The sequence below is a fragment of the Uloborus diversus genome, chromosome 4, assembly GCF_026930045.1.
Source record: "Uloborus diversus isolate 005 chromosome 4, Udiv.v.3.1, whole genome shotgun sequence".
NCBI classification, from domain to species: Eukaryota; Metazoa; Arthropoda; class Arachnida; order Araneae; family Uloboridae; genus Uloborus; species Uloborus diversus.
The window spans coordinates 130,013,333-130,085,421 of record NC_072734.1 but is presented as its reverse complement, the minus strand read 5'-3'; the positions used below and the strand labels follow the sequence as shown (position 1 = coordinate 130,085,421).

The 72,089-nt window shown below is 32.7% G+C and overlaps 1 long non-coding RNA gene across 1 annotated transcript; it reads right to left on the bottom strand.

The window, feature by feature from the left end:
- Window positions 1-50,313: 50,313 nt before the first annotated feature.
- Window positions 50,314-60,906, bottom strand: LOC129221133 (uncharacterized). Its single transcript, XR_008580478.1, has 3 exons — window positions 60,825-60,906; window positions 55,623-55,723; window positions 50,314-50,461 (listed from the first exon to the last, which is right to left on the bottom strand). It is a non-coding gene; the product is annotated as an uncharacterized LOC129221133 (long non-coding RNA).
- Between the last annotated feature and the right edge of the window lie 11,183 nt (window positions 60,907-72,089).

The window sequence follows — 72,089 nt, the reverse complement described above, 5'->3', positions numbered from 1 at the left end:
TAAATTCATTAAATGAAGACATTTAGAATGCGACATCCACTTGTTACTCGCGACCAACGTTGGGTAAGCCTAACGTGGAGGTATAGAAGATTCTCCCTAAACAAAATCACGTGACAGAATCGAACCAATGAAAATGTTTTTGAGTCCTTCTTTTAAAGAATGTTTTTATATTTCGCTCATCAGCGGAGTGTTTTCGAATTTCACGCGAATAAAGAAAAGTTTTAGTCTTGGTTTTTTCGTAAAGCGTCTTTTTTCGATAAAGCTAGCACTCAGAAAGAATGAATGCACCCGCAATAGATATCACTCTTTTTAAGAGTTATTTTTTCGCTCTTTTGAATTAAGAGTGTAAGGTTGTGCATGTCTTCTGCAACTCGGTGCAACGAACACACGACGAACAATGAACACACGAACGTCAACAAGGCAAACTTATATGGGTTGTAGAACACACCCGAATTGAAAAGTGGAAACAGTGCCTTGACAAAAGAAAAAACGCAATAATTTGCGCATTAAAAACCGTCACTGACTGCAACTAACTTCATGTCCTCTGCTTTAGAGTGCGATCAAATTATCAATTTTAATCAAAATCCATTTTTTAAATTTCCTTTCTGATTGTCTGCTACTAATTATTTATTTATTTTATATGCCTCCATGCACTCGAGTCAGGATGTTTTAATGCAGAACCTATTTTGTGTTACATCCTTGCTATTTGTCTACCACAGCGTTTCTTAATTTCTTTGATAAGTGAAACCCTTTTTAATGTCCACTTTTTTGTGGAACCCCTGGTTTTAATTCAATAGTATAGTATGAATGCAACATTCTAATACTTGGTCTGTTTGCAAATTCAGCGAAAATCATTTAAAATAATATTTATTGATTTCAAAAAGCAAAAATTGACACAAAATTTCTTAAAATAACTTTAAAAAACGCAATCAAAGTTTTAAAGAGAGAATTTCAATGAGATGTTAGGAACTTATTCCTGTTACCGCAGGTTTCCCTTATATTCGACTCTATGGATGAAGGTTGAGCTCCTGTGTCAGGTTTTGCATCATATCCATTTTGGGTAATTATTTTTGTCAACACATTCATCGAGAACGCTGTTGCTCACATATATGTACTCATACACTGGCGTGCAAAAATTAAGGACGAAGTCGATAAATTAGCATATCAGCTGAACGAAGAGGCTGAGCGGACAGAAAAACCAATCAGGAGATTAAGTAAGGTGATGTACGGTAGCACATGCGCAGATATGCAGGCAGACGTAATGGGGGAGTGTCTGAGTAGTATAAAGCATGTTGTCGGTGTAAGATCAGTATTTCTGGCAAAAGAGATTGCACGCCGTATAGCAGTTAAAATCACACCGAGTTGCTGCCTCAGCGAGAAATGGCGAATAATCAATCTGTTAGACGACATCTGGATGCTTTTGCTGATGTCGAATCATTGGGAAGTTGGCTGCAGAGTTCGGAATTGCTCACAGCATCGTTTCACGACTTTGGAGACAGTTTCAAACTACAGGAATATCTATCCGGGGGCTCAGTAGAGATCGTCCACGAGGAACCACACCCGCAGATGACTGGTATATTGCCTTACAGGCCAGAAGAAACAGGCGGGAGAAATCGCTAGACACACGACACAGGCGACTGGACGACCGATATCGCGTTTTACCGTGGCCAGAAGACTGCACGGTGGTGGTCTGTTTGCACGACGCCCTATACGGTGTGTACCTCTAACGCCTGCACATCGGAGAAGGCGGTCTCTGTGGTGCCGGGAACACCGGAATTGAAGATACAATGAATGGGGACGAGCACTCTTTACAGATGAGAGCAGATTCAGTCTGAGTAGTGATTCTCATCGCATACTCATCTGGAGAGAGCGGGGAAGCCGCAATCATTCCTCGAACATCATTGAAAGGGACAGGTATGGAGGTCGCGGTGTTCTCTTTTGGGGAGGCATCATGCTTTGTAGTCGTACAGACCTTCACATCTTCGACGCAGATTCAGTCAACGGGACCCGTTATTGTAACGAGATTCTTCTTCCATATGTGCGTCTTTTTAGAGGCGCTATGGGTCCGCAGTTCCTTTTTATGGACGACAATGCACCATGTCATCGCACAGTAGCTGCCGAACAGCTCTTAGAGAGTGAGGATATTGAACGTATGGATTGGCAGGCACGATCTCCGAATCTCAATCCCATCGAGCATGTATGGGATTTTCTAGGCAGACGCTTGGCAGCTCGTACCTTACCACCAGTAACGATTCGGTAGCTTCGATTGGCGCTGCAAGACGAATGGGCAGCAATGCCTTAACAACTCATTGACACCCTTATTCTCAGCATGGGCAGACGCTGTGAAACCTGCCTAGCAGTCGGGGGAGATCATATAACCTACTAAAGACCGGATGTTTCTTGCTGGACACCCATCACAGGGATGTTTCGGCCTTCAGTCGCATTGCGCTCCATGTTACTTTTTCAATAAAGCTTCTTTTTATCCCTCTGATTTCTCTTTTAGTTGGTGTTGCTTACATTACACATGTCCTTACGTATTGGGGATCTTACGGTATTAAATGTGTTGATTTGGAAAGCTTTTGTACAAAGTTATATTGAAAAAACCGTCTCGTTCTTAATTTTTGCACACCAGTGTAGGTTAAAACTGAAAATACCAGTGCGGCCTTTCGGCACTGTTCAGAACATCCATCTTTTGAACTACATCAGAATTCCCACTGAGGGCATTAATTTCAACTTTTGAGTTTCAAGGAGGAATCAGATATAATTGCGGCAAAAGTTATGTGTTCTTTAGCTAAGATAGTCGAAAGTTACTTTAACAATAAATAGATTTTTAATTCACAATTCATTTTGACATTTTCTCCTGCAGTTCATCATTAGAAAAATACAGATAAAGCTTCATTCGAACCTTCTTTTTATCAAATTTTTCAGTGACTAATTTAAATCAATAAATTAAAAAAAAATGAATAAAAATGTTTTCGGAACCCTTGAGTGATCTCCGTGGAGCACTGGGGTTCAGCACAATTTACGAAACGCTGGTATACCACTACTTTATTAATTTATTTTTTATGCCTATACGCACTCGCGTCAGAATATTTTAATTCTGAATCCATTTTGTGTCATTTCCTTTATGATTGTCACCACTACTTATTAATTTATTTTATATGCCCCCATTCACTCGATCTGGGTATTAGTTTTACCTTTTGGGGCTTTCTAACGTGGAGGTATTGTCCAAAACTTATGTTTAGGTTAACTGAAGTTTGATTAATCGAGGTTTTGTTACTTTTCTCTTATTTTTATTGAATGAACCGTCTTACATAATGATTACCTCAATCCGCTTATTTAATAAGCCAATTAATTTGCATGTTAAAAAAGACACCTTCAGTGGCTGATTGGCAACATGTGACGGCATAACGAACTTTGTAGTTCAATACTGTCACTTGACTACCAGCAAGGTCATGCGACACCCAACAGCCAATCAGAGATGACCTTTAGCCAGACATTACATACATATCTAGATGGGTACCATCGGCTTTCAATGATGTAAATAGTCCGTATGTTGCATAAATTAGCTAACACTTTAAATCCACTAAAATGTACAAGTATAAACTGTGTAATTCTTAAATTACAGATCTCTACTAACACAATTTTTCTCAAACACTGTTTTTCTTATTTCAAATATTTGACATGTTTTTCATAGGTAGAATAATGAAAATAATGTATTAAAGCATTATATTTTTAGGACTAATAAAACAGAGATAAATTTCTACATCGAAGTAGTGTTAGTTGCTTTTTAGGGAGTTCTTTATCAAGAAATAATTTCTTCCGAAAATAAATCCTGCTGTAATTCAATTAAAGCATGCACAAGGTGCCCTAGTCATAAAAAAATTGATCTATTAATCGCAAACCCTTTTAATGGGAATAGATGCGGCAATTTGAGAAATGGGTCAATCGATGCATTTTTCGTGTTTCTACCTTATCGTAGTTAACGCTCGGAGATTAGGTGGAATAAATCAAGAGTATAAGTTATGATTTTCTTCTCATGAGGAATATGTTTACATCACTTTATCATAGTGGTGCATGAAGCTGTGTCGGAAATATGATCACGCGAGAGATATTTTTCATTTGTGGAATATATATATATATATATATATATATATATATCTGCATGTTCTGGACATCTTTTGTTGGAACCATACTTTTATGCTATGTTTGATTTATAACATCTGTACCTGAAAATGGTTACCCGTTTCTTTATTAATTATGCGTTCTTAATATTAATATTAAATTGCAAAATAAAAGAAAAATATATTGTGTACCTTTTTTTTCGGGACTGTAGACAATAGCGCATCTCGGTCGAGTTTGAAAGAATGCGTACTCTTATCCCAGAAGCAAAGACGTTGCTTTGTAAAATGAAAATATGAAGTAGTTTTGTTTTGCAGCGAAGGTTTAACCCTGATTAAAGTTTCAGTTCGAGGAAGATGACACCCTGGATTACGCGAAAAATCGTGAAAGTAGGTGTGAGATCGGCGTCTAAATACTGTTTTTTGTATCATGTTGAACCATACATATAAACCGTTACAACTAGTTATTCGCTTACTGAAGTGACTTAACTATAATTTATTCAAGAATATTAAATATTTCAGTAAAATTACAAAAACGCATTAATTCTGAATACAGTGCCGATAACTTTGATACACAAATTGCATTAAAATAGTTAAAACACAAGTAAATACCACCAAAACATTGTGAATATATGATTTGAGCCTCAATACAAATAATTATAAATATTTCACAGTAAGATTTATTTTTATTTTACTATCCCATACTAGTCCTTAACATTTTAAGGACCACGGGACATATGTGCCTGCTTAGTTCGAAGGTTTTTTTTTAAGCTTCATCGAATGCAATTTATTTTCAAATAAAATATTTTCCGTGTTTTTAAGGTATCAGGAAGTTATGTAAAGCAAAAATAAATAACATAAAATAAAAAAATCTGTGATTTAATAAAAATAATATTTTAAATATACTGTTTACTGTCTGCGCACGCTTGGTATGGAATTGGCAAACGTCCAGTCAAGATGAGTCAATCTGAATAAGTGGGAAATTAAAAATTTGAAGTGCATGTTCGTCCATTTCAATGTACCTCTGCTTAATTTAAAGACTAGCACACATCTGAAAAAGATGGAATCCATGAAAACTAGTAGATGTGTCCATTTCAATCTGCAAGCCGGATGTTTGTCTTTCCATCTCATCAGTGGTCAGCTTGTAAAGCATTGCAAACCTTGAATCTACATCTGTACTCTTACTGTCTTTTGTCTACTTTTACTCAAGGTTAAATTTAAATAAAATATCAATATAAGTAGCGGACAGTTGGGTGCTATGGAACACAGGTAATATCAGACAACCACATTTCTTAATTATGTAGGCAGATGTCAACAGCACCTTAGTAACGAGAAGGCTCACCAAAACCACCTTTCTTCCCCCGCTCAGTCACCGGGCTGTTTACTTTTGTGATCAGTTGCGATTTTAGTTGGAATGTGTTTCATTTGAAATAACGGTATTTATATCAGTTTTTAGCAACAGGTAGACAAGTAAGTTTGTTTTTGTTTTCAGTTTACAAACAGAAATAGAGCGTCTTAGTCTTTTCAAACCATCAATCGGTATCTTACATCCATCTTTTGTGAGGCAACGAGCATCTGTAATTTATATCGCTATTGTTACTAAAGATTTTTTCCTCTGGTTTTGGTTAGCATTGGTAGATATGAAGCAAATGACCAGAAGGTGACGTGGAGAAGCTGTAGAAAGCGTCAGAAATGATTACAAATTAAAAAAAAAATGTTCATTTGAGAAGCCGGTTACATCAGAGAAACTGAAATCTCGAAGGGGGTGGTACATGTTATAAATGTGATTTGTGTAGCAATGTTATAAACAAATAGTTATACGTTTCAAATAGTAACTTATGATATCATCGCCTCAGAACAGCAATAACACATCTAAACAACAGCAGGATATCCCAGAGCTAGATAATGTAGACGCACGCCGTGCGCGGATACATCCGTTGACGTGTGGATACATCGCCGTCGAGTTGCACGTTCGTCCGATAATCGTAAAAGTTCATACTCTTTACTTCTAAAATCGTTTTAAATTGATAGTGATATTATTTATTTAGATTGTAAAAATAATTACAAGATAGTATATACACCCGTGCGTTCGGTGGATGCATTCGCTGCTGTGAAGATACATTAGCTGCGGGCACGCGCATCTAGTGATAATCGTTCAAATTCTTACTTCTAATTTGTTTTAAACTGATATTATTTAATTAAATTGTAAAAGTTATAAATGGATAGTATATACGTAAGCGCGTAAGGTGAATACATTCGTTGGGCACGTGCATGTAGCGATAATAGTTCAAGTTCTTACTCTTCACTTCTAATTTTTTTTAACCGATATTATTTAATTAATTTATAAAAATTATTAACATATAGTATGTACGCGAGCGCGTGAGGTGAATGTATTCGCTGCTGTTCATTCATCAATTCCGTTCATAACAACGAAGTAGTGATCCGGACGTGATGTTCTTGATAAAAAATCTGACTCCATAATTATCAAAAATAAGACTTTAATTTACAAGATGTTGATCTTGAGAAGTATCGAAGAGCAGTGATTCCTTGCAGTATATTTGTGCCATAAGTATATAACTTCATAATTTCCTTCAATTGCATCATATATTGCGTTCCGTAACTCCTCGGGGAGAAATAGGAAAAACACGGTCACCTGACTCATTCGCCGCCACGTGGATAAGATCCGCGCAACCGGAAGTTACGTAAGCGGCAGATGAGCCTGGCTCGCCACTAATGCTTTTAAAAGTTTTTTAGAAAAAGGTTAAAGTTACATATTAAATGCAGTAGAGTGTTATTTTTCTGAAACCGATACAATGCTAGGGTGTAAATCTCTTAGTTGTCTGATACGCATATAAACAACCTTTACTCAGTTAGGGACCCTGTAATAGCTTGGAGACTCCTGATTGGCCAGCTGACGCAAATGCGTCAGCCATATTTTTCCCCCCATCCAACGCATGTCTCTCTCTCTCTCTCTCATCAAATTTCGCTCTTCACAAATTCTGAATTCACATTTGAATGTTTTTTATCCGTTTCCGTTTCGAATAATGTCTAGAAGATCTTGTTTTGAAACAAAAGAATAATTAGAGCATGCAAAAAATGATGGAGGACGTTTTTACGTGACAGCCAACCAACAGTCTCCAAGCTTTTATTTGGTCTTTAGAAAAGTTAAGGTTTTTTTTTATAGGCGTCCAGTACTGTCCGACTTTTTCCTGATCTGAATTTTTCCAAGTTGAATAATAAATAAATCAAATTTTGGTAAAAAGTTTTAGTTTTGCCTCTCTTACAGATCATTATGGAATGGACAAACCGCACACCTAGTACAACACTGCCACACCTTTAAAAATTACTTTTCGAGAAAAATAAATTTAAATCCTATGCGCCTTAGCTTAAATTCTTATAGTAACACACTGACGCATCTCCAAAAAAAAAAAAAAAAAAAAGGTAACATTTTTTTTCTGTTGTTGCTGTCTTACATTTTAATAGAACTAATAAAAATGCACCAGGACATTAATCTAATTCAAAATCGACAAATTTTGACTTGTGGCCGTGTTATATTAGATGTGCGAAATATGCATATAAGTTTCAAAAATCTACTGAACAATTTTTTTATAAGTACATGGTATTTACATCACCATTTTATGGTTTTACGTATAAGAGACGTCTCACTTTTCCAAAAAAAATTCTGGTCCCTAAAGAATTAAAGGACATAGATTTTAATTATTTTTTTATTATGAAATGTTAGGACTTTTCAATTTCCAAAGAATCTATTAACCTTAATGCTTTAGCATTTCCTAATCCCCCCTGCCCAATATAAATAAATAAATAAATTAAAGCAAATAATGCAGGGGCGGAAAGTAATAGTTTATTCCTGACTAGAAAAGCGGCTGGATGACAAGCAATACATTCAAGCAAGCTTGAAGACAAATTACTAGCTATTACAACAAAACATCATTAAAAGTAAATGAAAAAGTGCACTAAAATGATGAATCAGAGCAAATCCTATAATTTATCACACTTCTGAGGATAGTGGTACGTTTTTGTTTCAACTAATCACGTATTTACTGTGTTTTTGTTGTTTTTTTTTGTGATGCATTCTTTCTCTAATATTATCTTATATACTAATAATAAAGCTCAAAGTCTCTCTGTCAGGATGTCTAGATCTCTATGACGCGCATAGTACCTAGACCGTTCGGCCGATTTTCACGAAATTTGGCACAAAGTTAGTTTACAGCATAAAGCAAGTTAGTTTGTAGCATGGGGGTGAGCTCCTCGAAGCGATTTTTCGAAAATTCGATTTTGTTCTATTTCAATTTTAAGAACATTTTCTAAAGCAAAATTATCATAAGATGGACGAGTAAATTACGGAATTATCATGACGTGGAATGGGAGAGCGAATGAACATAGGCCAATTGGCGAGAAATTCATCATCCACTATTTGTAAATATACAGGCAAACCAAATGACCTTTTGATTTTTTACTACGGGCAAAGCCTTGCGGGTACCACTAATATTTACATATAAGTACATATACATAGAAAAAAAAATCATGATGCATCTTAACTGTTATGCGGTGAACAAAATCATTAAATAATGCTTTTTTCGTACATTTAATGTGAAATTGCGCACTTTTCCAAACGCTTTTTGTGACTTTAAAGGGAACAGCTTTAGAATTGATTATAAAAAGGAAAAAAAAAAAAAGTGGGGGGGGGGATGTATTCCTATCTTATTTTGTTCAGGATTACGTTTCCCTCTTTTTACTCTAAGCGTATTTCAGAAACTCTGTTATAAATGTTACTATAACTTTTTAAAGTAAGAACTTGAGGAACTTTTAGAAAATCAGTTTTTTTATAGTTCTTTTTTCTTCTATTTAAGTATTTTTTACTCGCGAGAAAACACATCATAACATCACAAATTTTTATTAGCGATAGGATATCAGGGAAGAAATAATAAAGTTCATTTTTATTTAATAGATACTGCTTAAGAAAAAAGCGCTCTTTCTCCAAATCCGGTAAAACGAATTTTCAGAAAAAAGTTTTAGAAATACATCGAAGGATAATGCTTCAAAACGAATGCTCTTATTGAAGATAAGATTTTTTTTCAAATGGGGGACCTTTGTTCTGCTCATTGAAAAGAAAGAAATAGAGAATCACTTCCTCTAAAAAAATTGGTAACTCAATCATGATGTGAATAGGTTTGCTTTTTCAAATGATCATTAGGATCGGCAGATTGCTCTGCAAATCAATTTAAATAATTGCAATGTTTTTTTTTTTTTTTTTTTACTTAGCTTCTGCGGGTAAATTTCGTCGATTTGTTAGAATCTCAGAATGCCTCTACTGCCTAATTGTTGATCAAGCATTTTTGATTGTATTGCTTTGCTTTTTTTTTTCTTTTTACTTCCTTTTACAAAAAAGGAAGTATTGTATTCGCAAAAAAATTTTCACTGAAAAATCGGCCTTAATTTCTATTTTTCTCACCCCCGAATGAATGTCGGTTTTTTTTTCCGACTCGACCACACGTGGATATATGCTCAGGAACGTAAAGACACCCGAAATATCCATTTTGACGATCCCCGAGTTAATTACAACGATTTTTCTCGTGACGTCTGTATGTGCGTATGTGTGTATGTATCTCGCATAACTCAAAAACGGTATGTCCTAGAAAGTTTGAATTTGGTACGTGGACTCCTAGTGGGGTCTAGTTGTGCATCTTCCCTTTTGGTTGCATGCGGATGTTCCTAAGGGGGTCTTTTGGGGGGAAATCATTGTTAATTTCGATGTAAACTCAAGTGGTGTTATAATTTGGCTGACACTTGGCGATATATCGCCAGTCTTTTGGTCGCCAAGTTTTGTTGCCAACTTGGCGTCAAATTTGGCGACTATTTTTAAAAAAAATCTGGTTTCGATTCGGCCACTGCTAATGACATTTGGAAAGTTAACTATTGAATCACATTAAATTTGCCAATAACGGGAAAGGGACATTAAATTGAAGTAAAAGGAAGTCATGTGATGCACACATCAGCTCGTTTCATTTGAAACACTGCTCCTTTTTGGTACAACGTTATAGCGATGTACCAGTCTATTGATATGATGATCTATAATCTATTGCCTAGTTAATGATCAAGCATTTTTGATTGTATTAATTTGCTTTTTTTTTTCATTTAAAGCACTGCTCCTTTTGGGTACAACGTGGTATTTAACTGTCTTACCGAATGCATGATAGTTCTAATTACCAATTTTTTGCACGTGGGCTGAATTTTTTTTATTGAAAATGAAGTTTTATTTTACACCTTTGAGATTCATTTAATTGAAATTAATGAATGTGCCGTAACTTGAGCAAGAAGAAAACATTTTGCACAACAATCGAAAAATTTTATGCCGAATGCATCAACTAAACACCAAAAAAAAAAAAAAAATTAACAACGTCAAAAAGCACAGATTGCAGAAAGCCGACACGTGTATCGGCGTTACAATGAACGTCTTTTTCAACGCAAAACAAATGAACCTATGGATGAAAAGACATCCGACAAAAGCCTGATAAGCAAACAGCTTAAAAGATAGAAATAGCAAATGTTGTTAAGATTCTGGATTAGCTAGAAAATTTGTTAAACTCGTCAATTTGTTATGATCTGAGAATGCATCTTTTGCCTAATTGTTGACCAAGCACTTTTGATTGTATTGAACTCCTTTTATTTTTCCTTTGAAAGTTTTTTTTTTTTTTTTTTTGTTTTTTGGTAAGACGTGCTATTTAACTGTCTTACCGACTGCATGATAGTGCTAATTACCGATTTTTTGCACGTGGGCTGAATTTTTTTAATTAAACATTAAGTTTTTTTTTGCACCTGTTAGATTTATTTAATTGAGATTAATGAATGTCCTGTAACTTAAGCAAGAAGAGAAAATTTTGCACGATGATCGAAATATTTTATGCTGAATGCATCAACTAAACTCCAAAGAAATAAGAATTAAGAACGTCAAAAAGCACAAATTGCAGACACGTGTATCGGCGTTACAAGGGCTTTTTTAATGCAAAAAAAATGAGCCTATGGATGAAAAGACATTCGACAAAAGCCCAATAAGCAAACAGCTTAAAAAAAAAAAAAAAAAGCGGATGTTGATATGATTCTAGATTGGCTAGAAAATTTGTTAAACTCCTCAATTTGTTACAATCGGAGAATGCATCTTTTGCTTGATTGTTGATCAAGCGCTTTTGATTGCATTGATTTGCTTTTTTTTTATATATTTATTATTTTTTTTAAGCGTTGCTCTTGTTTGGTATTACGTTCTATTTAACTTTTTTACCGTATGCTTGATAAAGAAAAATAACAAATTTTAGCCTGTCGGGGGAATTTTTCGGTAAAGTACAGTTTTATTTTTACACCTGTGAAATTTAATTGAAATTTTTGAATGCGCCGTAACGAAAGCAAGCAGAGAAATAATTGAACGAGAATCGAAATATACTGCGTCGAGTGCAAAAATTAAAGAAAATGCTTTAATATGATTCTAGATTAATTAGGAAATAAAATGCTTTGAGATAGGTCTTTTGAGAATACAAAAATAGAAACTGCATATAAATATTGAAACTAGTCTCAGAAATAAAAATATAAAATGACATCAGTAGCATAAATTGGAAAAGCTTTACAATCTCTCTTTTTTTTTCCACACCAGGGTCCCCCGTACCTACCGCTATTTGTAGTTTAATAAGTTAGATGTGACCCTGACATTTTGATCCAGACCAGAAACCGAGCAATCCCTGGTTTAGCACCCATAGAGGTATTGTTTCACTTGTAGGACTTTTGACTACGAGTATGTTTAACGTCCCCCATATACAATGCCTCTGTTGGTGGGGATCTACACATACCTTAAATACATATCGTTGAATGTCTTTTATGAAATAAGTTTTCCTTATGAATCACGATTGCCAATGAAATTTTATTTTCCGTTTCTTCATTTATTTCTGAAAAATTAATTATTTTAAATATTTTTTTAAGAGAAATAAACGACATTAAAACAGTCAAGGTATACATACTCAGAAAACACATTGATATATTTAAAAAAAAAAAAAAAAAAAAGAAAAACTGTGTTTTGAATGGATTTGCGTTGAAGATCACTGCACAATTTTATATTTTTAGATGGTTGAGAATTCAGGTTAAAATAAAGTAAGGCAGTGCCATTAATTTAAAATAATAATAAAAATCAAGTACAAAAAAATAAGTAAAAAACGAAACTCAATCTTTAATTAACGTTTGTCATTCTTTCCAAAGCAACTCGTAACAAAATTATCTAACTTATAATAGGTATTACATAAGAAAAAAAAAACTTTTTATAATTTAATTCGTAGGTAAGAACGTCGTAAAAAAGGAGAACTTAATTAAAGAACTGAAACTCAATTTCACTCCAAAGTTGATGTTTCTAATTAAACAATAACTAGTTTTACTATGTGCTAGAATTTTTTAATTTGTCTAACTATGAGAAAATGCTTTTTTTTTTTGAAATGCTAAAAGAATTGAGAAAATAATTTAAGTGTCCTCTGGCAATTTACAGAAAAATTACCCAAGAAATGATACTAATTTAATTTATAAAAATATCTTTTGGAAAATTCTAAATTCACGTTTTATATAAAAAAGTTCATTAACACACTTTACTGATTTAAAGCCATTTCTTCAAAGAAAATCGATGTTAACAATCTCGTTAAATTAAAGTTTGTTAACGAGAAAAAGTGTTTGAATTCAAGTTTCTTCTAATGTTTGCTTACATTTGTATAATACAAATCAAACATTTTTTTTTGTCACTCGGGAATAAGTTCAACAGATCTTCAACGCTTCAGTTGGAGTGTAAATGCAATGTATTTATTCAATGATACCATTGGGAGGTGAAATAAAAACTCATAATTACGAGATAGTTTTTTTATTTGCACTTGGACAAACATTTAGTTTCCATGATATGTTTTTTTTTTGTAACTAGGATGTTTCGGGTCTTTTTTTTTTTTTTTTAATGTTTACGTCCTTACTGCGTAATTGGTAAAATAATGTTAAAACATTACGAATATTAATTATTTCAGAGTGAATATTAATTATTAACAATGTGAATAACTTCAGCATGAACCCATCAGCATGTGATTTTATTGAACAAAATTCTTGGAAGAGGTTACCGGAAATCGGTTCTAATTATCTGAACTTGGCGCTGAACTTGGTGAAATTTGACGATTTCGGCACCAAAAGTAACAAGTCGAAAACTCCAACTTGGCGATATCTCTTACATATTTCTCCAAGGTCATAGACATACTGTGCAAAGCTGAGAAATGAACATACAAAAAAAAAAAAAAGCACCAAGACTAAGTCACTTTTGGACGAAAATTAATGGAATAAAATCCAGATGTAGAAAGATAACAACAAATTATAACTAATCATATAAAAACGGACAAATAAGAACAAATTACGAAACGTGTAACAGCATTTTTCAAGTTAAATATGTTATGCATGCTCACTAGTTAGTTTAACTTTAGTACTATGGTTGCAACAAATGCTGTAGGTAGAGAAATAGTTTTGGGGGAAACACCTTTTTATAGAATAAATGATACGGTTAGCGGATTTTTGATAAGCTAAAAACTGTCAGTTTGTTTTACTTAGCCAGCTTTAAGTCAAAAGCAGACATTATATTGTTATCTTTTTAAACGGTGACGTTAATCCAATTTTTAGTATATTTGCGTTATTTTTGAAATACCTAATAAATGAAATATTTCGAAGAACGGTGTTTTCCCATGTTCTCCCTGCTCTATTAGAAATATCATCCATTCATTTGTAGTTTTTTCCTCAAAAGCATATATATTTTACATTAATACATATTAATGAGCTATTAATGTTTGAGAAATTCTCCAATACTTTTCACAATGTTTCCGAGCTGTCCAAAAATTTTTGCATTTCGTTTTCCTCCCGTATTTTAACATACTGTTATATTCCTCATTGGTTGTGTTTGAGCGGGAATATCGATTTGACGTGAAGTATCCGTTAGGTATAATTGGAGGGAGCCTTGTTAGTGTAATCTAATCATCTATTTCACTTTTGAGACAAGTTTATACAATAATTTGGATGTGCATATTATAATCAGTGCAAATCAATGTAAAAAGAATATGAACGGTTAAGGTAACAAAAATGGAAGGGTACGGATTTTTGAGGAGTTTTAGGAGTTTTCTTTAAAAAAAGTTAAAATGTATAAAAATGAAAAATTAACTTGAAAAAGTGAACTTGAATGCATTTAAAACCATTTTTGCGTCTAGTATAGTAATACGCTGTATCACCCCAAACCGGGGTTAAGTCAGAACAGGAAGCGTATACCGACTAACGAGATCCAGGTATTGTTATTTCACCCATGTAAGTGGTTAGCAGTCTGATACTGTTATAAACGAGCTGGAGGGAGCGCATCTTAATTACTTGGGGCCTCCTTGGTTCTGTGGTAGAAGCTTCATCTTTTAAGTCGGAGGCCTTGGGTTCGATTCCCGCCGGTGCTTTAGGTATTATGCCTTCCCTTGTGTTATAAATCTTTTCTGCGCGTGGGTGTAGAGGCAAGGCGTTTTTTTCGCAGTCTTCAATGTATGTGAAACTGCTGTCCTCAATGTGTGTGAAGCAATGAACTGAATAGGCTGCTATCTGGTTTATTTATATTTCATTATTCCAGACTAGTGATTCATAAATATAACGAAACCTTGCTGCTTGTAGTTCCAGTATGGAAACTCTGTTTCCAAAGAGTTCAGTCTTAAAATAAGTATGCATTAAATCTGAGTAATAATTGATATGAAAATGCAGACACTATATTAACAGCTCGGTGAGTTCGTGATATTGTTAGATTGCATTCTAAAAGTTTGAGCTCTAAGCAAAAACGTTAAAGCTCTAAACAAAATCTTATTTTGTGCCGTTCTACGTACAAAAGTAGTAAACGTTTGTCGGATAACAATTTATAATAAACTTCCGATTGTCTGCGAGTGAATCATTCACGAGTCAATAAACAATCAGGAACATACATTTACGCAGCAAAAAGTAAATACCAATTACTTACTGTTTTCTCTTTATAGTAAATAAAAGTAAGGTTTCAAAGAAATTTTGGAAGGAAGACTGTGGCGGACCTGCACCCAGGAGATCCCATAGCACCTACAGCCTTGAAAATTTGTACAAACTTATTTCGAGCCCCGGGGGTGTGCACCTGGGGTTTCGTTTTTTAAAATTCGAATTAGTTTTTTTTGTAATTAAATTTTTAAGCACGAATTTCACATAAATTGTTAATTATTGCCTATCAAAGAGGTGAAAAATTACTTGCTCATATTAATATTATATATCGTTAGAAAGGGTAGAATTCTCCGCCTTCTACGCAATTTGTTTCAATGCTCTAACTTAAATATGGCAAGAGTTATTTGCTTTGTTAGCTCGAACTTTTTTAGGCTTAGCTAAAATTTAGGCACTTCTTTCTTCATTAAATCTATTAGTAAAAAGCGAAGGACTTATCTTACAGTTTTCTTTTTGACACCGCTGAAAATAGCGGCTTTTTTTACTCCAGATCTAATTTGACCTATGGTCAAAAAACTGAGCTTCTATCTACAAAGGAAAAAAAAACGTTACAAGCCATGAAATATTAAATTCGAATAATCCTCATCTCCATTAAAATTAATGATGTTTTATTTGTTTTGCCATAGTTACGTCTTTTCGATTTGCATGTTTCTTCTTTCCTTCATTCACAAACTTTAAGAGTTTCGATTTTAACGGAAAATCTTAGGCTCAACTCAGTTCAAGCCCCGAGCTAAAGAGCATAATTACTGAGACCATGAATATACAAAACTGCAATTTTGCAATGCTCAGGAGCCCCTTAGCCCTTACTGCTCTGCAAGTTCGTACAAGTTATTTTGAAACCCGGGGAAGGGATGCTTTTTGATCCTAAGGGAGCTCATAATGCGTCTTTAATCTGTTTCTTTTTAACTGACGGTTTAAATCTTTGCGAATCAAATAAGATTGCGAATTAGTCTTCGGTGGTTGGTGAGCGTTAACGAGCTGGAGTAGAGCCTCCTAGTTTGTCAAAAAATTATTAATTTACACTTAATTGCTTTTTTTAAATTTATTTATTTCATTTTTTGTGCTGTCTTCATCGTACATACACCTGCTCTTTTGATATTAAGTTCTGTTGATATAAAATACAAAACATTTTTACTGTTAGTAGAAAGTTTTATGCATTAATAAAGCTAAGTGTTTGAGGAGAGACAATATTTACCTGATGTGTCCTTCATTTTACACTTTTTCCGGTTTATCCGAATTTTTTATTATCCACGGTACTTGTGTCGCCAAATTTCGCGAATAATCGGAAGTTTTTAGTAGTGTAGAATAGAATCGGCGATTTCAGTAAAATAGCACTTTTTGCATTTGATTTTTTTCCCTGTATTTGTCTTGACTAGATGTGATTCTCGGGATTTCTGTGCGTTTTAGGGCAAAAGTCTTTCATTTCAGCAGATTGCTTTGTGATACTGTTCCATTGTATTTGTGAGTTTGATGTTAATATCATTAAATTGCTTACGGGAATAAGTCAGGTGATGTTTATAGTGAAACTACGTTATATACAGGCTGTTTTGGTTTAACTTGCAATACCTCTATTTTCGCTTCCGTTAGTCCTTGATGCATACTTTCAATTTCAAAAATGTTCAAAATCAGATGCACAGTTAAGTTATTGTAAGTTTGAAGTAAAAAAAGGGTTGAAAAATTTAACTTTTATACTGACCCCTAACTTATGTTTAGGGAAATAATCTCCATTGAAAATTAATTCCAAAGCAAAAAATTGGACATTAGTGTGACCATTATTTGCCGAGACATGTAACAGCGTGTTATGACTTAAACTACTTTACACTCTCCGTCAATAACACTTTTTTTTAGGGGAGGTGTATAGTGTTTTTCCAAAATGTACGAGCTTTTGTAATGTGTTTTTGCGCTTCATACAATAAAATTTATTTGTTTTTGAATCACAACGAAAAATATAAATTCTTTTTTTTTCTTGCTACGACAACCGGTCATTGTTTGTACAGGCGATAATTTCTTATTTCATCCGTTGGATGGTCCCTTAAAACTTTGAACTCTAATATCTGATTTAACTTTGGTCACACAAATGGCAAGTTTTTGTGTTAGTAATATTCTTTATTGCAGATTATTTCCCTAAATATAAGTATAAAACGTTAAATTTTGTACTTTTTGTCAGATTTATTTTTTCGCTTCAGACTCTCAATGTCTCAACTCTACACCTGGTTTTGAACATTTTTGTAATCCGAAGTATGCACCTAGAACTAACGGTTTCAAAAAATAGAGATCTTGCAGGTTAAGCGGGAACACCCTGTATATAAAAGAATACATTCTACTGCAATACTAACGAGTATCAATTAAAAACATTTAAAATATCAAACTTAAAAACAAAACACTCCACATGCTATTAACATAGAAAAAAGACTTAAGCAGTTGTTCACAAAGAAATAGATATAATTTTCATAATTCACAAATTTATCTTTATTTCTACTCATAAATAACCGTAAGATTTTATGCAGCATTTATAAAACTCGAACCTTTTGAACTATCTCGTCAAGTAAAATAATTAGCAATCCAACGTTATGAAGCACAAAAATTGCAAAATTATTGCAGACACGTGTTTTGGTGTTATAAGGAAAAGCTTTTCTCGGATGACTTTTCATCCAGAAGCTCACACTTCTTAGCATTGAAAAAGGTGTTCCTTATAACACCGAAACACGTGTCTGCAATAATTTTGCAATTTTTGTGCTTCATAACGTTGGATTACTAATTATTTTAATTTTCAGCACAAAGGTATTTATTCGTTATCTTGTCAAGAACAAAAATGTTTCACACAGATCAAGAAAGCTTTACTGCTCTCGTGTTAAATTTATTCAATTTGAATTATTTGGTGTCATAGTAAGGGTTAATTTGCGCTACACCCTCTGCTGGCGGTACATGTCCAGCGTTTTTTGTAACACACGGACACATTATATATTTATAAATGTGACGTGTCTGTGAAAATGCCTAATACAAAATGCACTTCAGCGCAATAGTTTTTGACATAATTCCTTTGCCATTAGTATATATTACGGTTTTAAACGATTTAGCTGATATAATAAAGTTCTTTGGAATCGTGCGAGCATAATTAAACTAATTTTGAAAGTGACTGTTAGTTTGTTTCCTTTCATTACAAATAGTAATAGATTCAAAGGAAACCTATTCATTAAGAATATAAAGTACCTTTAAAATTCCCTTTCAAAAATGTACCGTTAAATTACATTACTTTATTTCTAAAAAGAAGATTATGCATCTTTAAGTATGCCCTCTTAATCTAACTATATTTAATCAAATTCCCCTCCTTATGAATCTTTAACTAACATATACATACTTCAACAAAACACCATCTAACTAAATGACTCCATCAATAAATGCTGCAGAAAAAGACGAGACCATTCAAGAGAATGTCCCAAGGTAATTTTAACTAACCGCCGAGGAGCTCCGAGCTGTCATGTTGTTTTCCATGGCCTTCATAAAAGATTACTTAGACCTAATGAATTCATCGAAAATGCTGACATACGTGGAGAGGTAATGCCTTCCTATGTTTTAGAAATAATATCTTAAATGTTTAGAATTTCACAATAATTAGTTTTTAAAATAAGATTAAATTTATGCAGTGATTTATTATTGTGCTGGATATAAGCTATTAAGTAATTAAGGACGAAAATAATGTGGCAAGTTTAAGTTTGTCCTAGTTTGAATAAGAGTAAGACATAGTTATTTGACTCAAATGGTGTTAATATTAAGTAACTTATTAAGAGACAATAATTCATTTTAAAATAACAAATAAGTATAAGTTACTTGAATATAATGTTAATTTCTGAAAGAAAACTGCACGTAGAAGTTCTCTTTTTCTTTCAAAGATATTATTGAGTTTATCTATCTATCTATCTATATATATATAAATGAATGTTTGTCTATAAGTCATCCATGAACTCAAAAACTACCCGGCAGATTTGGCTGAAACTTTCACCGCTTGTTATTTTTGGTACTGGGAATGTTTATAGACCAGTTCGAAAAAAATCCGATCGATAGTTCCTTTTTTATTCCAATTTAAGTCACAATCCATTGGATAAATACGAATAAAATTATCGACTGCAGAAATTAATTCGCGTGAAAGATCTTATTGATAAGAAGTTAGCTGTTGCCATTTTTCTTGAGTTTGAACAAATGAATTCTTTCTTTATTGTTTTATGGCTTTTCATGCAACGGGGGGATTTAAAACTTTTTTTATTTGATATTTTTAGCGATTGATTGATCTTGCAAACTGCCTGAGTACAAAATTTGAGTATAGTCACGGCTTCACTTGATACCTGGACCGAGTATAATGAAAATTGCTACATATATGTATTTTTCCACGGAGAAGGTGCATAATATGCTCATTGAAGCCACTCGCCACCAGGTGGCACTGCAGAGTAGCAACTTCTGCCCCGTTCAACCGATTGTCATGAAAATCAGTATAATGATGTATTTTTTTGTTGGCGTACCAACGCGCGTCGGGTACAGCTAGTGGGTAATAAAACAGAAAAAAGATGAATACTGCCGGAATTATAATAATTGTAGGTATGTCTTTGCAGTAAATTAATGTTTTCAAATACACTTAATCGCAGCAACTTTGTATTTTCGAAAAAAATTTCTTGAAAATTTATTAATTTAGAACTTACAATAGCCGATCGTTTTACGGTAAACAATCGAAATGAAGAATCGCTTTTTGTCAATGAGTTATGTAGTCAAACTTTGTCCTTCAAGAAAAATGTGTTTTTCAGAATTTGTCAATTTAGATGTTATACAGTCGACTGTTGTACAGTAGGGTAGACCGGGGCACGTTTACGAAGTGCTCCTTTTTCAAAACGAATTATAACTGGAGAGCCAAGAGCCATAACAGATTGATGCTGCTCTCTAGCACATATTCTCACAAGTTTTTGAGCATTAGTCGAGCTTCGGTCCCGCATGCAGAAAGAATAATGTTTTCTACCAAGTTGGGTGCATTTTGTGTTTAACGTTTTGAAGCTTATTGTGAATAAATAATACTTAATTAAGAAAAAACAAATATATAAAAACTAGCAGAATTTTATCCTTTTTACTTCCTTTTACAAAAAAATGAAGTATTGTATTCGCGAAAAAATTTTCACTCAAAAATCGGCCTTAATTTCCATTTTTCTCACCCCCGAATGAATGTTGAGTTCTTTTTTCGACCCGACCACACGTGGATATATGCCTAGGAACCTACAGACACCCGAAATATCCATTTTGACGACCCCCGAGTTAATTACAACTAATTTTCTCGTGACGTCTGTATGTACGTATGTATGTGCGTATGTGTGTATGTATCTCGCATAACTCAAAAACGGCATGTCCTAGAAAGTTGAAATTTGGTACGTAGACTCCTAGTGGGACCTAGTTTGCACCTTCAATTTTGGTTGCATTCGGATGTTTCTAAGGGGTCTTTTGCCCCTTTTTGAGGCTAAATCATTGTTAATTTCGATGTAAACTCAAGTGATGTTATAATTTGTGGGACACTTGGCGATATATCGCCAGTCTTTTGGTCGGCAAGTTTACGAATTTGGCGATTTTTTTTAAAAATCTGGTTTCTTTCGCCACTGTTGGTGATATTTAGAGAGTAAACAATTGAATCACATTAAAATTGCCAGTAATGGGGAAATGACATTAAATTGGAGTAAAAGGGAGTCATGTGATGCACACATCATCTCGTTTGAGAATTGTATTTGTATGAACTGAAATGTTATTAAATTTTTTTGCACATTAAAAATAAATCTAACTTTGTGACAGGGCAAGTTTACGCGTTGAACGTCGGAGCACCTTTACAATCGTTCTCACTATGTTTTACTTAAACGTGACCCTGATACTTTTTTCGCTCCAAACTGTCTCAAATATTCTTAGTATTTTCCGGTGATTTAGTTTTGAAAATTACCAATTAATTTTTAATTAAGTTACATATTCTTATTTTATAGCTTACAAACATATAGTGCTGTTTTCATGCTCCACCAACTTTAACTTTATACACTGTTCAGTCTGTAATAAATTTGCTTTATTTTAGACACTGGTAAGACATTATGTTCAAAACCCTAACAGAACTACGTTAGGTGTTAAAATAAATATACGTAAACGTGCCCCATGTCCGGAGCAAGTTTACGCAACCGGCTTGGACTCAAAAATGTGTTTTTTAACGGTTAAAAACACAAGCTGAGCAACAACTGACTATACCAATGTTGACTCCATTAACTGCTTCATAAAACCGCTATGTTGAAAATTTCCTAATGTAAACATAAAAATTAGAAAATTCATAGAAAAAAAATCCGCGTAAACGTGCTCCGGTCTACCCTACACTATCAGAATAAAAAGCGGCTTTAATCCAGTTTTATCTATAAAGTATTTGATAAATATTGAAAATATGTCTTTATTTGGAAAGTGAAATTGAGATCTAGCTCATATATATATATATATATATATATATTGGTATAAATCACTAAGATTTTGATAAACACTTTTTCCTTTTATAAGTCCTTAAATGGCTATCCGGTAATACATTGCATCAGTTTCAACTCATCTCTAGAATAAAACTTCTTTTGTGACCTAGTGTCCGTAGTCTTTCAGGTACAGATATACAATCTATACTAAAGTAAAAATGCAGAAATATTGAAGTTAAAAATTTTAAATTGTATAAATGTCAGTTTAAAGAATTCTCTGAAGCAAATAAACGACAAGTATTTACGTAACAATTTTTTGTTGAAATTGATAGAATTAACTCTTGCAAAACTATAAAAAAGGTTAAATCTGGCAAAGTGGTTTTTGGGAACTTGTCAGTTTCAGCTTTTTTTTAAAACGCTTTATTTTTTATAGAATAAACGCGAACTTTAGGCAAAAATAAGTGAAAAGGCGTGTTGTCCTGGCATTTCAAGAATGCATTAATTCTGGAAACTTATATTGCTACTGTCAGACGTTCGTAACCAACTAAAAAAGAAAAAATGTTTTTTAATACTTGTTTATTTCACCTATTCATTTCTGAGTTTTACACTTCGAGATTTTTTTGTTGGAATTCCGTTTTACGTTTATGTTTTTTAAAAAAAAGTTATTAATTTTAAAATTTCCCGATGAAAAACAGTTTATAGCAAAAAATTGCTGAGACATAATGACAGAAACTAAGAGAGTGATTTTTATATGTGTTAAGTAGCAGGTTTGAATTTTTAAAATACTGCTTTTTATTTAGGTGACTGATATGACTACGGCATCCCCATTGCAAATTTAAAAAGCTGTGTTTAAACTGCTTTTTTAATTTCCAACGTGGATGCCGTAGAAAGCAGGTATTCGGAGTCGGAGGTTTAAGATTCCAAGAGTCGAGATCAACCATTTTCCCTCAAAGTCCATGAATTTGCCAATGCTTGCAGAGTCAGAGCTGGAGTGATTTTGGGATACAAAAGTCTGAGCTGGATTCGAAGGCTTTAAAATTCTCTTAGTTGGAGTCGGATCGACTCCGCAGCTCTGGTAGGAATGATTCTTTTCGAAATCTATGTTTTAACCGTTTAAAGTTGCATTTTTTGGAATGAAGATACCTAACGCAATAAAGCTGCTAGAATAACGGCTAATATTATTACGATAAACCTAACGGGCATGAAACTGTCGTAATGCAGCGATTAGGATCTGCACAACATTCACAATGCTGACAGGTAGGTTTGCCACAACTATAGACTTGAATTGCTCCTTCCAAAACAAAACTTTTCTACAGATACCAGATGCGAATGAGTTTCCAGTGATAATATTTAATTTTAAGTTCAAAGCTCAACTAGTGCAGGCAAGTGACTTCTAGAGAGGGAAAGAGAACTTATATTCAGGCCCGCAAAGAGACAAGGCGGGTGACTAGTCAGTTTTGTTGCCTGGTCTCCCCCCCCCCCAAAAAAAGAGAAGAAAAGAAAGAAAAGAAAAAAATCAAAACTGCTCGAAAGTAATTAACTCTGTTATAAATGCCACAACAGTAAATACCAAAGGAGTAAATTTTATTTTATCTTATACGTTTCCACTTATTCGGAGTCTCCCCTTCCATTTTCTTTTTTCTTTTCTTTTTTTCTTTCTTTTTTTTTTTGCTTCAGTTTTGTCGGGTCCCACCGAGGCCCAGGCCCCTAGTTTCAGAATAGGCTGACATGGCCTCTGGTCGGGCCTGTTTATATTATAAGATCGATTTCGGCACACGGAAAAGAAGGCTCGGCTATTTCTGGATGAACTTCATATTAATCAATACATTACGAAAAACGAGCATGAAACTGATATTCTATACCCCCACACATTAACTGTTTTAACTTTTCAGGCATAATCAATACGATAATCAAAACTACCGATCGTTTAATAAAAAACAACAAAAAAAAAGTTAATAAAACAAGTAACTCCCCTTGATAGACCTTTTAATTATGATTACCTCAGCTTGAATCCATTGAATTGTCCTTTTGTTTATCCCGTTGCTCATTATTTGTATAAAATGCGTTAAAAGGAAAAATAAGAAAACATGGATCTAGGGAGCTTAAAAAATCTTCAACAGTAGCAATCCCTGGAGACTTACACTTGTAAACAAACCGGGTATTGACTTTTGAAACTACCGCAACGACTGACGTCACAGCAAATCACACCTGTTTTTAGGATTAATTCTTAAGCACTTTTTAGCTTATTTACTATGCCTAAAGTCTTTTTTCTCTAAATATTTTTCGTTCTTGGCTTTCCTTGCAAATTCTCTCCGTATTTCAGGCTTTAAAAATACTAAGTTTAACAGAACAAAACAACCATATTGCAAATTTTCTAAAAGTTTTAATTTTGATATTAGAGTGCTTTTTTTTAAAGATAAAAGTGTGAGCTAGAGTGAGTAGACAAACAATAACTTTATTTCTAAAGAACATCAGCCACCTATATTTTTTGTCATTTATTCCTGTCTAACCGATGGAGCTTCTTAGGAAGGAACAAAACACATACCTTTCAGAAGACCACCATCCTAATCTATCACCCATTAATCAATATACGTCTGCTCATATTCTTTTAGAAGACCAATCATCTACTTACAGCAAGGTTTTCGCTTTCATCAAACTTCGAATTTCTTTTAGAAGTGCTATTACAAAAACTGCTCCATTTATATTTATTAATAGTTACGTCGTCTTCTGAACGTCATACACTGTAAAAAAAATCCGGAAACGTTTCTGAGTATATCGTGCAGCTGTGGTTCATGAAAGTTTCAAAAACGTTTCTGAGTATTTCGGAATCCTCTTTCTGTAATGTCCAGAAACGTTTCTGAGTATTTCAGAATCCTCTTTCCGTAATTTCCAGAAATGTTTCTGAGTATTCTGTGCAGCTGTGGTTCATGAAAGTTTCGAAAACGTTTCCGAGTATTTCGGAATTCTCCAAACAATTTTCAAAAACGTTTCCGAGAGTTTCGGAATCCTTTTTCCGTGATTTTTTCTAAAATATAATTCTTTATTATAGTATTGCATACCATATCAGTTTCAATTCTTTCATATATAAGAGCAATAACACAAGCAATTTTAGAATCATTCGTGGATTTTTTTTTTTTTTTTTGAATTTATAATGACAAATAGCATAGTTAACAGCATAACATATGCACAGTTATAAATTTTTGAAAAATTGTGAAATAATCTAGTAGTTTCATTCCTAATCACAAAATCGTCGGGGAATTGGAGTGGGGGTACCTTCTGAAAAGTGAGGATTGTTTGTTAAACAATCTTAAACTTCAGTTTTTCTCTCAATATTTTCAAGACAAAACTATCAACATGTTGTATTTTTAATGCAGAACTTAAAAACATATCTTGTATCAAACTTGATAGCTTTTATCTACGGATAAAATTTGACAGGACTTACACTGTAAAAAAAATTCGGAAACGTTTCTGAGTATATCGTGCAGCTGCGGTTCATGAAATTTTCAAAAACGTTTCTGAGTATTTCGGAATTATCTTTCTATAATGTCCGGAAACGTGTCTGAGTATTTCGGAATCCTCTTTCTGTAATGTCCAGAAACGTGTCTGAGTATTTCGGAATCCTCTTTCTATAATTTCCAGAAATGTTTCTGAGTATTTTGTAATCATCTTTCTGTAATTTTCAGAAACGTTTCTGAGTATTTCGGAATCCTCTTTCCGTAATTTCTAGAAATGTTTCTGAGTATTCTGTGCAGCTGTGGTTCATGAAAGTTTCGAAAACGTTTCTGAGTATTTCGGAATTCTCCAAACAATTTTCAAAAACGTTTCTGAGAATTTCAAAATCCTTTTCCGTGATCATGCCATATCAGTTTCAATTCTTTCATATCTAAGAGCAATGAAACAAGCAATTTTAGAATCATTCGTGGATTTTTTTCTTCTGAATTTTTAATGACAAATAGCATGGTTAACAGCATAACATATGCACAGTTATAAATTTTTGAAAATTTTTGAAATAATATAGTAGTTTCATTCATAATCACAAAATCGTCGGGGGAGGGAAGGGGAGTACTTTCTCAAAAGTGAGATTGTTTGTTAAACAATATTAAACTTCAGTTTTTCTCTCAATATTTTCAAGACAAAATTATCAACATATTGTATTTTTATAATGCAGAACTTAAAAACATATCTTGTATCAAACTTGATAGCTTTTATTTTCGGATAAAATTTGACAGAACTTACCTACACTTTGCGTTCCGAAATTCGTTCACGTCAAGTCAATTTCTTTGACGAACAAAGTGTACCGAAAAGTACCAACAGAGAAATTGATGAATTTAAATATGACACCAAAGTCCCCCTGCTGGAACCATTCGGGTTTATTCTTCTGTTCTTGCCCTTTTCAAGTTTATCACAAATATAGAAACTTAATCAAAATAGGTTACTGATTTTATTTTTAGAGTGTGCTCAAAATGCATTATATATTTTATTTATCAAAACATTGAACTCTATTACATGATTAATTAATTTCATATATACGAGAGTCCCCCCTCCCACACCATAAGAGTGATGGTGCACCCATAAAACGAAATATAGCGCCCCCCCCCCCTTAAAATAAGCAACCCCTTGAAAATGTCAATGGCACAGTCTGCGTGGTGAACGCCCCTCGTCTTCTCCCCATATGTGCATTGCATATTAATAACATAGTATTTAAAAAATGATCACTTTTAAAACGATGACATGAAATAATATTACTTTTTATTTCGGCATGTAAATGCAGCTGTTCCATTTTTGCCCCTGACTCATTCCTCCTGACTGTCCTACATTAAACTAGTATATCCACGAAGAAAATGTTATTTTCGGAACAACTAATGTCAAGGATTTTTTTTATTGTTAACCACATTTAACAAAATGAATAAGCAGATGAATTAATTGCATAACTATGTTCTTACTAATAGATAACATGGTCATTTTCTAATGGTATAAATATTTTTAAATGAATGAATAAATTATAATAAAAAAAGATAAATAATACTGGCGCATTTTTTGTGAAGCATATTACAATACTAGAAAATATTTGCATTACCATTTTTTTAATGAATTAAACAATTGATTTTTTTTCTTTTTGAACCAAAATGTATGTCCATCCAAGTATTTCGAAATTACTTTTTTGTGATTGCTTCTCAAATATAAATCTTATTTCTTTTGCGTAATTAACCAGTTTATTGCCATATTTTTTGCGTAATTAATCAGTACACCGCGCACATAGGTATATATATATATGTAGGATAACTTTAAATTAATTCGATAAACCCAAAAACAGTTACAATTGGAGCCTCATCAAATGCAAATCAACAAAAATATAAATGTATATAACAACATGTTTTAAAATATTCATTAATACTTACAAGTGAACATGAGCGGAAGAAAATCTAAGTACCTCCATTACAACTGAATAAGTAATCCAAAGGGTTTCGTTTCATTAAGTATAAACACGGGTGTTGAAACTATTCACGCTTGAACACACAATATATATCTAATTATGGTCGCATTGGAAATTGTAAAGAAGTAAATGGTTATTAACTGACTTAATAGCTGCGTACATCGTCTAAAAAATCAAGGGCAGTCCAAAATGCAAAGGCGTAAAATTAGTTTCGACACATTTTACTACTCTCTAGACATGAAATAACAAGCAATCCAATGCTAAACAGTTGCTGACTGCAGCAACCATAGATAAGAAAAAAAGAAGTTCTCGTTATTTCCGACTCATTGGCGCCCGTTTTGGAAGGATGAAATAGGTTTCGAAGCGTTGCGTCATCACTTCCGCTTCTAGATTTCTTGAAATAACAAAAAGCTTTCTGAATATTGAGGAGTTCGCTATTGGATGAAGGATTCCTACTATTTCGGAAACGTTTCCGATATATCCAGAAACGTTTCCGAATTTTGTTACAGTGTACCTACCCTTCGCGTTCCGGAATTCGTTCACCTCAAGTCAATTTCTCTGACGAACAAAGTGTACCGAAAAGTACCAACAGAGAAATTGATGAATTTAAATATGACACCAAGTCCCCCTGCTGGAACCATTCGGGTTGATTTTTCTGTTCTTGCCCTTTTCCAGCTCATCACAAATATAAATACTTATTCAAAATAGGTTACTGATTTTATTTTTACAGTGTGCGCAAAATGCATTATATATTTTATTTATTAAAACATTGAACTCTATTACATGATTATTCCATTTCATATATACGAGAATCCCCCCCTCCACCATAAGAGTGATGGTGCACCCATAAAATGCTATGAAGCGCCCACCCCCCCTTGAAAAAGCAACATCATATACATTATAAATCAAAGTATCATATAAATTATAAGTCAAATACTTTAATATGGTATTTATTTTACTTTAATTATTATTATTAATATATTTTTTTTATGTAATAAATTAAATACAAAATTATTTTATTAATTCTTTTTTTTTTTTTTTTTTTGCTTTTGGTAAAATTGAGGCTCGTAAAACGAAAAAAAAAAGACACTTTTAAATACATATATGTATCTATTTGTTAAAGAAATTAATACACATTTAACTAATTTAAAGCGTTTCGCTAATGCAAATATGTAAAGAGCTATCGTCATTTAGATAATACTGAAGCACTATGTTCCTAATTACAAGAGATAGTTTTTTTTTTTACTTCATACAATCTAGCTACACTGTTTACAAGAGAATGAAAACATGCAACCTTAAAGACGAACTATCAAACCTGACAATTTCCATATTATAACATTTAATTCATAATGCTTGATACATAAATGTTCAGCCAAATATTAACTGAGATTGACACATAAAAACAAAGTACACAATAACACTTATTTAAAGTTTTTTATAATCTTCAATTCATAAATTTTACAGAATAAAACTAGACACACTTGCACTTTAAATATGTGTTCTATGTAATGTAAAATATTTTCAAATTGCAATAGTTCACAACGAAAAAATGATACTGAAGTTTTTGAACTGAAACCTTTGCTTTTGAAAACTGAATAGTTTTTTTTAACGAGATTTATATGAACTAAATCTCTTTAAAGTAATAGAGTTGCAAAGCGACTTACCTATTCGTCGGTGGTGGTCTTTTACAGGCTCTGGTCACCAAAAAGGTGATTTTTATGACAGAATAAAATTCTGCCAACAAAAATTACCCATTTGGTAGAAAGAAGAAAAGTATCCAAGAAAAAAGTAAATTACCTACACAAGTTATGCGACGCAATGAATTTACATGGCGTCCTCTCGGCAGTTATTTGGTTTTTAATTTCAGTTTGTATTCCTTCCGCGAGCATGCGTCGAGAATTTGCACTTCGTACTTAAAAATAAGTGACATAGATTCAAATTCAATCTCATGACGATACATAAGCAAGAAAATATAAGACTTTAAAATTATCTTCAGTGAATTCATGCGAGGAACAAAACTTCTACTAATCCCCTTGATGAGTGTTACTTCGCATACATGAGTCAGCACTTGTTTTCATTACGTGCTTTCGAAAGTTTCAGTTTAGTTTTGCTGCTGGACTATAAAATTGCCGTGTGAGCTGCGCATGCGTCGACTCTTACTTTCTTGCTAAACGGGAAAGGTTTTTGATTGTAGCAGAAAACTGCGGAGGGCGTACGAATCTGTGTATTACGGAAAACTTTTTTGTATATTCAGAGAGTTTTCCGAGATTTTTTACAGTGTAGACTTAAAGTAAATATGGCTTTTTGTTGTCCCCAGCACTCATATTTTTTTTCCCTAAACAGTAATACATCCTTTGAACTTCCGCATTAGTTCTTCGTTAATCACTGTTCTCTGAGCAGTGCTCAAGTTGAGGGAAGAGGGGCTACCCCCAAATTATTTAGTACTTTATGGATAGAAGTTACAGCTGGTTCACTCGTCTCGTAATTTTATTTGAAAAATTTCGACGAGGGCACAACACTTTACGTCAGTCAATGAAAAATGGTCAAATACGCTTTGTGCTACAATAGGATTAAGGTGAAAAATCAACGTAAGTAAAACACAAATTCTGAAGAAAATACAGCATATAACTATTTCAACGCTACAATGGAGCCTCTTAACCAGAAAGTCGCGAGGGAACTGAATGAAGGGCACTAATGAGAAGTGGCTCCATTTAAGCCTTGAATAAGCAATATACTGCTTTTTCTTCAGAATTTGTGCTTTATTTACGTTGGTTTTTCACTTTAATCTATTTGCCATTAAGTGACGCTATTCCGGACGGGAAAAAAATCACACGTGTGCAGAACATTTTAATTTGGCTCCTGTAAACGCACTTACTTCATATTCATCAGATTTTCATGTAAAAAAAAGATCAGATATTTATCCTACAGCCGTCGTACACTCTGCTTCAACAGTTATATTAATAGTCTCAATCCGGATCTTATTTAAATTAGCAAAATGCAGCAGAACGAAACACAGAGCGAACTTGATAAGTTGATTACTGGTTGCTGGGGAAATCTCATAGGCTCAGTCGACATTTATGAATGTCATTTGGCATACAGCGCTTTTTGCCACCTGGAAAAGATGAGTCAAGAATGCATTCAAGGAAATTATTTCTGGAAACAATTGTTATTGCCTCGGAATAGATTTGAAATCTTTTTCCCTGTTCCTTTTCGTGAAAATACATGCATTATTAAGCAAGACAAAACATAGAGGAATATTGCATACACATTTATGAATAGTTGTATATCATGTCTTCTATTTTAGAGTATCTTTTTAATTTTTTAAACCGTACACCAGGAAGTAATGTGAGTCAAGGGTGCATGCAGAAAAGTTATTTCTGATAATAAAATTGATGTTGCATGTGAACACATTTAATATTCCCTCAGTGTTAGTGCTAAATAAGTAGATTTTTCTCCATTTTATAATTTTTCTCTGGTTATTGAAAAAAAAAAAAAACTTAACAGCATAGAACACAGTAAAAAATTTTGTATTCATTTTACATACCTGTAGCTAATGCATGCTATTTTAGAGTATTTTGTTTATTGTTTAAAGAAACTAATATTTTGTGGTAAATATTTTTTATAGGACTATTGAAGAAATTTTATGATTTCTCATATATTATTAATTTATGATTTTTAAATTTTTTCAAAGTGTTTTAATAATTAACTTTGTTATTATCTTTTCCTTTCGAAATATTCTATAAATCCACAAAACATTTACTCTCCTAAAACCAATACTCTTTGTGGTATCATTGGCACTAAAAACAAGTTTTCCTGAAATAAAATTTCAAAAAAAAAAAAAAAAAAAAAGATTTATTTTCGTTTTTTCGTTCATTTGTTCTTTCAGTAGTACTCAGTTATTTTATAATTCATATATTTGGTTCTAAAAACACATGAAAGGAATCTATCAAACTTGATAAATAAATATTTGCATCATAGAATTAATAAAAACAGGCAACCAGACTCTCTGATACCGTCAAAGTGTTTAAAATTGTGTTAAACAAACAACGTTTTGATTTTTCAAAATCGGCCGGCCACTAATTTTCTTTAGAGTTTTTTTTTCGCGAATTTTTTTTTGTGCATGTTGGAGTTTTACATTTTAGAATATTAGCAAATATTTTGCAATATGCTTTCAAGAATTGACCATTGTAGGAATGGGATACCAAACTAATACTAAGAAACCTAATTGTTTAGTAATTATTTTTTAGTTTCCTAATTTTTTAATTTACGGTCTATCATTATTTATTTCATAGAAAAGGTATTGTAGCGGACAGGAAAACCTTCCATCGAGTTAAAACATACAGCGAAGCCTTGCTGTGTTTATGTGTTGCATGAAGAAAAGAAAAAAAAAATAACTTTAACTTTCAATATAGAATTCCAGAAATGATAATTTAACAAAGATAGCGGAACAAAATTGTGAGTTAAAAAAGCGCTGCATATTTTGATGATTTATTATTGTAAATAAGTGTATATATTTATGTTTTTTAATTCTGCGGCTTAATATTCTTATTTATACCACCTTTTGATTAATTGTTTGATGATCTAAATTATACTTTCGACGATCATTCAACAGGTATCTCATAAAGTAACAATTTAAAGTATGAACATTTTCATCTGCTATATAATTTTACTAACTGGTCTTGCTATTCTATGAAATAATTGAATACTCTTTAATGGTAAAGGGGATATTTCGATAATTGGGAATCTGGCGATCTTTCTTCATTGGCGTCAATTTTTGACTCCATCGCATGCGCGAGATGTATTTTTCTTTGCAAAACAAAGAGATCGGAAATATCTATTCACATGGGGTTACTATAAATCAGCAGGGTGACCAAAATAAAATTATTTATGCCGAAAATTAGACGACCTCACTAGATTCCCAATTATCGAAATATCCCAATGGTAAAACACATAAAAGAAAAATATTTATAATTGGGGCACACCTAACCTGGCAGCGTCATAAGGCTGTGATTAGGATCTCCATAGCCTTCGCCTTCACAATGCTACCAGGTCAGATATGCCTCATATATAGTGATTTTTTGCGGTATTAAAACTGTAAATGGAAATATTATGTACATTTTTGAAAGAAACAACTAAGTTAAGTCAAAAGTTGGTTGCACTCTTTCTTAAGGGCTGTTAACAAAAAAATACTTTGTTAAACTTTTACAAAGCACTGTCCATACACTTATGTGTGGCGGCTTTGACGTTCTAGTTCGATTCTGCTTTCTAATCAATCGCGAACATGACTTGGCAGTAAAAAGTGGTGCTAAATTAAGTTTTATTGACAGTTGTATACAATGGATAAAGAAATTTAATTAGTCCTTCAACCTATCGAAAAGCAACGTGCTCTGGAGAGGTACCGCATATGTTGACAATAGTTACCGTGAAGAAGACCATTAGGTTCGACAAATATTTAATGTGGAATCTTTTTCTTATTTTCCACATCTTGTACTTTATGACTTTCTTGTTCCCGGTCCTATGAAGAAAGATCTCGAAACACGATATTACTGAGACGCCGCGATGAGAGTTGCAGCCCAATAATAGCTATCGGTTTTTCGTCGAAAGTTCATCCTTTAGAATGTCAAGACGAAAGTTTTGTTGCACCTGGAGATATGTCAAAGTAAAGATTGTTATTGTTCCCTAGAGTAATTTTAGTAGAGAGAGTTTTCCACGCAGTAATGGCAAAAAAAAATAATCTTTTGTAGGTAAGGACTATTTTACACAAGAGCCTGTTGAAATGCGTCATTTTTTCAGGAACAATGCACTTGACAAAATTACATCATTTAAGTAAACATTATTAATAAGCATCATCATTTAACTTGCCATGCTAAATTTTGCTCAACTAGAGCCCGCAATATTCTCACATCCGTAGAAAATAATTTATCTCGCAATGTTAAAAAGTTCTTCGACATTATATACAGCGTATATTATCTAAACTATCTTCGGCGAAGGTTATGTTACAGCAAAGTAAAAGTCAATACAGTACTAAAAACGTCATTTATGATACGAAAAATGTACATTATTTTTTTATGAATTATGAACTTAAACCGTAATGCATTTTAATGAAAAAAAATATCTGGAAGAGCTTTTATATGGATATTCAAACTTTGAGCTCAAAATATTCATTAGTTATAAACGTTAGTTATACATATAAACGTAAACAAACTTGAACTGCGTTATCTAAAAATTCTTATAGCGTACAAGTGTTGCATAAAATGCTTTTAATTAAGAACTAGACATATCTTTTCAATCAATTCTTTTCAGTCGCTCTGACTTTTTAAAGAAAAAAAAAATGTTAGGGTCGTGGATAAATTTGCTCGACGTGGTTGATTTTCGAAAAATAAGACGAAATTAGTTTTAAATACATTACTCAATCATTGAATTAAGTATCTCTTTCGGATAGTTTTTCAGTTCTTTCATTAGGTAGTTTTAATTAATTTTTTTAAACCTTTAATTAGGATGCATAAAAATTCAATTTTTCAAGAACCCCCCCAAAAGTTCATGATTCGGCAAATTGGGAGAAAGTTTTTCAATAATTCATCCTACAGCCCCCCCCCCCCTTTTTGGTAATGACGCCGAATCTCTTTTGTGAGCACGCTCGTATTTAAAATTCGGACTATCATTCCGTAAATTGAAAATATCTCTCTCCCAAAAATTATAGTTCGGGCAGATGCTACTGCTCCTCATCTATGAACGATGCTCCCCATCATCTACAAAAGATCTACGCGAATTGGCTTAAATTATAGAAAAAGTCTACATTTTCTTTCTTTGAGAGTAAGTAATAGCGCAACGATTTTGGTTCCAGGTTTAGAATTTCTTTACTCTAGATGGGGAGCTAAAGCTTACATGATAATCTATCTGTTAGATTAAGAAAAAAACATGTGATAGATTTAAAGTGCTTCTCGATTATTATCACAATCTGAACGCTTTTTATTATGACACGAAAAAAATATAAACTCTCATAGAAGATCAGTTTGGACTTTACGGATGTGCATTCGTACCTACTTTTATCGCGGGATGCGGGAGCGTCTCGCCCCGTCAATTAAACCAAACGACAGCAGCCAACAGAAGCAAATCCATCACCAAAGAAGAAAGATAATAAAAGCGACCAAGAACAAGATTACACGACAGAACAAATTGGGGTTTTTTGGGTTTTTCACCCCTCTGTATCTCAGCCCCATGAAGATCCCCGGAGTTGATTTTCGGTACACTCAATCTCTAGTGGCCCCGGACGCCGTAAACCAAAGTACAATCCCCAGGACCATCAGGGGGAGGATATATTAAAGTTATAAAATCGCTGTTCAAAAAAGTTTTCGCTTTCTTTGACAGGGCTACAGCCCAGACGAAACTAGTATGTTGTGGCCATCACGAAACTTTCTTCTATATTTTTCCTTTTTCTGATCCCTCCCGAAGCTTGACGAGGAAGCAATATTCCCAACAAAAACAAAATTACACATGCAAAAACTTGACGACTATCCCAATGTCTGAATTATTGCAAAAGCAAAGCAAAGAGCGAAAATTGAAAGTTATTTTAAAAGCCTTGCTTGAATTAATTACAAATATTTTATTTGTTAACGAACATAAGATGGCAACAGTTAAAAATTTTAAATCATTGAGATAATATTTCCGATCATTTCCATACAATTACTAGTATGTTGTGGCCATCACGAAACTTTCTTCTATGTTTTTCTTTTTTTTTCTGATCCCTCCCCATGCTTGACGAGGAAGCAATATTCCCAACAAAAACAAAATTACACATGCAAAAACTTGACGACCATCCCAATGTCTGAATTATTGCAAAAGCAAAGCAAAGAGCGAAAATTGAAAGTTATTTTAAAAGCCTTGCTTGAATTAATTACAAATATTTTATTTGTTAACAAACATAAGATGGCAACAGTTAAAAATTTTAAATCATTGAGATAATATTTCCTATCATTTCCATACAATTAAAAGCACGAGAAATACGCAGACGACAATCTATTACGATTTATCTTTCTTATTGTTGCATTAATAAAAATATTTTTATTCGCAAAAAAAAGAAAAAAAAATCAACACCTCTTGGAGCGATCGGAGTCAAAATTGAACCAAAGCCTGTTTACGTATGGATTCACATATATTCCAAATTTCAAACAGAACGTAGCATTACTTCTTGAGATAGGACACTCACAATGGAAAAAAAGAACGGGCGATTGCGCTACCCCCTTTTTAGCTGTTGACACCAAAATAAAATCAGTTCTTATACCCACTAAGTGCTACTTGCCGATAAATTTTTCTTTCATTGCGTTCATTATTTCTTGAGATACAGCAGTCACAATTGACGACAAAAAACGTTCTATAGCTCAACCCCCGTTTGAGTTATTGACACCAAAATTGAATCAACACCTGTTCCTGTTAATACCAACATATGGACCAAATTTTGTTTGATTCCGCCAGTTACTTCCTGAGGAATAGCAAGCACGCGTAACTCGAAAAACGTCCCATTGCTCCACCCCCCTTGGAGGAATTCGCGCCAAAAACTAATGGGCACAAGTTCACATTGGGGCATATACGTGTACTAAATTTCGTTCGATTTCATGCGGTAGTTTTTGCTGTAGAGCGGCCACAAAAAACTGGTCACACACAGACGTGACACACACACATACATACATACACACACACACAGACAGACAGACATTTTCCAAAAATAGTCGAAATGGACTCAGCACACCTCAAAACGTTCGAATCCGTCAAAATTCGAAATTCGAAAATTTGCACGAATCCAATACTTTCTTCTATATATTAGATATAGAAGAAAGTAAAAATCACGAGAAATACGCAGACGACAATCTATTACGATTTATCTTTCTTATTGTTGCATTAATAAAAATATTTTTATTCGCAAAAAAAAAAAAAAAAAAAAAATCAACACCTCTTGGAGCGATCGGCGTCAAAATTGAACCAAAGCCTGTTTACATATGGATTCACATATATTCCAAATTTCAACCAGAACGTAGCATTACTTCTTGAGATAGGGCACTCAAAATGGAAAAAAAAGAACGGGTGATTGCGCTACCCCCTTTTTAGCTGTTGACACAAAAATAAAATCAGTTCTTACACCCACTAAGGGCTACTTGCCGATAAATTTTTCTTTCATTCCGTTCATTATTTCTTGAGATACAGCAGTCACAATTGACGACAAAAAACGTTCTATAGCTCAACCCCCGTTTGAGTTATTGACACCAAAATTGAATCAGCACCTGTTCCTTTTAATACCAACATATGGACCAAATTTTGTTTGATTCCGCCAGTTACTTCCTGAGGAATAGCAAGCACGCGTAACTCGAAAAACGTCCCATTGCTCCACCCCCCTTGGAGGAATTCGCGCCAAAAACTAATGGGCACAAGTTCACATAGGGGCACATATGTGTACTAAATTTCGTTCGATTTCATGCAGTAGTTTTTGTTGTAGAGCGGCCACAAAAAACTGGTCACACACAGACGTGACAGACATACATACACACACACACACATACATACACACACACACACAGACAGACAGACATTTTCCAAAAATGGTCGAAATGGACTCAGCACACCTCAAAACGTTCGAATCCGTCAAAATTCGAAATTCGAAAATTTGCACGAATCCAATACTTTCTTCTATATATTAGATATAGAAGAAAGTAAAAAGGAATCAAACTGAAATTTCGCACACACATTCCTTGTATCCTACTGATGTGCCTTTTGTGCCATTTGACCCCCCTACCCTTCCCCCCTCAATTTTACCCCCCAAAATGTACCTTCCCGGGGTTCTATCACAGCCCCCCGGGGGCTACGGTAATGATTTTTTGTATACATATTCTTGGGGGGTCATTGAGTACATATACAAAAATTCAACCCCCAGGGACATCATGGGCCGGAGTAATTGAAGTTTGAAAATCACTAATTTCCCCTAAATTCATGTGTACTTACTCTCAGCTTATAGGGTTTGTTTATCTCTGACTGCAATTGCAATGCTAGAACAGATCTAAGATCTAACAATTATTCCAAAGTTGTCTTAGGAAATGAAATTCAATCAAGACTAAAACATATCCAACAGTTGCAACTAGACGTTAAATCGCGGATATCACAAATTTGCCACAGCGACTACGCATGCGCGCAGACTTAGCTCATTGGGCTTTCTGTTTTCAGATTCTATGTTGTTTGTTTATACTTAAGCAGAGAAACAAATTAATGAATGAGATTAGAACGCTGTTCTCCCCCCCCCCCCCCATAGTTTTGCCGATACGAAATTTTCTTCCCCCTGTTTTTCAGTTTTGATATATTTATGGAGGGAAGAAATTTTAAATGTCGGCGCGAAGCTGGGGTTAAACCATTACAATATTTTACGTGACAAATTATATGAAACTGTACGCATATGAATACGACACATATAACTTTTTAATTGAAAGCGAAAAACAGCACTTTTTTATTAGTTTGCTTATTTTCTAAATTAATGGATTTTTCACAAACAACACATAATGAATTGAAAATATATGAAATACATGTGTGGATATCCGTGCTTTGCAGTAATTTGTTAGCTGAAAATTTTTTTGCAATTAATTTAAGCAAGACTTTTAATGAGCTTAGTCCGCGCGCAACATGCGCATTCGCTATGGCAAATGTGGCATGGAGCTTGGGATATCGGCGATTTGACATCGAGTAAAGTTGTATAGATCTTCTGACATTAAAATTTAAAATATTTAATGGCTTAGTTTTTTTTTTTTTTTTTTTGCTTGGTGATAACATGCGTTATTTCGCTTTTTAAATGAACTTTTAAACAAAACTAGGTATTAAACAAGACAAAGACTTCTATCAAGAGAAAGATAAATCACCAAACAATTCAAATTATCCTATAAAACGTAAAATAATCTACGATTTAAGAAAAATGTAATTAAACAAAAAGTGAAAAGCTAGATTAAAATAGCCCTCAAGCTGTAAAACATTTAAAGAAACCTTCATGAAAATGTTGAATAATCTGTCAAATAAAGAAACTGTAATAGAATTTATTGCGAAGTTGTAAAATACTCGAAAACAATATAATTTAAAATACAGTATTTTATTATCCAAGAAGTTTTCTTTGCAACAGAGAGGATACAAGAATTGCAATGAAATTTAAACCGTCCAATTCTCGCAAAATGAACATAGAATCTTAATAGTCAGAAAATAACTTGACGTAAAATTAGGTTAGCCCTTATTGTTCCTTAAAAACACAAAACAGCGTTGTTTCAATTGAAAATTTTCTGACTTGAAGTTCTCAAATCTAAAAATACAGACAAAGTAATACTATCAATGCAAAAAGATGTGATATCTCATCAAAAACAACCCTGTTGTAAAAATTTCCCCGCCAAGAAAACCTTTAATTTTTCCGCACAAAAAAGAAAACCTGCATCCTAAACCCAAAAATCCTCAGCCATAAAAAGTTATGATACCTAGTTTACCCGCCAAGTATCTGCCAAACTATCATCCTCCCTCTTCTCCTTTTTCATCACAGCTACTTCCATTAGAACCTCCTCCCACCTTCAACTCCTCAGAAATATTGAAAGATCTTTTAAATTGTTTATCTTGTTTGGCGGGAAGCTTTTCAAAGTGAAGTGCTTGCTTGGTGAGCAAAAAGCTTCCCGCCAAACAAGATAAACAATTTAAAAGATCTGTCCATATTTCTGAGGAGTTGAAGATGGGAGGAGGTTCTAATGGAAGTAGCTGTGATGAAAAAGGAGAAGAGGGAGGATGATAGTTTGGCAGATACTTGGCGGGCAAACTAGATATCATACCTTTTTATGGCTGAGGGTTTTTGGGTTTAGGATGCAGGTTTTCTTTTTTGTGCGGAAAAGTTAAAGGTTTTCTTGGCGGGGAAATTTTTACAACAGGGTTGTTTTTGATGAGATATAGCTTAAAATTAGAAACACAAGTTCAGAAACTCTCATAAAGAATATTTTATTCATAATTTCAAAAATAAAAAAGTGTCGAAAAGTCTTTTTCGATAATATTGATCATTAATAAATGAATTTATGGGGAAAAAAAGACACATTGTTTTAATTTTAAAATAAGTGACAGAAGTAAATATTTTCTCAATCAGGGGTTGCATGTGTAAATGGGTGTCCCTCCAGTTTCCTCGACACGAAATTTCACCCCCTCCCCTGTTTTTCAATTTCAATCATACTTTTTGATAGATGTAAAGGGGGGGGGGAGGAAGGATATTAAATGTCAGCAAATCTAAGGATAAACAGTGTAAATGATTTCAGCACCGAATAATAATTATTCCTGATTGCCGCCGGAGATAAAAGGTTTAGGACATTTCAACTATGCTTTGATTTTAATGTATCCTTCTTTAGTGAAATTTGTAAAGATATCGTTTTTACTGGTGACCCATTAAAGTATGTTCTATTCAATGCTTCCTTAAATCGTAATAAGTTCCAAGTTCTTTAAAAAATTCAAATGAATAATCAAAAAGTTAATTTTCTCACACGTGCTTAATTGAAACAAGACGTTGGTGATTCTCTTTAATGAACGCATAAATTATCTCAAAATGTTTTCGTGGAATATAGAACAGCAAATTGAAATCACACGATGCTTTCTCAGTTACTAATAGCAGATATTTCACCAATTAGAATAATTTTAGAGGCTCGTAATGAGTTTCATTAGGAATCGAAGATGAACATTCTATTCGATAATCTATGTGTTCTAGTGAATGGTTGGAAATAGCTGGAAGCTATTTCCAACCAACGATCCAAAAGAGCGGAGAGGGGGGAATTGTTCAGATAATGGAAAGATTAGACGCTATAAACGGTAGCAACGGTTCGAGAAAATCCCTTTAATGGAAATCTAAAAAAAAAAAAAGAAGAAAAACTAGTATGCTGCGGCCATTGTGCTTTCTCCTCGATTTAGCTGATGAATTCTTATATCTAACGTAAAATCATTACTATAAAGTTAAGCTATTCATCAAAACGGAAAGAGTTTGATGATTGGGAAAACTGCGATCTCGAGTGATTGGCGTTAATATTTTGGCACCAATGCGTTATCAACGAATGTATTCCCTTACAGGCGTAAAAAAAAAAAAAAAAAAAAAAAAATAAATTTTGACATTTTGGATTCAAATTATGTTTTCGCAATCACGAGTGTGTGTGTATGTAGGCGTGTGTGTTTATGTATGTGTTTGTGTGTAGGGGTATGTGTATGTGTGTAGGCATGTGTGTTTGTGTCTGCGTGCAGGTGTGAAGGTGTGAATAGTTGTGTGTATGAGTATTTGTGTGGGTAGTTGTGTGTAGGCGTGTGTGTATGTGTGGGTGTCTGTATGTATTAGAGTGTGTGTTTGTGTATGTGTGTAGGTGTATGCATGTGTTTGTGTGTACGTGCGTGTATGTAAGCGTGTAAGTGTAGGATATTGACGCAACGTGGAAACGGTTTTCGTTAGAGGAGCAGCATCGTGAGGTGCGACACCCAGTCGACGGTGGTGCTGCAGAGGGTGCTGGCGGGAAAATAAAATCATAGCACATCAAAACAGTCAAATGAAAGCAATAAGCAATCGTGATTGCTGGAAAAAAAACCCTCTTAAATCCGTCGAAATCACTTTTCACGACTTTAATACTTTTATACATTAGATGTAGAATAAAGTATAAAATAAAGAGAGGCAAAGAAACGATTTAAAAAAATAAAAAAGTGTCCGACAATCACGAAAAAAGTCCCCAGCGAAATGTCTTGGCCTTACAACGAGGCGTGACTCATTTTCCCAAGGAAAGCTTAATGTTGGAATAACCCGTACGATGTGCACAAAGGCGGGAGGACGAGTAGCGAAATGGCGCCAAAAAACCTCTCCTGCTAATCCTCGCAGAAAATGAACAAAGTCTGTTTCTATTGCATTAGATTGGCTCAGACTTAACGGCGGGAGCTTTTCTCGTGAAAGACAGACAGTATTTTTTTTTTTTTTTTTTGAGCAATCAAGAGTTACTTTTTGTTTTTACTTTTTACGTACTGATTCTTTTTAGAATAAGGTGTCACTCTTTGTAACAACTTAATATTACATTGCCTCGTCTGGAGGTAAAAATAATTGCGCTAAAAAAATTAGATTATTCTATTCGCAATACAATTAAACTACAGAGGGCACTACAGTCTCAGGGCAATGGCTACTAAGTGAAGTAAAACAAAAACCGACCCACTTGAATTTGTTCAATGAAAAATCTGCATTATTCGCACAAAATTGAAATGTTTTACTTCTTTGGTCAATTTCTTAAATAATGCATGGTGAAGTATCCAAGCTCTAAAACTCCGAATCTAATTGCAGAAGATAAGGGTTCTCTCATTTTGATGTTTGTTTAGTTTTTGCGTTGTTTCTGCAGTTGGTAAAAAGCTAACGTGACAGCATTATGAAAGCCCCAGAAAGCCACACCATTGTTACGTTCTTAGGTTGGCTTTGCCCTAACTATAGTTTCCTTATTATAAGGAATATCTCAATATGAGTAGAAGGTTCGTACATAGATCTTAAATGCGAAAAATGGGAGTTAACTTCGTCAGATATGAATTCAAATCAATCACAATCATCTTTCAAATACATTGTTGCCTAGTTAAGTGTTTCTAAAAGAGTTTAAATGGAGTAATTAAACTATGAAATTTATTATCTTCCTAACAAAGTGCTTATCAAGTGAGAAATACCAACGTCAACAAGCCCAAATTGCATATTATGCCAGACACGTGTTTCGGCTATGCAGGGACCGCCTTTTGTAATGCGAAAAGGAATACGCTTATGGATGAAAAGATATCCGACATTTGTCTTTTCATCCATACACTAATTCCTTTTTGCATTGAAAAAGGCATTCTCTGTATCGCCGAAACACGTGTCTGCAGTAATCTGTAATTTTTGCTTTTTGACGTTGTTATTTCTTCCTTTACTTTTCAACGCAAAGGTATTTATTTATCTTATCAAGTGCTTATAGTTAATAAGAATGTTTATTCGTTTTCATGGTTTGAAATATTTCAGCACTTTCCCAAATAACTTTATGTTAATTTTTATGAAAACTAACTTATGTATGTAAGGAATGAATTAATGCCTTTTGCTACAAAGTAAAAATAAACCAACACCGCAATACAAGCTTCTTAAATATGTTTGCTTGAAGTACTTTTAGGCTTTGTGGTTATGTGTGTGTGCACTGTACACCACAAACACACTTTGCTCCTCTACATCTAAAGTATTTCTCATACAGATAATCAGTGTTAGCAAATAGCATACTAAAAATTTGTTTTGAAGTTGAGACATAACGTAATTATCGCGTTAACGAAAGAATACAGGAACAAAATATGCTACTGTGCAAGAAATATTGTTTGTCAAACTAACAAAAAAAAAAAAAAAAAAAAAAAAAGAAATTGAAAGGAGAAACAATGTAAAAGAATTAAGAAAGCTCGTTCATAAATAATTGACACAAACAAAATGTTTGTGTTGGAAGATGGAAATAGTTTCTCCAAGTCCATAAGTTAGAATTAGCACTGTCAATGATTAATAGACGATTTTCATCTATTTATCAAAAACAAGAACTGCATATTTAAGATAAAAATACTTTTTATGGGCATTATCATATTCTCATCATAATCGCGAAAAATTCACAACGGCAGCAAAAAAAAAAAAAAAAAAAAAAAAAAAAAAACATTAATTAAACATTTTTAAACATTGCATGATTAAAAAATGTCCTCTCGCATAATTTAAAGAAATGTTTTGCATGAAGGATTTTTTGAAGGATATCATAAATATATATATCCCTTTGGGAAATTTAACATTTAAATTTTCTTCCGGTAGTATGTTAAAAGAATATTTAATTACGTTTTTAATATTACTTAAAAAGCTTGCAATATTTTCTGCTACATACAAACATTCTTGTATACATATTGCTTTCTCTTTTTTTTATAAACGGTATTCCCACTTGAATGCGTTCTAACTTAATTGAATTTTTCTTTCATGAATCCAGGTAATTATCTGGGATATGAACATTGAACAATAAAAGTTTTTCTTTTTTTCCCTCCTTTTTTCATATTTTTCTTTTATTCAAGGAAACATGCATTTCGTGTATAAGCATAATTTTATACTAACATTGCGTTCTTTCTTTTACAGGGAAATTATCTTTATTCGTTTCTTACTTATAAATAAAAAAGCTTTTTTTTCTAACTGCTTTTTTCTGCTCTCATTAAAATTTCGCTGTTCAACATTTTTGAAAAAGGTTTCATAGATTAATGCAGCTTTGCTACATAATGGATAATTTTTGGTTACGAGGTAATGATTGTTGTGCTCTTGAAACTTTAGGTGCGACGTCGTAATTTAGTGTAAAATTTGGTGAGATATTAGTCACGGCACTGGCTTCACCTTTCGCTTTATCGCTGCTCAAAGTAATGTTTTCAAAACAGGGAATCAAAACAGATAATTTCGTTTGCGTTACTCAACTGGGAGGATATACAATGCAGTTTTTTGATTGTTATATGTATAGTGTATACTCAATGCGAGAAGAACACATTTTCAGTTTTTCAACTTTAAAACTTACCATTTCTTTTAGAGGAACAAAGGGATATTTTTTTTATTCATCAGCGAGTTGGTTTAACGAAAAGTACATTTTTGTAAGCTTATGGTTTCTTGTAAATAGATGGGAAGTCACTGTGACCTCCCAAAAATTTTCTCATTCGGCAAATTTTGTCTGGCAATCCAGCAATAGTATGATCATTTGGCAAAATTTAGAGTTATTCGGTAAAATTTGGAATTCCATTCAACCAAATTATCATCATTTGCCAAAATTGAACTTACATTCGGAAAAATGGAGAATGGGGTCGTTTCCAATATTTTTAAAGTATTTTTTCTGAAAAAACATGCTTAAAAACAAAGGTTCTGGCCGTTTTTTAAATAATTTAAGTTTAATATTTAAAAAAAAATGCTTAAATCGGTGCGCTTTTATTGTTTACATTTCTTGCCGATGACATCACAAAAGGTTAAAATGCCATTCTGTGTTGCCATTCACAGAGCAAAATATTTAATTCGCATCTTTACTCACGTGTATTGGCAACGATATGGATGATAGCAAGCGTAGAGCGCAATTTTAATTCGTTTCTTGATTATCATAACGGGGAAACGCGGTACAAAGATGCGCCAAAGAGCATCCTTTGTGACGTCATCTAGACCACGCCTTGTTTGAAAAATAGGACATTTTAAAAAATTAATTAAAATATCACTGTTGGAAAAATGAAAGAATTTTCTGGCTCCATGTTATTTTTTTGCTTATTCTATCAATTTCAGTGACTAAAAGTACTACGTTTGACTGAAGGAAACAACCCCATTTTCGCCCTTCCAAAGATTTAAGTTCAAGGCTTGTAGTCACGAAACATTTTTTTGAAATTCTAATTTTACTAATTTCTGTAAAATTTCTCGCAAATCTTCTGTTTTTGAGTTCTTCACAGTTGAATTTTCATAACTTTTCTCTATTGTTACTTCTTTATCACGAAAGTATTTGTCAGTTAAAAGATTGAATTAATATACAATTTCACAAAAATATCGTTTTGTTCTAAGAAGTCCAAAAACTTGGTTCAGAATAGTGTCATTTCATCACCGAGTAGAAAATAGCACAAACATTGAGGAAAAAGGAATAGAATTATTTTTTCTCTGTCTTGTTTTACATATTTTAACAATGAAGTGCAGAGAAAAAAAAAGTCAGCTGAAATGAAAATAATTTCACTGTAATCACTTAAACCTTTTTAAAAACCATAAAATAGTCACCGATAAAATAGTTCAGATCTAGACGGTACCAAGTTCCATAGCTGTTCCTCATAGAAGTTGGATTGTCCCATGTTTTTCAATTCATTCAGAAAATATTTTTTTTTTATTTTCTTTGATTCCGGATTTTAAACTTGCGGCAAGTTTTGGTCGTCAAACAATTTCTAAAACGTTTGACTACTCCAATTATACAGTAACTTGCCAAGAATAAATCCGGGATCAAAGAAAGTAAAAAAATGTATTTAAAATGAATTGAAGAACACGGGGCAGTCCTTATTTCTATGAGAACTTGTTATCCGTTGATATCTGAATCTTGTTGGTAACTCCGTCTACCCAGAACCTCATTTCGATTGAACTTGGCTACTTTTCACATTGATATTTTGTTTAAATATCATTAAGTTTTGAAAGCTAAATCATAGTAATGTTCTTCTTTAGAATTAAATGTAAAAGCGCGTACAAATACAACTTCCATCCCCCCTGCTTTTACGATGCACTGGTTTCTCTTCATTAGTAATTTCGAAGATATTTCGATAACTGGGGTTTGGCGCTATCGTCAATTATGGGCTATAATCGTTTACTTTTGTCATTATCAGTAAGGCCATGGCCGAAGTACATTATTCCTTGGTCTTTGGCGTCCACAAATTTGGCGACAATTGGGAAAATTGCTAAGACTCCTAGTTTTCTAACTCTTTTCGCAATTTCTACATTTTCGGCGGAATTATTATAACGTAGATCGTAAAATATGCGGAATCGGCGAAATCATTTCCCCTTTATAGAAGGACCTTTAAGAAATTAAAATGAAGCGAAGCTAAAAGACATAACCATGGCAATGCGAAACAAAACATCAGTAATTTTAATGAAGATCAGATTTATTCGAACTTGATTTTTAACGGCTTGTAACTTTTTTTTCCTTTTGAAATAGGACATTATTTTTTTTGACCATTGGTCGAGATATTTCTGGAGTAAAAAATGTCGCTTTTGGGTCATTCCGTGCGAAATGAGCAAATCAGCTGTGGCTGACATGTCACCGATTTCAATGAAAATTTTTATTTAGGCAAACCATACATATCTATGAGGAATTCAAAGTATGCACTGTTAAAAATGGGTATTCAAAAATAATGAAAATTTACTCATTTTTGAATACTTTCATTACTCAATATAGCTCCGAATCAATAAGGTTCAATTTTGAGAAACACATGTACTCATTTTTTTGAGTACATTCTGGTAATCAAATATGAGTACACATTTGTTTCAATTATAAACACATTCATTAATTAATAATGAGTTTTTAGCTCAGTTATATGTACTCATTTTTGAGTACGTTTTTGAATCAAATATGAACACATTCATTAATTAATAATTAGTTTTTAGCTCAGTTCTATGTATTCATTTTTGAGTACATTTTAAAATCAAATATAAATACATTAATTAATTAATAATGAGTTTTTAGCTCAGTTATATGTACTCATTTTTGAGTACATTTAGAAATCAAATTTAAACTCATTCATTAATCAATAATGAGTTTTTAGCTCAGTTATATGTACTCATTTTTGAATACATTTAGAAATCAAGTATAATGGCTTATTTCAAATATATGAATTGGGTCAGCTCACTTTTGAAAACATCTTGAATTCACATTCTAAGTATTGCCATGCACTTTAGTGCAATTATCATTTCAGTCATTTAAAAGTCCATAAAAATTTTTGAGTAAAGTAGTGTGAAAATAAGTGAATTTTGTGTTCCATTTTTTTAAATGCATAATGTAAAAAAAATTCCGTAAAAATTACGGTTTTTTACCGGCAGCTGGGTTGGTTGTGCAAAACTGTAAAATTTGCGGAGAATACCCTCAATAGAATGGCGTTTTACTATACAAGGCCAAATTTTTTCCCATAAAATTTACAGAGGGGCCGTGGTAGCCCGATCGGTAGAGTGTCGGATTCGGAGCCGGAGGGCCTCGGGTTCGAACAACGCCCCCTATATCTGGAAGGCCTGCTCACGGGCGAGTCACGTGGTCAAAATGAGGCCAGTTTCTCTCGCGCCGTGACTTGACGGAAATCGGTCGGGAAAGCGCCGTGCGTACAATGTAACACGAATTTAAATATTAAATAAAAAAAAAGGTGACGCATATCTTTTTCAATTAAATCACCAATCTAATAGAATAGACAGCTTATTTCTCCTTCACCTCACAAAATCACTTATTTTGCTAATTTTATAAGTGAAACTTGTGCGTTTTCCAGGGCAGAAAATTAATCTTCAAATTTTACTTTCACACGTTTTCAAAATATCAAATAGACATCGGGGGGTTGGGGAAACTTGTACCGTAAATAATTATAAAATTATTTAGAGCGTACATTTCTTTCATGTAGGGTTATTAATAAATGAGAAATATTTTATTGAGTCTTGTTTAATTTGAAGTTTCCAAGTTTCTTTTTTTTGAAGAAATAATTATCTCTGATTTTTCAACTTAATCTGCTTTGGTAAAATGTTCTTTTGCTATAAATATCAAAATAGGCAATTAGTTGAAGACTTTTGGGTGGAACTATACAGCTTTGGCAAATTAGTATAACTTCTTCAAAAGGAAAATAAATAAGTTGAGTCTACACATAAGTAAATAAATATTCCTAATATATTTTAAACAAAATATCTGTGAACAAATAAATGACTTAATTGTTTAAAGAGATTTTGCTTTTGTTCATATTGATGTAATTTTGTACTTTCACACAAGTAATCCTTTCTTGTAGAAAAAGTTCTGAAAAAAATTGAAAAAAAAAAAAGGAATGCTTAGCATATGTTATGCTTTCAACTTACCTTATGAATGTGATACTCAAATAAAGACAATATTTTAAGCACAGTAACTTTTATTTGCACATGATAACACATACATCACATAAAAACACCTATTACCATTTATGTTACACATGAGGTCAAACAAGAGCTAACACTCAAATTATTTAGCTATTAGGAACTCACAATCAAAAACATGAAAAATTAAGAATCAAGTACTAACAGTTCACACTACATATGCAGAGGTGGTGGTCTACTATTTTACACTCATAAATTCTCATAAAGCACGGTTTAATTTAATTGACTCTTTTCTTTTTTATATACAGCATCAATAATGATTAATAATAATTAAATTTTAATTGATAAAACTTAAAATTATTAAATAAAATAGAAAAATTCAGTTTTTTTTAAAGGGTTTAAGAAGATGTTCATTTCTCTTTGTACAATACATTAAGAAACTTCATTGTCCATAACTAATTAGAAATTAAAATTCTGCACACTTTCACAATCAGGGTTGCTAATCAATTTTGCAAGAAAAATTCCCTATGATTTCCCTGCATGAAAATGAAACATTATAAACAAGCGGACACTGATATTTGAAAAAGAACATAAATATCTTGATAATTTCACCACAGGTTTTTAAAAAAATCTAAATAAGTAAGGGAAAATAAATAAGAATTCATAATAACTGAAATAATAGCATGGTGATTGAATATATTCAACTTTTTACTCAAAAAAAAAAAAAACTTCTTTTGACCATTCATTACATGGACCTAAAAGTGTGTAAGTGATCCAGAATAAAGATTATTGACGACTAATTTCATACACTCAAAATTATCATGAAATTCAAGAATCTATTTTTATGATGAATATTTTAATATTTAACTTGAAAATAAAAACTTAAGCAAAATTGCCATTTTTTATTTTACTTTATTAATATTATCATTATAATTATTACTAGTAATTTATTTGTTTTTTGGTGGTTTATATATTAGGAAATTGATTTTCGCAACTTCAATTTAAGAAGAAAAAAATTCCCTGTATTTTCCAGGTTTTTGAGGAAATTTTTGAAATTCGCTGGATGGTCAGTTCTTTATATATATATATACATATATTTGAATTCCCTATGTTTTCCCTGTTTCTTCAGGTTTCCCTGTGGCGTGGCAACCTTGACAATAATCGGCAAGGTACATCACAGTGTTTTCACCTATTCCCTAGGTTGTAATTTAAAAATAGTTTAGGATAATTCAGTCAAACTTTTACATTTTAAAAGATAACTCATAGAAACAATATAAAATTGCTTATTTATTTAGTGTGGACAATTTACGTGCATCTTTCTTAAATTTTTTCAGTGTATTTTTTTCTTTTTGATCTTTTTTCATTTTTTGAAGAGAATCATTTTGTTTTTTGCAAAAGTTGTTCAAAAATATATTAATGAAAACCCATACAATTTGTTTTACAAGAAACAGAGAATCATGACTCTCACATTCATCGATACCTAGAGAAATATCATTTTCATCCAGTACATCAAGAGTTAAATATTTTACAACCTTTCTGTGATTTTGACAACTGATAAAATTTGATTCAAAATGTGTTGACAACAATTTGTTTACAACTGCATATGTGAATTGAGAAACACAAACAACTTCGGGATGTGGGTATTTCAACCCCCCTCTGTCTAATTTTGATATCCAATCATTGTTTACATCTGTGTCAAGGGGCTTATCAATGCATAAAGTTGATCGACATTGTTCACACTTTAGTTTCAATAGAACTTTATGAGCTGCATATCCACTAATGTATGTTAAAATTGGCAAACTCGATTGAGTACTTACCATTTCTTTCCGGAGTGATTAGAAAACCATTAAAAAAAGGATATGAATCTGAGCTATCTTCATCTTCATCCCAATGTTTGTCCTGAAAAAAACTTAGTAACAATTCTCCACAACTTTTCAATTTTAACACAAGGGGTAAAATTGTTTGCATTCTCAATTTTGTTTCAGTGTCATAAATTTGACGTATACTGACATTGTAATTTGACCCTGCCAATGTACGGTAAGACCCAAATCTGTCTTCTAATGAGTCTGTATTTTCCCTGGTAAAAAATAATCGAAATTTAAAGTTTTAAAACAGTACTCGGCAAGAGCAAGCATAGCTTTTGTAGTATGGCTTATGGCTAGATGGGTTTGCTTTGTTAATCCACCAGTTGTACAATTCATTTCCTCCCATTTGTCTAACCAATTAATAAAGTTAGTTAAGAACTTATACTGAGCTGTGTCAGTATTTGGTGTGAGAGGCGTTTGGAACTCATCCCTTTTATGCTCACCCTTATACAAAGTTTTCACATTCATTATTGACCACCACTTGCAAAGAATCTGAATGTAGTCTGTAAAAATATGAACGGAATCAAATGAACGGAATCAAAAGAAAAATAGAAATATTTTCCTGGACTTCCAGGATAATCATACCTAACCCGCGACTCAAGGGGAGAGGCAAACATAGTAACGGCCTTTTTATTAATAGCATTATTGTCAGTGGCTACTGATATGACATTAAACCCTATGGCAGCTAAACCAATCAAGATTTTTTTTATATATGAATGGAAATCGTCAGCATCTATGCTACGGACTGGCAAAATATGTGCCACATCTTAGTACGGAGACAATAAACTTTGGATCATAAATGTGAAAGCACTGGATGCAGCATTTGAGTCATTGTGGGACATACCAAATATTTCACTCTTTAGAAGTCTCATCGACTTTTCATCGAAGAATTCTGCTTCATGAAGAATGTCTTCTTTGCGAAAATGTAATTCACATACCTAAGGAATAGAAAACTCATCAATAAAAAAACATATGCAAAAAAAAATATTGAATACAGTAAAACCTGTAAAGTTGACCACCTTTGTAAGTTGACCACCTGTCTATGTTGACCGCTTTTGTCAGGAACGGAATGAGTCCTATCTTATATAATGAAGGAAAACCTCTGTAACTTGACCACCTGTCTATCTTGACCGCCAATGAACACAAAATTTGGTTTGGAGTATTGTAAAAAACCCTTTGTAAGTTGACCACTTGGTTTATTTTTTAAAATTTTATTTAGCAATTTTTTTTTTTAATTTTATTTATTTATTTTTTTTTTTTCATAGCTTTTCAAGAATATTTTTGATGCCAGACCAGCATTTTACCACCTAAATGAAACAGCAGCATAACTAAACCTCGTTCTGAGTTTAACCACATGGTAAAACTACTAAGAACCCTTTTATTCTCCAAACTTATTTTTCTTTTGTTGTTCTAGTTGAGATTGCCTTTTGTACTCTCTGTTCAATGAAAACATATGTCAATCGAAAAGTACCAAATATTTTTTTTTTTTTTTTCAGTAGCAATATTTTGTGCAACAATGGAATTGTGCTAAAGAGTAAAGTTACTTGCATTACAGTATTTCTGGTGCAAGGGATTAAGAGATAGGACATTTTCATTTTCAACTGTCTTATTGAACTATGAAAGTCCAGCGTGTAGCTTTTTGTGTTATAGTTTTACATAAAATGGCTTCAAAAAGAAAGTTAGTTGAACTTGAGATTGATAAAAAGCATGAAACATTAAAATTTATTGAAAAGGGAGAAATCCACAGAAAATTAGCTGGGACACATATGGAATTTCCAAAATTAGTCTAATAAGTGCACTAAACTTCAGTAAGGAGTTATTTTGTTGAAAAGTAGATCATCATGGGGTTATAAATGTATATGAGAAAAAAATAAAGCGAAAAGTTTGTAATTTTTGATTAGCTATGAATTTTTAGGAACTATTAATATCAAATGAGTAACTTTTCATAAAAACTTTTTTTTGATCAATTTCCCGAAATTATAAATTTGCATAACACATTATACGTCATTCTGGGAAAATAATCTCTAAAAATAGTTGAATAACATTTTAAATTATTGTTTCAAATTAATGCTAAACAATGAAAGTGAGTTGAACAGAAAGAGTAAGTGTCAATTAGTCAAAAAATGAATACATGGTGCAAGAAATGACCAAAAAAAAAACATTACCCCCTTTATAAGTTGACCACCTGTCTAAGTTGACCACCAAAGTACTGCACCGCAAGTGGTCAACTTACACAGGTTTTACTGTATTACGAAAAGCGTTTAACTGAAAATGATAAAACTCAACGATATTGAACTGTATTTTTCTACTTAAAATCGGGCAGATAGGTGCAGAAAAAGATTTTAAAAAATCTTTCTGCAATAATAATTATCTGTCATCTTATAGATATGCGACAGGCGTCTCAGCATTGCATTGTTTACCTGATATCGAATGTTGCATAATTTTTAAAATTGCAACATTGTTTAACAAAATTCTTACTTAGCGAAAAATAATTATGTTTCACTTTCAAATATATTTTGTTGATATGATCAACTATATTTGTTAGAACACCAGTGACATAGCCACGGGGGTCCAGACCTTTCTCCTAAAATGAGTAAGAAAATTCAAAAATAAAAGTGTCCACTCTTTTAATATTTTCCTATCGCATGCATAAGATATGGAAATCAAATCTGAGCGCATACATTCCCCAACTCTTAAATTTTGTTATAAAAAGCAAGTTTCACAAAAAAAAAAAAAAGAAGACGTAATTGGGTTGTGCTTTTCCTATGAAAAAATGCCAAATGTCTTCGAAGAAGAGCATCGATTTGGATTAAAGATGCATCAAGTTTAAAATAGAAAATTTTTGAACTATTTTATGAAGTGTAAATGCATTTCCATTTAACATAGTAAATTTATTTATATATTAAGTATAATTATCAATTTAATTTAAAATAAATAATAAACCATTTCAAAAAAAGCAAAAAAATAAATAAATAAAATAATATAGTAAATGGGTAATTTGCTTTATGTTTGTCTGCAAGTAAAAACTGATGTTTATTATTATTAGTTGCATTCTGTTATTTACTTTATTACTTTTCATTCTTTCATATTTTATTTTCATATTGGTATGTAGGTTATATAGACCGCTGAGCAAACTCTTGTATTTAGATATCATAGCTACTTTATCATTATTAGCTGCATTCTGTTCATTACTTTATTATTTTTCATTCTTTCATATTTTATTTTCATATTGGTCCCCCGACACGACGACGCTTGGATATATTACTTCTATTATTTATAAGGCAATTTATCAGAAACCTCAAAAGTCGATAAATATTTTATTTTAAACATTTTTTAGTCGGGTATTTTTAGTTCTTTATTTTAGTTTTATTTAAGGTTTTTTTTAGTCGGGGTTTTTTTAAATTTTTTATTTTAGTTTCATTTAAAGTTTTTTTCAGTAGGCGATTTTTAAAATTTTTATTTCATGCTTTTTAAAGGCCAGAATTCAAACTTTCCCGGACGTGAAATTGTAACACGAGATTCTGTGCCACTGAATCTGCGTATTCTGACAATAGTTGCAATTCAAGTTATTGCTAACCGTAGTATGCAAAATATTGCTCACCGTGATATGTAACGTATTGCTCACCGTATGCAACATAGTGTTGGAAAAAGGTTTTGTTCACCGTGCAATTCGTAATTATGTTGCACAAAGTTATTGTAAATACGCGATCGTAATATACAGTCGGACCTCCATATATCGAAGTAGCAAATTGCCGGGAAAAAATTCGATATATAGAAACGATCTTATTTTAACATAAAAAACTTCTAAATCATTAAAACGTGCATGAAACCCAATTTATAATTTAAACGGGCATTAAATGAAAGATAACAATAAAAATATTAATTTTGCAGAAATTACATTTTTGCGCCTTCATACATCTTCATTCTTCGGCAAATCAACTTGATCTGTAACATTAGGGGATTTTCGTTTTGACAATGGAATCGAGTGAAAAGTAAAAAATCAATCTACTTAACTTGAATGATTTTTACTGAAGCTAAAAAGACTAGGAATGATACTCAACAGACAAAAGGGATAGCTTGAAACTGATTTTACAGTGATACTGGTTACAACTAAGATTTGAAATAAACTTGAGGGAATGTAAGAACTCCAGAACGGAACAACGACCGAACTACACACTCCTAAACCCCAGATTCCTCAAGTTTTGTAGCAACCTTTAGTGAACATAATTTTCTCCGCTAAGCTTCATTTTTCATGATACCAACAGTCTAAAGCAGAGAAAAACCTACGAGTATCTCGAAAAAAATTTCGATATATAGTAGAGACGTACCGAGTACTCGGAAACTACTCGGTACTCGGCCTACTCGGCCAATTTGCCGAGTACTCGGTACTCGGCCAAATTTTGATCAGATACTCGGCCAATACCGAGTAGTTGCAAAAAATTGAATATTGTCCAAGACAGATACTAAAATTTATAAAAAAAGAGCAAGAATTATATTCTGCAATCATTTACCATTAAAATTTATAAGTCAAATTTAAATTTTGAGAATAATGAAGTTTATAATGCTTCAATGGAATAAATCTTTATTTTAATGTCTCCAAAGTTAATAAAACTTATTTAATAAAAATTATGCAAAAAAGAAAATATGGAAATATATAATGGTATAGAAAATATGGAATTTTTATATTAAAATTGGATTTTTGCTTCAACCAAAAATTAGTTATAAGAAATATAAAAATATTTTTGCTTAAAAAATAAAAGGAAATGAAACAACGTTGAAAGTACAGTGCAGAAATACTGCAGACACATGTTTTGGCATTACAAGGAATTCTTTTTTTCAATGCACAAAATGGGAGCTCGTGGATTTAAAGACAAAACTCGGACTTTTTTGTTGAATGTCTTTACATTCTTTAGCTCACATGTTATGCACTGAAAAAGACATTCCCTGTAATGGGGGGGGGGGGGGGCAGAAACACGTGTCTGCAGTGCTCCTGCACATTTGTTTTATCTGCTTTTAAAAATTATTTATATTTGGCAGACTAGAACTATAATTGATTCGTATACAGTGAAAACCCTCCTAACGTACACCCCTCAAAGCAGACACCACTCTTATGCGGACAATTTTTAATTCCCCAGTTCCAATGCAAATAACATTCTTAAACCCCTGTCCTGCGGTCATCGCTCTATTGCGAACAAAAAAAATTGTCCAGTTAGTGTCCACATTAGAGGGATTTTACTGTAATTTGCCTTAATTCCAACTTGATTAATCATACCTTTTATTTATTTTTAATTTTAAAAATAATTTTTTTGTAAAATTTTAGACAAACAAAACTGTTTATGTAATGCGTAATTAAATTTCAGCAGGAATTTAGTTTTAAAAACTATTATATGGACAAGGAGGTCTATACTACTATTCCATTAAGTTCAAAATTCATCACATGCGTGTAGATGGTTCTTCTTAGAACATAATTGGTACTTGGTAACTCGGCCGAGTAGTGAAAGGCCGGGTACTCGGCTACTCGGCCCAAGTGCTACTTGGTACGTCTCTAATTTTAAGATTCAAAAATATGTTATAATGCTTAGATAAGATGTGATTTTGTTTAATGCTTTGCTTAAAGATAAGGTTTCCATTATCATGTACGTTTTTAGTCTAAAATAATATGTTAACCAACTACTTTTCTGAACTATATTAGTCATGGCGTGTAAGAAAAACTCAAAATTTTTATTTTGTTCTAAACTAATTTTGGAGTAAAAGCAATATTACAAGAGTGAAAATCTGCATCACACACAGAAAGAGGGATCTATGTAGTTTTGCCTGTTGAGGTTAAGATAGTATAATGCAGTGTAGTTAAATTTAGAGCAATACATTTTAAAAATGCAAAATTAATTTATAAAAGTAAAATCAACTGATTTTAATTACTGATTTTGTTAAAAAAATCACTTAATACAAATCAATTGATTTAAATCAATTAAAAAAAAAAAATCACTTGATTTAGATCATGATTTTTAATCACTATTTAAATCAAGCTGATTTAAATCAACAAACCCTGATTAAACATGAATCTTGAGATACAATCAACTTATAAAAACCTATATTTACCCATAAAATCAAATATTAAATAAATATCTTTGTCATTTTTGGCCTTTACAACCTTCAGCAATGTGATAATGTTGGAGATACCATATCTCTCGAAAGGTTCGCTAAAAAAGAAAATTTAAGCAATTAAAAAATTGAATGCAAAATGAAGTACATATGCAAGAAAAGTAGGTACAAAAGTTGCCAGGAGAGATGCATGACATCCGTTCTCTCCGGGGATTTAAAAAAAAAAGAGGACTAGATAAATCATGAAAAAATGTGTTGGTCCAATATTCTTAACAATCGAAATAGTAATAGTTTTATTTCTATTATATGTTTTAAAATAATATTTTGGTTTGGAAAGAGTTAATTTTTTATAGTGTTCTTACTCAATGCTAACTTCATAGAAAAAATATTGTAAATTAATCTTAAAAAGGTAAACACGATTATAACAAAAGAAAAAAGATAACATTAAAATGCATATTTGCAATAAACTAATTTATAAAAATTTGCAAATTTGTGCAATTTAACACTGCATTTTGTTTTCTACTTTTCAGCACAAATCCATTTTTATTTCATAATTAATGCTGAAATTACATGACTTCATAAGCTTTGGTTTAGAGACGTACCGAGTACTCGGTAACTACTCGGTACTCGGCCTACTCGGCCAAATTCTGATCAGATACTCGGCCAATACCAAGTAGTTGCAAAAAATTGAATATTGTCTAAGACATACTAAAATTTATAAAAAAAGAGCAAGCATTATATTCTGCAATCATTTACAATTAAAATTTATAAGTCAAATTTAAATTTTGAGAATAATGAAGTTTGTAATGCTTCAATGGAATAAATCTTTATTTTAATGTCGGCAAAGTTAATAAAACTTATTTATTAAAAATTACGCAAAAAATGTAAGTATAGAAAATATGGAATATTTATATTAAAAATGGATTTTTGCTGCAAACAAAAATTAGTTATAAAAAATGTGAAAATACCTTTGCTTAAAAAATAAAACAACCTTAAAAGTACAGTGCAGGAACTCTGCAGACACGTGTTTTGGCATTACAAGGAATTCCTTTTCAATGCACAAAATGGGGGCTCGTAGATTTAAAGGCATCCGACAAAAGTCGTATTTTTTTTGTTGAATGTCTTTACATTCTTTAGCTCACATTTTATGCACTGAAAAAGACGTTCCTTGTAACGGGGGGGGGGGGCAGAAACATGTGGGTCTGGAGTGTTCCTGCACATTTGTTTTATCTGCTTTTAAAAATTATTTATGTTTGGCAGATTAGAACTATAATTGATTGGTATACAGTGAAACCCCTCCTAACGGACACCCCACTTATGCAGACAATTTTTAATTCCCCAGTTCCAATGCCAATAACATTATTTAACCCCTGTCCTGCTGACACCTCTCTATTGCGGACAAAAAATTTGTCCTGTTAGTGTCCGCATTAGAGGGATTTTACTGTACTTTGTTTTAATTCCAACTTGATTAATCATACCTTTTATTTATTTATTTTTAATTTAAAAAATTATTTTTTTGTTAAATTTTTGACACAAACAAAATTGTATATATATAATGCGTAATTAAATTTCAGCGGGAATTTAGTTTTAAAAACTATTATATGGACAAGGAGGTTTATACTACTATTTCAATAAGTTCAAAATTCATCACATGTGTGTCGGTGGTTCTTCTTAAAACATAATTGGTACTTGGAACTCGGCCGAGTAGTGAAAGGCCAAGTACTCGGTAACTCGGTACTCGGCCGAGTAATAAAAAGCCGAGTACTCGGTACTCGGCCAAAGTGCTACTCGGTACATCTCTAATATATAGAGATTTTTTCGATATATAGAAACAACTTTTCTATGTAATGAACATAGAAATTTGCTGGGATTTCGATACATAGAAAATTTCGATATGTGGAAGTTCGATATATGGAGGTCCGACTGTAGTTATTGCTCACCGTATGTAATATAGAATTGAAAAAATGTTTTTCCCCGTACATTTTGTAATTAGAGTTGTAATATTCTGTTGTAAAAAAGTTTTTGCTCACTGTGCACTTCAAAATTATGAAACACAAAGATAATATAAATATGTGATTGTAAAATAGTTATTGCTCACCGTAGAATGACTGTTATGGCTCACCGTATGTGATGCAGTACTATTTATAAATTATTGCTTACTGTGCATTTCATAACTTATAGACGCAGTGAAAGGTTTTTTTGTAAATTACATAATGCATCATTCAAAAAATGAAGATCTTTTTCATAGGAGGTGAAAAACATCTCGGCTCTTTTATGTAAATGCAACTTCTATCCAAAACCAATGTATGTATGACGTTTTTTATATCTCACCATGCATTTATCAATTTTTTAGAAGTATTTAACAGTTTATTTGTAAATTGCACAATGCAGCATTGATGTCTCTCAAGTTTCTGTAAAAATGTAAAATTTTCTTTAAAAACGAAGTTCTATTTTCACAAAGAGTATGAAGCTTTCTCAATGGCGGGAAGCACCATGGTCTTACATGTAAATACTAACATTATCCCTAAGTAATCCTTCTATATTGTTTATTATTGTTCACCATGCATTTCATAATTTATACAAGTAACTCATGATGTATTTGTTAATGATACAATGCATGATTAATAATCAAAAACTAGGGGGCTATCGCCCCCTGCTCGCTATCGCTCGCCAACCCCCGGAACTGCTTACGCAGTTCCCTGTGGATCGCTTCGCGATCCATGCTCGCTTCGCTCGCTCGCTGTATGCCAATACATTAGCCTAGCTAAAATTTTCCGTAAAAATTAAAGTTGGTAATTGCATTTAGGTCACCATCCATTTAACCAATATGAAAATTACGTTCATAATGTTAATTTGTCTGCTTTAGCCAGATTTTCGACAGTTTAACTTTGCTGTATGTAAGATGACTGCCTTGGCAATGTGCACAACTTTACCATTATAGATACAAAAGTGTCTGTCATTGCTTTGGAGAGATTGCACTTCTACCTGTTGGTCCGCGGAAGGTATTTTATTTCCCTTCTACCACCCATTGGAAAACCAATGAAGGCATTCCCCTATCCGCCACCTGGGGACGCGCCCTCTAGGGGTTACAGGCTCCCCCGAGGGATGTATTTACATTATTTACACTCTTATATATTTTCATATTTACACTCTTATATATTCTAATCTGAGAAAACTTCCTCATATACACAATTAAAAATGTCCCGTTTGGGAGCCACAACTGACACTGCTTCAAAAGATCTTGTTCTTGATAATGCCACATAGAGCTGGCCATGACTAAAAACAGGCTCAGAGAGCACCAAACATATTTTCTCAAACGTTTGTCCTTCTTGTTGTTATTCTGAATCCTTGCCACGTCACGAACAAAAAATGGTTTAACTAAAAACGCGAAAACTCGCCAAGGCTACTTTGCTTGCACAATACTAAAACTACTATAACCCTAAACAAATTTGGCGAAACCTTTCAGCTGAGAATAAAAGGAATAAAGTAAATTCTTTCTCGGTTATTCATTTTGAACTGAACTGTCGTACTGAAGCAGAGAATAGACGACGCTCAAAGCGCCTACGCGTTCAAAACAACATTGCCGATGAACATGATTGTGGAGCAATGTGTGAAGAATGCGAATTTTGTGGTGCTCTTTATTGGCAGAAAGAGCGTAATACTGCAAATAAATATACTAAATGTTGCCATGACGGAAAGGTGCGGTTACCGGCATTGTGTGACGCACCTGATCTGTTGAAGGAACTGCTGACTGAAAATTCCCCAGCCGCTAAAAATTATCGGCAGCGAATCAGAGAATACAACTCTGGAAATGGCTCGTCTTAAATTGGATTCAAGAACGGTTTCCTGCCTTCTTTGAGCTTTTCTTTGCTGATTAAGGTTGAAATGGGCCACAGCCCGACTCAAACTCATCTCAAAAAAAAAAAAAAAAGTTCGTTGAGTATTCTGTGATTCAAGATTTCAAAACAACGTAGAAGTTTGTTTACATGATTTATCGGCGAAGTGTTGCCAACAGAGGTTTAGAAATTCACCCCTTCATTTGCCGGCACGTAAGAGAATTATATATATAGATTATTGTAAAAATGTGAAGTTTACTTTAAAATTGTTAGAGAAAAGCATTTCTCTCTCTCTCTCTCTCAGCTCTTACATGTAAATGCAATTCCTATCCATAATAATTGAGTATATAATGTTTTTAATTGTTAACTATGTATTAATTTATAGGAGTAACTTAATAGTTTGCTTGTCAATTTAACATTACGGTATTAATTTTTCATATTGTAAGCAAATATAGTCTCGTTATGGAGAACTTATTATCAAGTGGAATGAATAAATATCCTACTGCTGTTATAGTTGTAGTTATTTTTGCCCCTAATTCCTTCGTTTTGTATTTAAACTGAACTTTTAAACATTTTTTAAGAGGGTTATTTGATATTTAAATTGTTTAGTTTAATATTTTTTTAGAGTTTGTTTTCCATTTTGATACATTTTGTATTCTTGTTACACAGAATGTTTTGAATAAAAATTAAGAATTAAATTTTAAATTTCATCACCACTAATTTCAGCAAAATTTGACAAGCAGATACGCGTTTTATTTATTTACGCGAGGGAGCAAAGCTTAGGATTGCGGGGGGGGGGGGGGCATTCCCTCGACCCGATAACATTACTAAAATCTAACAAGCCTGTGCATGGCCGAGTGAATCATACTAAAGATTTGGAAATCTTATCAATAGTTATGTAACGATAAATGATTAATATGTTCACTGAAATATGTTGAATTCAAATCTGTATTTCTTGTTACTTTTCGGCAAAAAGGTTTTTATATTAGTGGTATTTCGAAAGAAAAAATATTTTTGCAGTGAAACACACAAGTGTTCCAAAAATGTATTCATGCAACGATTTATGCTTGATGAGAACCTAATTTCTTCCATAGCTGTTTGTGCAAGATGTTGATTTCGCTTTTTTTTTTTTTTTTTCAAATTTGAAGAGTAAAATATAAATAATAAAATTTACGAAACTCGTTATGAACTTTCCTTTCACAGTTTGAAAACATATCCACATAAAATATAACGTTTAAAAAATGTTCCGAGAACAGTCGGGTGTTGAATGTTCTATCGAGCAATTTCGGCAAGTAATTTTTGGGTAATTTAGATACAACCCTTCATTTATTATCCTTACTATGATAATAAAAGTAAAACTTACTTTCAAAGTTCGATGAAAACTCTTCCAATTTCCAATCTTGTTTTTTCTTGACGAACAGAGATCAGCCATTTCGATCGCTCCGATATGAGCCGAAAGCATATGAACATTGTCGACACTTGTTCACGCTCTTGAGCGACGCGTAGCATGCGCAATAAGAAAAGAGTTCGAAGCTCGCGAGTTTTATTCTTGGAAGTCACGCTTATTATATTTCCTATTTATACATGAATATTTATTAAACCATGTTCTTGAAACGTTAGCTGCAGTATTAAATGATTGTATGCATCTTTATTCATGAATTAGTGTTTGATAATGTGTTGTATTCTTATATGATGACTTGGGTATGTTCGTATATGATGACTCGTATTTCTCGTATGTTTGTATTTGATGCCACATTTACTCATTTTTGAATCAATTTTATTCAAAAAAAAAATGAATACATTCAGAGTTTCATTTTTGAATACATTTTTTTTAACAGTGTGGAAGTTTAAAAACTGTTTGTTGCTTTGTTATTGAAATTAGAAGTTGATGTTTACGCTAAGCCTAAATTTTCAGAGTCCATTGAGTTTGTGATTCAATAACTCCATAAGTTATAAACGTACACTTAAAAAATAAATATTTCCGCATTCTATAAATAATTCTCTATTGAGAAAGAGCAAAGTAAAATTTATTCGGACCTTTTTTTGAATCTGAGATATTAACAAAGATTGAAATTTTTCCAATTTACTTCAGATTTTAAATCACTCTTCTAGCTCTTTTAATGAAACAATAACAGTAAAAATGATTCCGATTGAAAAACTATCTATAACTAACTATCTGCTCTAATTTAGTAACTGTTTATGAATTTCTTAATGACGAAATTGTACTTAAAAAAAAATCGAAAATTTCCAAAAAATTTAATTTTTTCCTCTATTTCAGATGTTTTTTTTTTTTGAAGATGAGGGAATGCTTTAAATTTACTCTTTTTTTTTTACATAATATATTGAAGTCTCCTTTAGATGCTACTAAATTTTAATCATAGGTATCAGCGTATTTTTGTTACTAGAGTACCTTGAACTAAGGTAAAATTTCATTAGTTACTTCTTTTTATTTTGTAAGTTTAGCAAAACTAATCATTTCTTTCGTGTTTCGTTTTCTCAAAAGCATGTTTATGAAGTACTTGCTATAAAATGTACATTTTTTAAAACCGAAATAAAAGTTAGATATACTTGCTTTTTCAAATAGTTGCAATGGTTCCAGAGAGTACCTCGAACATATCTATATATATATAAATGGACTTTGGTAAATTTGTTCCCTAAGATCTCAGAAACTACCCGGCAGATTTGGCTGAAACTTTCACCGTTTGTTCTTTTTGGTACTGGGGAGGTTTGTAGACCAGTTCGATAAAAATCCGATTGATAGTTCCTTTTTTATTCTAATTTGTCCAAATTTTCGCATAAATGCCCCAATATGACGGTTAAAAAATACGTGCACATATTAAAATTATGTGTCCATTGAAAGCACTTATTTTTCTGCTGAAGATGGGATCTGTTAGAAAGTTCTAAGTTGTATGAAAAACGAGTTATGAGCTTTTTTTGTTCCACGTTCGAAGGTTTTTCTCAATTCAATTCATTATTTAGTGTATCATTTCAACTCACAGTTCATAGTTAGATTTGTTGAATGTTTTTGTGTTTCGTCTGACTGTTTGAGGCTTTTCTCAAGTCAAATCTTAAAGTAACGTTTTTTCCACAAGATTGGCTAATAATAACTAGATTTGGTTGATTATTTTCTATTTAAACGGAACTTTAGTGTATCTAATGGGTTTTTTTTATTATTTGTGCTGATTGGATTTTTTAATCATTATCCAATCTAACAGCAGAAACCTCGCCAAAATTTATGCAGAAAGATTTCAGTAGCGGATGCATTTGGCAGTTTTTTCAACTGTCACGGTTTTTGAAGTCAAAGACTACGTAATAATGTTTGTCAGCTTTCACCATGTAAACAAAATATCGACAATAAAAGAATCTTTAAAAACTTTTTTAACTGTAAAATAATCCAGCAAATAAATTAGGCAAATCCATAAACAGCGCAAAAACTTCCATTACCATCCACTTCCTTTCCATCCACTTTGTGCACAAATTCAAACTATCGCCAAATTTTACTACTTATTTTGGAAACATTACGGATGAAATTGTTTAGCGCCATTTTATGGTGACCAAAAGTATCTTAGCATATGGCGACAATATCTCTTTAACAAAAATTAGTAACATACCGTTTTACAAAGTAAGGAGGGGGAGCATTATACAAGGTATCCCAAAACGATTCCCGCAAATTCAGTAATATTTTAAATCGCACCTAGAACCCACAATAATTGAGATTTTCCAAAATAACTAAAGCAAGTTTAAGGGGATCACGGGGCGCGCGGCTACATTTTTTTAAACAGTTCGTTCTTCAATAGACATACAGAGAAGGTAAGACTCAATGTAAAAAAAAAATAAGTATTAACTGATAAATCTTTTTAAACATGTGAAGTTTAATTTCATATTTCGGAAATTCTTCAAATTTGTATATGCTTAAATTTTGTGTTTTCGTTTCTAAATGAATACTATTTTGCTCTTTTTACTTACTGCTACTTTAGTTTTATGAGTAAGGAAGAAGCTAGATTTTAAGTCACGTCAAAAAGGTGTGTTTTAAGTTCTTTCACTTAAAACAGAAAACAAATGCAAGTAACGATTGTTTCTGATAGTTATTGCTAACCCAGGCAACGCCGGGTATTTTTGCTAGTAAACACACAAAAGTCGTCCTCTTTCTTTATAATATTAGTATAGACTAAGATAAAAATCCTAAGAAAGCAATAAATGTCATGCTTGCTCCAGTGAAGCCTTAGTTCAAATTTTTCATTATGATTACTTTGAATATTGCTGCTGTTAGGCAACGTATTTTTGTATATAACAATGTGTTTTATACTTAATCATTTAATGGGGAAACTACGTGAACTGTACTGTTTTCAATCATAACTTTTTTTAACTAAGTCTTTAAGGAATAAATTATAGCCTAAGTTGCTTCCTGATAATGTTGCTATCTCTGGTGAAAAAATGGTTGAAATCTGTCCAGTAGTTTTGAAGTTTATCCCGGTCATCCTTATATACAGAAGTAGCCATTCATGTATATAGATTATAGTTTTTCTCTAAGCTATATATGAACCTTATATTACTGCCACCCTCTTTCAACAAATCGTTGATTTAAAAAAACTGAGTTTACGTTTGATATGCAACCAGGAAGATTTTAAGTTGCTATAAATATTTATAATCTTCGAATATATTTTGAGTTCTAAATATGATTTGTATAGTTCTGTTGTGAGTAAGTGTACTAGAACAATAATTTGTAACGGAAAATTTTTTCTTTTCTCATCTACATTTTCTTCTTTTTTTTTTGGTGGAACATGCTATCAACCTCGAAAAAATTTACAATTTTCTCTAATAAATTCGCAGTAATTATTAAATAACTTATTTTCAGTGTTTATGTCATTCAAGCGAAAATTGAAAAAATGTTACTAAATTATTTCGAATAATTTGCATTGTTGTTTAATTTTTTTTTTTTTTTTTGTATTTTAATTCAATAAGTTATTTCTCCCTTTGCATTACTTAATTTATAATGTTAATGACTATTTGTAATAATTATTAACTTTTTTTTTACATTTCAAAAATTATCTTGAATAATAAATTGGTTACTGTGAATTTAGTTCTAGCATCTAAATATTAAATTAATTTTCCAGAAATATACTGAAAGGTTGGATCTTTCAGAACATCGATGCTTTTAGGTAGATGTATTGATGCTATCAATGTTTTAATTTTGAACATCAAATCTTTTGAAACATTGATGTTTTTTCCTCGATGTTGCACCACTACTTTCATTGTGGTCACTACATATTCTTGCGTAATTTTGTTTTACAACATTATCTGAAGTACTCCATAAACACATACAGCAGTTACTTTTTCTAAGAAGTAATTCTACTAAAGTATACTATTTCATAGTACAGTCGAAATCGCTTATAATGAACACTGATTTAATGAGAACCCTGTTTTAGCGAGACACTCATAATCACTGTTGGTTCAATGTTAAGTGCACGGAAGCATAACTCGCTTTTAACGAGCAAACCCCGCTAGAAGCGATCAATATTTCTGCAAGTCATGAAATTTCTGTTCACTTCCAGCTCCTTAGCCTCTTTTGGAAATTTTCTTTAACATCCCAAAGTTAACCAAAGTTAGTGATACATCGTAAATCCTGACAACAAGCGATGACAGCACTTTTTTTAATTTGTTGAGTAAAGAAACAGTTAAAAATTACGTATGTGTGTACAGTCGAACTCGATTACAACGAGCGCAAAAGGGACTGCAATATTTGCAGTCCCTTTGTTGTAACCGTAGTTCTCGTAAAAAAAAAAAGTTTGAAAAAAAAAAATCATAAATATTAATCATACCTGCTTTTTTTTCTCTTTTTAATCGCTGTACAGTACCAAAGAAGTTGGTTACTTTGTTTCGAACTATCTGAATATTTCTTTCTTATATCATTGTGTTTGAGGAATATATTGTACTTATAATGAAAAATTACACACACACACACACACACACACACACACACATATATATATATATATATATATATATATATAATTTTTATCTGTTTCTTTACTCCACAAATACTAAGCTCAGCTGAAAGTCAATAGAAATTTTATGAATCGCAAAAATATTGCTCGCTTCTAGCGGGGTTTGCTCGTTAAAAGTATGCTCCCATACAGGACCGTCCAAAGAGCTGACGGCACCCTGGGCGAAAGCTTCCTAGCGCTCCCCTTCCCCTTACACACAGAAAAATCAACTTACAGTGCTGGTAAAAAATTTCATCACTCTCGCACTTTCACAACAATAGGATTATGTGATAAGTTGTGTTCGACCGATTAACGATGAATGTATGTGAAATTCTGCAAAATTTATGAAATAAACATTTAATAGCAGAAATCCGATAATTGTTTACGTAGATCGGGGCTGTTTCCGGGCCAAGGCTAACTGCTGACCCTGCTAATTTTTCCATTTCTGAACCTGCGTGTGAGTTTAGAGAAAAAAAAATTACTTAACCCCACGTCAATTTAAGTCTAATAGCAGGATAAAGGTTTTTAAATTGTTACTTACCAGTTTTGCCCTATGACAAAGTGAAGCCCACCAACTCCTTGAACAGAAATACACCCCCAAATCATGTGGGGTACGGGATGCTTCACTATGAGTTAAATGCAGTCGGTATGATATTCCTATCCTTTGCGGCGCGGGTGATGCAATTTTTTTTTACCTCCACTGTAGTTATAACATCAGTGCAACATGCACGTGAACGCGTCATACTTGCATTTTTTAAATCTTAATGAATATAAAATCATAGGGTTATGGATAATGCAAATTAAAACACTGTTTTTAATATTTATTATGCCTTGATACTCCAAAACCTTTTCGAAAAAGAAAATGTTAAAAATCCAAATCTTTATCTTGTAAAATGTTACCCTACAACATAAAAAACAAAAAATTAAAACTGAATTGCTTACTCATATTGATCAAACTAAGAACAGGAATAAATAATTTGTTGGTTATAAATAGAAAATGTTTTTATCGAAGTAAATTACATCAAAATTAAATTTCGATCTGGACTCATCCAATGATTCGTTTCAAGAGGTTTTTAGTTTTACGTGTACCATCTAAATACCAGCTTTCATATATGTTAAAAACAAAGATGTCATTTTTTGCATCAAATGTTTGTAAGTTTTAGAGGAATATGTCTCAAATTCGAACAACATCGAAAATCGCATAGAATTGCGTTTTTGGAGTTTTAATTTCGGGAAATTACTGACATTAATATTAAAAAATATTGCCCTACAATTATATTTTTCAGACACTAGTTTCAGAAAATATTCGGGCAAGGGTCTTCATACCGCCTTTCTTTACTATCACGAGCAATGGGGTTTTCAAACGACAGTTACAAAATATTTAAGTGGAATAAATAGCCCCTGAATATGAAACATTGCTTAAGCTTTTAGGACCATAATTTTGCAAAGTTTTCCAAGCAAGGGCTTCAGATCCTCCTTCCCTTAAATCTTCAAAGTTTGGGTCAAATTACGTTTTTTAAAACTTTAATTTTTAAAATGTGCGGGGGGGAGGAGGAATTGATTTCAATCTATTTTTTTTTAATCGATCAGGGACAGTCCCTGAGCTCCATCCTTTACCCTAAAGTCAATAAACATGGCCTATAATCACGTTTTTAAGGCTTCAATTTCTAGAAATTTCTACTGAGAGACTGAGACCCCTATACTTTTTTTTTTGCCGTAGCATCTGCAAAGAAAGTCTAAAATTGCGTTTTTAAAACTTTATCGGCTTGAAGAAAACAAAGCTTCGTATAATCCACGGAAAATACGATGTAAAAAAAAGCTTGGATTTAACGTACTAATTGAGCAACTAAACTAAAAACATGAAAAACTAATTACTTTGAACTTATGATCAAAATTATCTGAAATATAGTCTAAAAAATGATTTCTTCTTGAAATCATGATTATAGTACGCTAATTACTAGAAAAATAAAGAGTAAAGAAAAAGGAGCAAACGGTCTAATCTTGTGCAAATGAAGGCTTCCTCCTTCACTGTATTGTTGTTCATTTAACATAGCCTGAATCGTGTAAGAGAAACATTCAAGCAATGAAAAATAAGCAACTTACAGGCAGCCTACAGTCTCTATCGTTGAATCCCATTGTAAATATTGAGATTTATTGCGTTGGTGTTGAGAAAAAAAATCACAGATAATCTGCGGCAGCAAATAATCCGAACCTCATTAACCTTGCACTTTTTTAACAGATAATCCAAGGATTATAAACAAAAAAATACTATGTTACATGAAATGAGGGACGCCGCAAGGCGTCCCCTAATCCGTGGCACCCGGGACGATTGCCTCGCTCACCCCCCTTTTGGGACGGCCCTGCTCCCACAGACTAAAAATTGTATCAACCAAGTATTTCTGGTTGTCTCGCTAAATCCGGTTCTCGTTAAATCAGGGCTCGTTATAAGCGAGTTCGACTGTATAAATACAATATATTCCTCAAAAACAATGACATAAGAAAGAAATATTCAGACAGTTGAAAGCAAAATAACCTTCTCTGGTACTGTACAGTGATTAAAAAGAAAAAAAAAAGCAGTTATGATGAATATTTATGATATTTTTTTTTCTCACGAACTCGTTTTTTTTTACGAGCAGTCGGTTACAACGAGTAAATATTGCGGTTCCTTTGCGCTCGTTATAAGCGAGTTCGACTGTACTTTTTTTGAGGGTGTTCACATTTTTATTTGCTGCATGTGAAATATTTTAATGTGAAGGTGATTACGAGAGTAAAAATTTTACGTCTTTCTAAAGTAAAGTGGCCAAATTCTGTTTACGACCCCTAATGGGTATATGGAAAGGAAAATAAAAACGCATTATTACCGCAAGGAAGCAGAAATAATGAACTCTTTAAAAAAGACATTTTTATGAGAAAGAGTCTTTATTCAGATCTGTCGTTATCTTTTACTCTAGACGACCATTCAAAACTAACTCTGAATGCTTCAAAATATGCTTTTTCATTTTCTTCGAAACGCTTTCGTCGTAAATAGGAAAGTAATATGAGTTTTTCGTGAATAGGTTTCAACTGTTCTTTGAAAAGAACGGTTTTAGAATAATCTGGGACGACACACGAAGATTCTTTTTTAGTATTTTAAATTTCCATTTGTTTACCTTTTGTAAAGAAATTTTACTAAGTTATAAAATGATGGTCAGCCCTCTGGGAGTTGACTGAAAAATATTTTTAAAAAATGTATATATTTCTTTAGAACGTCTGAGTTTATTAAGCAGTTCACAACAAAAGCTTTCTCGGGTGTATTTTTCTTCGCTCTGTTCTTTTTTTTAGAAGAAACTGAGAGTAATTATAAGAGATGATTTTTATGTAGGTTTCCGAAAACGTGAAATTTTTTGAAGTGCTTAAATTGACTGTGCATTTTTCAAAACTAAAGTATGAAGTATTACGCTGCTGACTCTTTGGAAGTGATCACTGCTAAAACCAACATTATTGTAGCTCAAAATTTTCTATAAATTTTTAGGTTTGCATGTTTTGAGTTTACGAGGATCCATTGTTTTAATGCAGAAAAGATTTTAGGTTTCTGACGCAAAATAGCAGATTACAGCTATTCATAAATAGTTAATAATATCACTATTGGAAAAAAGTACGTTACAATATCGGATCATATGTATGAATTATGGTTTCAATTTTAGGTTTTAAAAAGATTAATTTAGTCATTTATTATTTATTTTTAAGGGTGAAACATTTTCATTCCGAAGGCTGTTTCGTTTTTTGTCGATTAGCCATAACTTCCTTAATACTTTCTCCAACTTCATAAGTAAGGCATCATATTAAAGCTTGATTTAACCGCTTTCGGCAAAACCCATATCTCGCCAAAAGTTTTATTGTATTTTGATAGTAGTATTGAGAAGGGAAAATAATAAAAAAATGCTTTTAGTATGAATATTACAGAATATGGCTGCTTTTCAGAAAAATTTACAAAAAAGTATGGGATTGTATCCAATGATTTCGTTAGTGGGCATTTATCAGAACCAGTGCTTCTCAACCTTTTTTACTTCACGGCACACTTGATAATTGGCTCGATTCTTGCGGCAAACTAAACCAATTTTCATGTGGCAATATGGACTATGTTTTTATCATTCATCGAACCAAGGAAGGGAAAAAACAGCGTTTCCATAAGTATTTAACATTTAATCTTTAAAATATTTCAGTTTCTTTAGAAATTGAATTGAAATTCTTCATGAATTTTAGAGACTGTTATGACCAGCAAGTCTCAAAATTTCACTTAACACGACTTAGAAGGTTATGTCTACCTTGAGGGAAAGTGACGTTTTTTTTTTCAGCTCTATGATGAGAAGAGCTGCAGGAAGTTTTTTAATCGAGGATCTAGCTGCATTAATTCATTGTGCTTGAAAAGTGTCAATGCTAAGAATAATGCAAACAGTAACAGCTCATAAATGACGTGATCAGAAATTTTTAGATATACTCTTTTTACTAACAGCCAATACACGCCCAAAAGTGCTATCCCAGTTTTAAGGAGCGGTCGCTCCTGAGTTCAATAAGTTTTTCTTTTGAAGAAAGTTCCTTGTTGATGCGTCAACGGATCACGAACCCAGTCATATTGTTTTGTGCCAGTCAACTTGAAGTAATGCTTAAACTTAGTTCTGAATCATGGCCAAATGTTCTACCTCCATTTTGAGCATTTCTTCCAAGGTGCATATATAGTTGGGGTGAACTTACCCTGGCAGCATCGTAATGCTATAATTTGTATCTGCGTAGCTTTCATAATGCTGCCAGGCTAAGTTTTCCCCAACTATAGGTGGTCCGTTTAAACATATCCAGATGACCACTATCGAATTCCTCTCTCCAATGGTGAATTTTTGGTTTAAATTCGTTTAATTGTGCATAAATATGAACACGATACTCATCACGTCCATGAATTCTTCGATTCAGTTCGTTAAGGTTCTAAAAAATATCAACCGCGTACGATTGTTTTCGTCGTGATGCATCAGAAATTTGTACCTCCTTCCCCAACTCAAAAATTCCTCGCTGGATCTTGCTTTTCAAAAAACAGCGAACCACCTTGAGAAGAAGCGGGGAGTGGTAATCTATCCCCACGTCTTCCGAAAGTACAATGAAAATATGAGAATTTGGTGGCCTTAATTGTATGAAGTTGACGGTTTTTACTGCCTTAACCATGGCTAACTTCAGCTCATATCTCATATTGTTTACCAGGATATTTTCAAGATTTAGGAAACCGATTTAGTCATCTGGAATTTGATTTTTTTGCATTCGGCATGAACCCTTCGATCTTTGCAACTGCTCTATCACTGCATGCGCATTTGCAGTGTAACACGGAATCTTGTTGCTTTACATTAATTTAGCGTTAACTGAAACGCGGACTGTTTCATCACCGCTGCATGATGAGAAAGTTTTTTGCAGAAAATAAAATGATCTTGAATGCCTTCCTTATCCTGATATAAATAATAGCCGATGATCGAGTAACCTGCGTGTTTTAACAATGAAACTTCCGCTCTTATGATAATATGCTTCGGTAATGTTTAACATGCAGGGAAAGACTTTATTCTGGCAAGGCTGAACTCGATCCGGTAACGTAACTGGTTTACTGGTAAGACTCATTGCAGGGGAATGAAGAAACAAAAACAATTAACGCTATCTACTGAAGTTTTGGGTTAATCCACTGGTGTTAGGGTTAAAATTTCAACTATCAGAATATCATCAAACAGGCAATTGCTTCGTTCAAATGTAGAGAGTAGAAGCAATTTTCACCAGTCATACCTTGACGGTCGACTTTCTAGTCAGCAAAGAATAGTGCACCTTTTATATAAAATATAAAAAAAATCATTTACTTGTAGTTATATCAACTATTGTTTTTAATGTCCCCGTCATGTCATTAATTAGTCACCTGATCGCATCGTCTGGAATTTGCACTTTGACCACTTCATTCATTACATCAGAACCTATCGTTCCCAGTACGATTTTTTTTACGCGTTGGTAAAATAAATGTCCACACCGTTGGTATTAATTTAATGAAACTAGCAACAATTGATGAAACTAGGAACAATTAAATGTGATTTCTTTGCGCAGGTAAACTAGTTGTTCTTCCTTATTCTAAGATTCCGAAAATACCGCGGCACACCAGTATACCGAGGCACACTATTAAAGGCATTGAAGCCACATTTAAATAAAAAGTTCACAACGAAATAACGTTTCTGTGCATCGACGTCTAAGCTATACTTTACAATCTATATCAAAATACGGAATATTTTGAAGTGTAACTTTAAATCGTTTGCTTGTTAAATAGACAAGTAATTCTAGTGCCTTGAGCATGATACAACTTCTCAGAACCAGTAATCGTAACGGCAAATAATTTGTTTTCGATTCGGGTGAAATATTCCTTTTTGCTGCAGAGATTTCATTAAAATGTGCATGGGGTGTTATTATGAGCTAGTCTGGCTCATGTTGTCTTGAGACTAGATTCGAAGTCTCTTGTTTTGTTGACGTCTGTTTGATCCCGAATAGTGCGTTAACGTGTAAACTAATTAGGACTATATGAATAATAAATTATATAATAGTATTGAAAGTATGTTTGTAAAATATTAAACGAATTCTCTTTACAACTCGGGGTGTTC